Genomic DNA, 72,089 nt, shown 5'->3' with positions numbered 1-72,089 from the left:
TACGAGAACGGTAGAGTACAGTAATATATCCCACTCAGAATGTATGCCCTAATAATTCAGTATGATTCTGGAAATTATTGTTTGCGCAAAAATAGATGTGGTAACAGTTCCCAGTGTCAAACGTGAATGAAACGTTTTGCACGATAAACGTAATTGAGGTCTTGGTGTTAGCAGTAACTAACTTAATCACGTGATTAAATGTAGCCAGATTCTACTTCAAATTAGTTTTTATTGTTAGGGCAAAGTGACCCAAAACAACATAATAATATTTCATAATTTCATTTCTGTTTCACGTTGATTTACGCCAGTCAAAAGTGTGTAAACGTATTTTTACATTAGACTAATGGTTGGATTTTGTATGTTTGTCATCTGTTTTCCGAAGCTCTTTTTCCTTCAGTGGTTGCAGATATGGCGTTCAAGTAAGGTCCCTGTTGCCTTGTCAGCTTAACATCCCTTGATCACTTCTGAACAGAAAGATTTTAGAGAGAATTGTCAAAGTATTCTAGTTGCTTCCATCCGACTGATAACTCGGCACATGAGTTGTGAAACACATTGTAGGGAGGACTTACTACTTTTCTTTTTCTCTGCTGTATTTGCTTTAATCCAGATTACAAATACATCAAAACAATAAACTCAGCTAAGTAGAAGAGAAGTATTGGGAGAATTATTCTTATTCTCCGTTGCAATATGCGGAAGGATTGTCTCTGCACTCTCTCTAGAACGAATGTAGTAATGTGTTCCACAAGCTTCAAGTTCTGGTGGGTAGATTGGTCTGTTATAGGGGGTGGGTGGTGGTCCGCGTAGCACATACTATGCTCTTAGTGTCCATAAAGAACCTTATACGTAAGATAGTCTATACGCGACTCGTCTTACCTGTTCTAACGATACTAAATCACAGATTTCATGTTGCTTTCATTCCACGACAATCTGTTTCAACTCTGTGAGTACTTACCGTTGTCTCAGAAAAATATTCGAGAAAAACATAAACACAAAATATGAAGTTGATAGTTACTGTGTAAATTTGTAAGTAACTATTTGTAAGCTGAAATACTATATTCGGACAGTCTATAGGGGGTGTTATACAAAACAGCAGCAAATAGACCAGCTTCAAACCCTCGGGAAGCCTAACATAAACTTCGTCCTCAAGCTCAAAACCTGATGACCGACTTAAGAAATGTTGATAGTGATAGAAAGACTTACTCTTTGAATTCCAACACCACAACGGTAGATGGACCATAAACTTCATTTGGTATCTCTGTTTACCACAATTAAGACAGAAAATTAAACGAACAGTAAGAAAGACTTATATTTGTAAGACCTCCATCTAACACTGAACGGTACATGAAAATAATTAGCACTGCACAATTTCAAATGCTTCCGAACAGGAATATGAGTTTTGTTTTCTTCGACGAAGCTTTCACGTGTCTTAACTCGACTACCTGTTCCAAGCACTATAAAAGAACCATAATAAGTACGATTTAAAGGCAGGAAGTTCTTTTCTTTATTGTTCTATTTAGGTTTCATGACAAAACAGCCATCTATATTTTATACACATTGAAAAGTGTCGGTTTTGGGTGTTGGTTACGCTCGGTTGTATTTATATACACTAACAACAATGTCATTGGCGTTACAGAAGGAAAATGATTTAAATACGCTTATGAAGTAAGATGTGTAATTTCCATAGATTAGTATCGAAATTCGCTGTATTTATCCACTATAATTTGGTACGACCACATTATCTTAGTTGTGTGGGGTGGCTGAAGCCACTATGTAGCGAAAAAGTTACAACTACAAAATTTTCAGAGTTATTAAGCTTTTCTTGGCAAACCCAACATTTTGATCTCCGTCTGCCAAGCAAATAATCACAGGAGTTGTGTGTGTGTGTGTGTGTGTGTGTGTGTGTGTGTGTGTGTGTGTGTGTGTGTGTGTCTGTGTGTGGTGGGAGGGGGTGGGGAGGCTTTCGAGGGGTAGAAGGGGTACCGGAAGCCAGATACTGCAAAGTTTTGTGCTTTCCTCGTTCCGAATGAAATTATCGTAGTATAAGGATATCTTTGTTGCTTCTCTGGACAGCCTGTCAGTGTACAAGAGCTGTCAGGACTTGGGTTTTCCAAACTGATTTCCTGACTGGAAAAGCATGTTCCGCTGCAGTTTACCTAGTAGTCGCTCCACTTTGACATTTCCATTTAAGCACTTGCATTCGTTTTCCCACCATTCTCTTAGTTGTACTAAGCTACACCTGCTCACAGCTACGCGCTAGTATATCTGTACATGCTTGCTCTTTCCAATGGTATGCGGTGTCGATCAATATGCTCGTGGCAGGCACGAGCTAGCACACTAAGAGACTGTGCAGAGATGCAACTGTGATTGCCAATCACAATTTAGATTGGATTAGATTAGATTAATTATTCATTCCATAGACCCATAAAAGAGGGAATCCTCCTGGGTTGGAACATGTCAGATAAACACATTACGAAAATGTAACTAGAAAAACTTAAATTTCATTGATTTTAATGATTTTCACTCAATAAACAGTAAAATTATGTTCATGAATTAAATGAAGACTTCTAATATTTACAGGTTTAATACTTACATCTGCTTTCATTAAATCCATCATTCAGACATTTGCTAGTTTCTTGGTTATTACAACCAAGTATTGTCAAAAATTAAAGTAAATTATTCATTTCAGTGATCCTCAGTTATGAACAGTCAGATTATGTACAAGATTTAAAATTAAACTTCCACTATTTACAGACTTAAGACTTACATCTGCTTTCCATACATCCATCATTCACACAGTAGGTAGTTACTTGGCTGTTACAACGAAGTATTGTCAAAAATGAAAGTATAATAAATTTTCATTACAATGGTCTACAGCACTTGTTGAGAAACTCATGGATGGAATAGAAGGAGTTGGCCACCAAACATTCTTTTAAATTATGTTTCAATTGTGCCTTGTCTGAAACTAAACTCTTAATGGTTGCTGGTAACTTATTGAAAATATGCGTTGCTGAATACCGGACTCCTTTCCGGGCAAGAGTAAGTAATTTTAAATGTTTATGTATATTGTTCTTATTCCTAGTTCTGATACTGTGTACTAAGCAGTTAGTTGGAAAAAGAGATGTATTATTTACAACAAACTTCATTAAGGAATAAATATACTGAGAAGCTGTGGTTAATATGCCCAATTCAACAGGTTTTGATATGATGTTCTTGGATTTTCACTACTCATTGATCTTATTATACGCTTCTGTACTCTAAAAATGTTCTCTCTGTTTGTGGAGTTACCCCAAAATATGATACCACATGACATAATGGAGTGAAAATAAGCAAAATATGCCAGTTTTTTATATTTATATCTCCTATGTCTGACATCATTCGCATTGCAAATACAGACTTGTTTAGGCGCTTTAGCAGTTCGTTAGTATGTTGCTCTAACTGAATTTATTGTCAAGTTGTAATCCCAAGAATTTTACACTCTCAACTTCTCCTTTTTCCATTTCATCATATTTTATACACACACCAGAAGGAAATGTATTGGAAGTTCTGAATTGCTTGTAGTGGGTTTTTTCAAAGTTTAATGACAGTGAACTGGCTATGAACCACTTATTAATGTCAGTAAAATTTGAGTAACTACCCTTTCTAAATTTCACTCAAAAGGAAGAAGGCATTAAACTCAATAGTACTGAAACATTTAATAAGACTTGGGCCAGTCTGCAACGCTGGGACGGTAGGAGTGGTGTACAACAACCGCCAGTGTCCAGTAGTGTTCAGATGTCAAAAACATGTGGCGTGTATCACAACTACAAAATATTCAGGCTTATTAACCTTTAGATGGCTGGATTTCCATGGCAAACCCAATATTTACTCTCTGTCTACCAGTCATCACAGCACAGGAATAGTGTGGTGTATGTGTTTGTGTGTGTGTGCGTGTGTGTTTGTGTGTGTGTTTGTGTGTGAGGGGGAGGGGGGCGGTGTCGAGGGGCTGGGTAGGGGGCATAACAGGGGGGGGGGGGGGCATACACCAGGGGCCCATTTTAGCGAGACGACACATTGTTACCTCGTTTCTCATTTGATCACAATCGCAGAATTATAAAGAATTGCTATCAATATTTATGCCAGCAAACGCATTTTACACGTTCGCTGGTGTAGCATGAAAGCGGCGAGTTTCCAGAAATAAAATGCTATTCATAGTTACACCCACTCGTTTCCCATTCCTAGCCCTCAAATTGTGTGATAGTAATTAAGAACCATCTTACTACCACCAGTAGTCCCTAGAAAAGTCTGATAATTTCAGATAACATACGTTGGAGGATGGAAAATAATCGGTACATAATATTTTTATCCTTTTTACATAGATATAATGTCAGTAGTTTTACCGTATTTTCTCCATAAATGGTTTTCCAAACATGTTACATATCCACTCGTTCTATGGCACGAAAAGTGCAGTTGTGAAATTATCTTGCGTAGTGCTTTGTTGACTTTTAGATTACGTTAAAAAGTTGAAACAAATAGAAACCTTAGAAAACATGAAGTAACTGCATGATTTACGTTTTACGTTATTTCTCTATATTCTTCAGATGGCTGCCTGGGTAAGCTCTTGGACATGCGCATGTCCGATTCTTCCATTTTGATTGCCACAATAGAGATACTGCCCATCGTCAGTTAAGAAAACAGTTTTCGAAGATAACTTTAGCTCCAGAATGGAAATAAAAAGTAATCTATGTTGATTGTGGATCGCAGGCAGATGAAAATTTACCGAAGTAACCAAGCTTCTCAATTACGAGTACGTATTCTGATTTATTAGGACGGTTCAGGTTAACATGAGGTTCGTTTCGACGAGGCTCTAATTGTATGTCTGAGTAGCAGACTTTGTTTTACTAATAAATAAAAAGCGATAGTTTGCTATTTTTCAACCGTATTAATTTATTGTGTTAACCGGTTTTCCTCTTACACGGCCATCATCAGACATTTACTGACTATTGCCACCAAAGGAATTACATGACTTTGGAAAAGAAGTTACACATCTAGATTGAAACGCAAACGCACAGCAAATGGCATCTTTGACAGTGTGCTGGTAATGCAATGTACAAAGTAAAAAGTTCAACAATAAATAAATATAAAGGGAGTAAGCAGTAAAAAACCTTAACACAAAATTGGAAAAGCATGCCTACATAACAGTATATATTAATAAACAAAACCAATAAAAAATGAAATTGGTACCTGACAAGGCTACGTTCAAGAGGTATAAAACATGGACAGTGATACACAAACCAATTAAGAGAGAGAATTACCAACTGTAACTACAGAATGTATGAAGAACTTAAGCAATATAAATAAGATAAACAGATATGAATAAATGCAATGAAATGGAGGCACGCGAGGGAGCATACAGTGAATGCCATTTTTGAGGGCGTGGTGATACTGCATTTTAAAAAGTAAGAAGGTGAACAACATACAAATAAAAAAGGAACAAACAGGAAAAACATTAACACTAGACTCAAATACTTTCCCGATATAGTAGTTTGCATTAAATAAATGAACCAAGTAAAATAAAAAGAATACTTGAAGAAAAAACTTCAAGAGGAATTAAACATTGAAAGTAACAGAAGTACTAATTAAAAGAAAGATTTGGCGATCGTAACTACAGACTATATAGATTTCACAGGGAGTCCAACAAAATAAAATAACTGAATGAATACAGGAAAATGGGGGAATATGAAGGAACAGACAGTGTGGGGAGCAATGAAAGACAGAGAATTATGTAAAGTTTAGGAGAGGAGAAGCATTAAGACATCTCTGGTCATTTAAGATTAGTTCCAGTCTGTCACCTACATGTCTGTTAATTTCCAGGGCTTCCAGCAGACTGGGTTCTTTACCTATGCTCAGCGAGTCATATTAGTTAAGTTTTGCTTCAGAAGCATAACATTGTACATTTAACACATCAGTGAATAATTTAGTAGGGTCTTACTATTTCCCCATACTTTCTGTGCGTATCATAAATCGAATGGGAGTTTTCAGTACTCATTAAAATATTTACCTTGCCTTACATTTACCAAGACAGTAAACGAATATTTCGGTATGCAGATGAAATATCTGCTCGTTTCAAACCTAGTCTTATTTCAAATGTATTAACCGATGACGTTGGCGTATTAAGCCATTGGGCTCGCGTTCCAGAGGGACGGGGTTCACATCCCAGTCTCGGCGTTCTTGTATAGATTTTACGTAACTGTTCATAACCGCTTCAGAAATTCGCAGAGTAGCGCATCCGAAAATTACACAGCCGATTTCCTTTACCTTGTCGAATGTGGGCTTGTGCTCCTTCTCTAAAGACCTCCCCGTGACTGGACGTTAAACATTAAGTTTATTCTTACAGTCTTTTATTTTTTGATGGAAACTATCACACGCATAGCAGAAGCATAATTTATGGTTTTATGCTTTTGCTGTTATCTCATGTACTCGACCGAGCGTTACTACACGACGGACTCTATTCAAAAATATTCAAATGTGTGTGAAATCTTATGGGACTTAACTGCTAAGGTCATCAGTCCCTAAGCTTACACACTACTTAACCTAAATTATCCTAAGGACAAACACATACACCAATGCCCGAGGGAGGATTCGAACCTACGCCGCGATCAGCTGCACAGGCCAGGACTGCAGCGCCATAGACCGCTTGGCTAATCCCACGCGGCACGGACTCTATTCTCTGCAGAAACATGCTACTTAGAAGTTCGCGTAACCAACAATTTTTTGCTACAACGTACGAGAAATTTTACTGAGAAGAGTCGCCTGAAGACTTTTGAACACTTTCAGTATAATCAATAAAGTGTGGCTCCAGCCTGATGGAAGCCTTTGTTTTTTGTACCCCATCGGATGGTTGCGTTTCAGATCCCGTTTGACCACCATAAATGATTCATGTAAACAACGAAGTGAAGCTATTTTGGAGACCCTCAAACGAAATTAATGTGGGTCAGCCTGCAGGATCTCTTAACTAAGAGTTGCTGTCCACGAGTGCACGTGAAAATCTTCTCAGCATTCTGTTTCGGTTTATGGGTGATGGTATATCTGTTTAGCGTCATGTGTAACATCCTTTCGTTCACGTTTGGAACTACCGTTGTGTAGTGATGATTGCTTGCCTGTACGGAGCACTGTATGACAGTTCGGCAATCCAGCATGAGGTTGCCACCAGTGCTAGCCTCACCATTGGTAACTCGTCCATGTAAGACTTAACATGCTTGTAGCTGCTCAGTCTTGAAACCTACTGAATTTTCCCTCTCAAACATATTTCCTGGCCTCTATCCTAATGTGTATATAATGACACCCCGTCTATATAGTATACTGCTTACGCCAGTAATCGAATATTGAAAAGAAGGATGGTCAGATTTTCATATCCTGTCGTAGACGAAGTTACTAGAGACGTATCACCCTTTCGAATAGGGCAATGATGGGGGAAATGGAATCATCCATCTCTTTATAAAAGGAATCACCCTCGGAATTTGAACGATTGGTGCCCTAATTGGGTATCCTGTTAGTTTTTCTGTGTTTGCCGTAAATAGCTGGAAGTGAATGCTGGGGTGGTTCCCTTGACCTGGTAAAGAACGACAGCATCGTCATCCTTCCATGTTGTACTAGTCCTCCGGGTCATGGAGTATCGCTCTTAACGAGACATTAAATTGTCGGTCCTGCATCCTTCAAGCTTTCACATTTACTCATTGATTCGTCGTTTGATACTGGTATTGTAGATGAGCATAGTTATATCTATGGTTATGTATGAATCTCAGTGATATTCGTACAATCTAAATTAAATGAGTTTACTATGTGTATTTACATGGTTATTGTGCTTTTTCCTTAAGAGAATACCTAAGTAAAGTTCCATGAGTAAACGAGAGTGTATAACTATAATGGAAACCGTTATAGACGTATAGGTAGGACATCAGTTAACTTCTACATGTGAGCCCTGTGCATCACGAGATCCAGGAGGAGGAGGAGGAGGAGGAGATTACTGTTTAACGTCCCGTCGACAACGAGGTCATTAGAGACGGAGCACAAGCTCGGATTAGGGAAGGATGGCGAAGGAAATCGGCCGTGTCCTTTCTAAGGAACCATCCCGGCATTTGCCTGAAGCGATTTAGGGAAATCACGGAAAACCTAAATCAGGATGGCCGGACGCGGGACTGAACCGTCGTCCTCCCGAATGCGAGTCCAGTGTGCTAACCACTACGCCACCTCGCTCGGTCACGAGATCCTGGCATCTATTTATATGTAGAAGTTGTATTCTCCTTATTAACGAGTTACTTGGTTGTACGAATGTGTTGATACATACATCTATGAAATAAATGTAGACGTTCGTGAGCGCCAGTTTCTCCCTGTTCCAAAACAAAGTAGAGTCATACAACCAACACCAGAGCATATACGTTGCACTAATCTGTCATGAGATTGTTTTGTCCAAATCATACAGTATTTCAATGAGGCAGCTTTAAGAATTTTGTGCTTAGCTTTTAGTCAATTTACGATTCAGTTCGAAATGCGAATACATGTTCGAATGCGTGAAAATATGTCGAAAAAGTTAAATGACAGATAATGAAATGCTCTTCGTACTCTCGCTATTTCTACATCAGCAACTGGAAAATCACTTGTTAAATAAGTTCCTACAGGAACAAGGAGCTGTTCTTCGTCGATGTTCAGACTTCGCATGTTATGTGTAATAATAACTTTCTATTGTATGAGTTCATAGAATGTTGGATTAGACATTATACAGGCAGTGACAAAACATCCGTCATATACGTTTTTAAATAAACTTTGGCATGAGTAACATTTAATAAATTCGCTAAACCGGACGATAATGTCTGTTTATTACGTCAGGTTGATGATATCGGTGATGATCTAGCACCAAGTTGAACAATTCTGGAACCCAAATCCTTTAAATCACTCACTTTTAAGGATAAAGCCACGAGAAAGAGATCCGGTGTTATGCATTCCAAACGTTAACTTGGAAACTCAACAGCGCCAAGTGTTTCGTTGCGCAAATATTATAATGTCAGACCGAAATGCGAGGGTGCGCCGTCCTCTTGAAAGCGGATTGGCATTATCTTTCCAAATACTATAAAAAAGAAAAGAAGAAAGCTTCTATAACTTTTATGAAACGTAGTCAGCACAACACATGCATTTTGAGCGTTAGACATCCAGTTTCATCTATTTGGTTAATTATTCTTTAACTTTAATGCAGCAGTTACGGTGATGTACCCATTCGTTAACGCGAAAGGGCTGTCTAGTCCAAGAAAATCACACGGAGTGGTCATCACTCATCTTACCAAACATACCGTTTTTAGTCTCACAACGTTAAGAGCAATCGCCATTCTGGTTTCGAAACTTGGTTGGTTTTTTTATGCACATAATCGTAATATCACTCAGAAACAATGAACACTTCATATCAGAGTACAAAGCAACAAACTAAGGACATTAACATATTTCTTTTTGTTGTAAACCAAACACGGTCGGCTTATTTTGCTGCGTAGTCTCCCCATACGTCTACTCTCTTGAACGTTGCCGATTTCCTGAAATCTAAGAAACACTGCATATGTCGACTTGCGTGTCCGCACCTTCGATCAGATGTATATCGTAATTCATAAACCACGATGATTTCGCAGGAGACAGCTTTCATTCCCAATGCTACATATGCTTATCATCTGAAACGTTATTACTGGGCCAAAGTCCTTCGCTTTTTCGACATATTGCCTTAATTTTTTTCACATTAGCGGATACAAAAACGGAAAATGTCTCGAAGGATGGTGTGTTTTGACTAAATGAATAAAGAAAAGGCGTTTGAACTTACCCTCGTTAACTGAACCGCAGGAACAAAGTCGTATCGTATGTTGACAGTGCAAATGAATCTGCCTCAGACACAAGTTTTGTGGCCTTCAGATTTTTTTCCCATAACGATCGATTTAGAAACTTCTAGCCATGTCTTCAGATGTACCTAATCACATTAAAGAACTAAAATAACCCAGTGTACACACAGTGCAATTGAATTAGTTACCGGTTATGTGTTAACAACTTCTTTGACCTCTTCCACTCGTGATACCCTTACTTATCAAGTGGAAAATGTATGCTAAAATTACGTTTTCATATCCTCATCGACGAGATATGTTTATACTGATATTGTCCAAATTACGAACGTTGAGTGCCACCTGATGGTGGTGGTATCTAGTTTGCATCTTCAATGAACAAACATTTGCTCCAGAAACAAAGTCACAACCTTGTGCTTAAATACACACTCCTGGAAATGGAAAAAAGAACACATTGACACCGGTGTGTCAGACCCACCATACTTGCTCCGGACACTGCGAGAGGGCTGTACAAGCAATGATCACACGCACGGCACAGCGGACACACCAGGAACCGCGGTGTTGGCCGTCGAATGGCGCTAGCTGCGCAGCATTTGTGCACCGCCCCCGTCAGTGTCAGCCAGTTTGCCGTGGCGTGCCGTGGCGTGCCGTGCCGTGCCGTGTCATACGGAGCTCCATCGCAGTCTTTAACACTGGTAGCATGCCGCGACAGCGTGGACGTGAACCGTATGTGCAGTTGACGGACTTTGAGCGAGGGCGTCTAGTGGGCATGCGGGAGGCCGGGTGGACGTACCGCCGAATTGCTCAACACGTGGGGCGTGAGGTCTCCACAGTACATCGATGTTGTCGCCAGTGGTCGGCGGAAGGTGCACGTGCCCGTCGACCTGGGACCGGACCGCAGCGACGCACGGATGCACGCCAAGACCGTAGGATCCTACGCAGTGCCGTAGGGGACCGCACCGCCACTTCCCAGCAAATTAGGGACACTGTTGCTCCTGGGGTATCGGCGAGGACCATTCGCAACCGTTTCCATGAAGCTGGGCTACGGTCCCGCACACCGTTAGGCCGTCTTCCGCTCACGCCCCAACATCGTGCAGCCCGCCTCCAGTGGTGTCGCGACAGGCGTGAATGGAGGGACGAATGGAGACGTGTCGTCTTCAGCGATGAGAGTCGCTTCTGCCTTGGTGCCAATGATGGTCGTATGGATGTTTGGCGCCGTGCAGGTGAGCGCCACAATCAGGACTGCATACGACCGAGGCACACAGGGCCAACACCCGGCATCATGGTGTGGGGAGCGACCTCCTACACTGGCCGTACACCACTAGTGATCGTCGAGGGGACACTGAATAGTGCACGGTACATCCAAACCGTCATCGAACCCATCGTTCTACCATTCCTAGACCGGCAAGGGAACTTGCTGTTCCAACAGGACAATGCACGTCCGCATGTATCCCGTGCCACCCAACGTGCTCTAGAGGGTGTAAGTCAACTACCCTGGCCAGCAAGATCTCCGGATCTGTCCCCCATTGAGCATGTTTGGGACTGGATGACGCGTCGTCTCACGCGGTCTGCACGTCCAGCACGAACGCTGGTCCAACTGAGGCGCCAGGTGGAAATGGCATGGCAAGCCGTTCCACAGGACTACATCCAGCATCTCTACGATCGTCTCCATGGGAGAATAGCAGCCTGCATTGCTGCGAAAGGTGGATATACACTGTACTAGTGCCGACATTGTGCATGCTCTGTTGCCTGTGTCTATGTGCCTGTGGTTCTGTCAGTGTGATCATGTGATGTATCTGACCCCAGAAATGTGTCAATAAAGTTTCCCCTTCCTGGGACAATGAATTCACGGTGTGCTTATTTCAATTTCCAGGAGTGTAGTAACGTCATACTCTGAAAGACACAGAAATGTAAAACTCATACCAGTTCAGTTTCTTGATAATCAATCTCAAATTAGGCTTGTTGTGCATTTGTGGGGACATAACAGGGTGAATAACAATTAAAAATTCAGCCAGCAACGATTATGTTTAATAAAGGCTATATTATCAGCTTTTAACATGTTTTTACACGTAATTCCTTGAGATTATTACTCTGAAATAAGATAAGTGACTGGTAGCAGAAACTCGAAATAAATAATTTTCCCAGACAGCCACGGTTCACAAACATAGCCATTATGGCTGAAAATAAGTCAGAACAGTACTGTCACGTAAAATACTAAAGCACTGTCGAGGAGGTGCTTAAGTTTATTCAAGGGCTATGACACTGGTATCGCACCTACAAAGGAACTACGTTTGGTAAACACTGTGCCCAAGTGTCTGCTACATTTTAAACGTCATGCTCCATCGTAAATCTGTCTGTAAAGACGCCTGTGATAAAACGTACCGAAACATGTGGTTTAAAATACATATATCTCGCGAAGAGACCATGAGGATAAAATCAGCGAGATTAGAGCCCACACAGAGGCATACCGACAATATTTCTTCCACGAACAATACGAGACTGGAACAGAGGGGAGAACCGATAGAGGTACTCAAGGTACCCTCCGCCACACGCCGTCATGTGCCTTGCGGAGTATGGATGTAGATGTAGATGTAAAATAGGGTTACTAGATTTCGTTGCGTGCGTGTGTTAAGAACCGCTCTTCCACCTCATTTAAGCTGTCTAGTGGAGAGGTGTAACACATACATCGCCAAAAGAGGAAGTGTGTAACCTCCCTCTTTACTAAACGGTTTATGTGATATTACGACCATGATAGTATACATAAGGCATTTGATTTTAGGTAACGGTGTTGTCTCCGGTGAAATTTTGATCCGTTAGTGGAGAGACGTGTACAACAAACTCTAAAAACAACGTATCCTGCTCCACCGCTTTCTACTTATACAGATATTGTTCGATACTTAAAACAGTGCTATCACGCACGTAAGACACGAAACGAAAAGGGGCACCACATAACTCAAAGTGTCCACAACAAAACTAAATGGAATGATATAGAAAATAATTAATACGGTCGCCAGCCCAATTGGGCACTGTCTGTCAATAATGCGGACAGCAATAAACATGTAACAGTTGGGCTGTAGGTGTTATAACAGAACGTTCACACACATTTCTGATGACACATTACGTTACGAAATAATAACGAATGAAGAAAGCAATTGTTAATACTCAAATATTTTAACATGGAAAAAAATGTTTAAACTTGTTACCGCAAAGTAAATGATCCTCTGGAGGTAGCTCTTTTGTTACGACAATAATTCGCGTAACCTCAGATTAACGGTTACTTACGTGCATTTGTTTCCTGGATGTGGTACGCTACGTGCTTTGTCTAGAACGTAGTTACTATGAACATTTATTGGATCAAATAAGCGACTGTTGGCTTTCAATAGATAGACAACGCCGAAATACGAACCAAGTCAGCATTAATATAATAGACACACATACCAAATACGTAAACTTCATTTATTTTTTCCTTTTTGAAATTGCGAGAATTAATTTTAGTTACCTTAGTTTACTTTGACTTGAATCAATCTGCATGAATGACTTTGCATCTAAATGTTGTTGAACAACATTAATAACTTATCGAGGCTACATTATTAGTTACTTTTAATTATTCTCTCAGCGAACAATGGCGGGTTAGCCGCGCGGTCTGAGGCGTCTTGTCACAGTCCGGGCGGCTCCCCCCCGTCGGAGGTTCGAGTCCTCCCTCGGGAGCGGTTTTGTGTGTTGTCCTTAGCGTAAGTTAGTTTAGGTTAGATTAAGTAATGCGTGAGCTTAGGGACCGAGGGCCTCAGCAGTTTGATCCCATGAGACCTTACCACGAATTTCCAAATTTTCAGCGACAACGAAAACCGACAATGATTTTTAATACTTTTCCTTTAGCTGTTTAAACGACGACACTCGTGTATTCCATAACTGGAAAGGAATGGGACTCTAAGTGGATGACAATGACAGGGTAATCACCAGTTCAGGTACCTATAGTTTTTATGTACAGCACTTATTATTGCAATAAATTACACTGACGAAGTCACTGGGTAACGCCCCGCAAAGTTTCTAACGGGAATGAAAGTAAAACAATGTTATATTTCTTTGCAGATGTTAATCCACCATCCACGTCGGCGTCTACAATGCTCCCATTGATCCAGACGTTATTGTGGGCACACCTTGATTCGCAAAGACCAATTATGGCGCAAGATCTTGATGTTAATGAAGCCTATTACATATGCCCACACTCGTCATTGCTCATTGTGTCTCTCCTTGCAGACTCTGCTCTGACGTCACAGTCGCGTCCACAGACAGCCTCCAACAGAAGTCTTTTCTGTCTACCAACGATATTGCTTTTCTTAACTTTTACTAACGGCGTCATAACACAAAATAATTTGTACAGGCTACAGCACATCTACATCTACGTGATTACTCTGCTATTCACAATAAAGTGTCTGACTGAGGGTTCAGTGAACCACCTTCAAGCTCTCTCTCTACCGTTCCACTCTCGAACGGCGCGCGGGAAAAACGAGCACTTGAATGTTTCTGTGCGTGCCCTGATTTTTCTTGTTTTGTCGTGATGTTCATTTCTACCTATGTAGGTGGGTGCCAATAGAATGTTTTCGCAATCGGAGGAGAAAACTGATGATTGAAATTTCACGAGAAGATCCCGTCGCAATGAGAAACGCCTTTGTTTTAATGACTGCCGCTCCAATTCACGTATCATGACTGTGGCACTATCTCCCCTACTTCACGATGATACAAAACGAGCTGCCCTTCTTTGTAATTTTTCGATGTCGTCCGTCAGTCCCACCTGATGCGGACCCGACACCGCACACCAATAATCCAGAATAGGGCGGACAAGCGTGGTGTAAGAAGTCTCTTTAATAGACCTGTTGCACCGTCTAAGTGTTCTGCCAATGAATCGCAGTCTTTGGTTGGCTCTACCCACAACATTATCAACGTGCTCTTTCCAATTTAGGATATTTGTAATTGTAACCCCTAAGTATTTAGTTGAATTTACAGCCTTTAGGTTTGTGTGACTCATCGCGTAATCGAAATTTAGCGGATTTTTTTTTAGTATTCATTTGAATAACTTCACACTTTTCTTTATTCAGGGTCAATTGTCACTTTTCGTGCCATGCAGATATCTTATATAAATCATTTCGCAATTCTTTTTGTTCATCTGATGACTTTACAAGGCAGTAAATGACAGCATCATCTGCAGATAATCTAAGGCGGCTACTGAGATTGTCTCCTATGTCGTTAATATATATCAGGAACAATAGAGGGCCTATAACACTTCCTTGGGGAACGCCGAATATTATTTCTGTTTTTGTCGATGACTTTCCGTCTGTTACTGCGAACTGTGACCTTTCCGACACGAATCAAGTCGCACAACTGAGGCGATATTCCATAGGCACTCAGTTTTCTTAGAAGACGCTTGTGAGGAAAGGTGACGAAAGCCTTCTGGAAATCTAAAAATATGGAATCAATTTGACATCCTCTGTCGACAGCACTCATTTCTTCATGAGTATAAAGAGCTAATTGTGTTTCGCAAGAACATTTCAAATTAACCGATAGTATATAAAGATTTGCAGAATAAAGAAGTGCATCATATGCACAATAAATATAATGGGCAAAAAATATTAGGTTCCACATCCGTATTATAGAACATGTAAACTGAAGTTGGAGGGGGCAGAAAGGAGAGGGAAGAGATTACTGATGTCAGTTGCATCGGAACATTACGGGGAGTCAGCGGCGACGAATGAAGATGTATACTGGAGCGGCATTCGAAGCCGGGATCTCCTGCTTACGAGGCAGGTGCGTTAACCACTGCTCCACCCAGGAGGCAGCGGTATCGCAGCTATGCGGACTATCTCGGCACGCCTCACGGCCCACCCACATTCCCACCAAACGCCACCTGTCCACAGTCCCTGTCCATTTCCTTCAAGCTCACTACCTCTGCGATTCCCGCAAGAGTTCGGACGTACTTGTGCAATCGCACTGAAGAACGTGGATCCATTGCCCATTGAGGCGAGTCAGTTATATGAATGTATGGTGTGTGCTCTTTCGGGCATGTCGAGCAGACACCATGCATTCATATAATCTGTATTATAGCGTCGCAAGTCTATATTAGTGTAATTGTGCTATCTGCAGCAGGAATATAACACAATTACCAGTGGTCATAAACTAAACCCAAAATGAATAGCGCTGAATAATTAAGCACTCTTGTTATAAAATATGATAGCCAGTTTAACAGGTCGATGTTTAGCGAACAGAGAGAGTCTTATTTTGAACTGAATGCTGAAATACGATAAGTTGCTTCGATGCACATGAAATAATTATGAGGGTTAATATACTAAGCTCAAATTAACCGCTATTTTACGCATTGTTCCCATACAATAGATGTCAAGTAAAACACTTATGTAGAGGTTTCTAACCTCCCAACAGTTTATTTCCGGAACCTCGGAATAAAAAATGTGTCTAAACTCTCAATAATAATGTGACTCATATGTAACGTTTCAATAGTTAACTGACTGTGAATCTAAACTGGAAAATCTAGACGTCAGCAATGCTGCGTCATGGCCCTGAAAAGTCGTTCTGAATGACTGTCAAAAGTTGTCTTTATAAGAAAGATTATTATTGAAGAATTATTAAAAAGCGATTTGCATGTGACTTTGATATAACAAAAGTGCAAAATGAGTTGTTGCAAATTACATATGCGCGCGGCAATAAATAATAATTTTTGCTTTTACCTAATACTACATCGCTCAGGCACCGCCATCGTTCTCCACGACCGGCCTTGGTAATTCCATACAGGACACAAGTGCTCTCTGTGAGCTATACAACTCGACAATTGCTCTCTACGAGCGACCTGACCCAGCCGCCCGACTACGAGCTCCTACCCCTCTTGCTACCGACACTGCTCTCTGGTCTGCGGTTCTATTGTAGCATACATATGGCAGGCAGCGCGAGAGCAATCCATCGAAACTATATCTGCTCGAGTGCGCTCTCAATAAATTACTTAGTCATGGATCTCTTACAGGTTGCACTTTCATAGAATATTTTCGGCCACATTAATTATACATCCCCGCATAAAGACTTAAAGTGTAATAATCATGAGGGTGTGACAGATACCAAGAGTAATAATTATGGTATTCAATTTTCACGGTCTAGTAGTAGCGTCATGACGAATACGAATTGTAAGCCACATAAAGGCCCGCATCTCGTGGTCGTGCGGTAGCGTTCTCGCTTCCCACGCCCGGGTTCCCGGGTTCGATTCCCGGCGGGGTCGGGGATTTTCTCTGCCTCGTGATGGCTGGGTGTTGTGTGCTGTCCTTAGGTTAGTTAGGTTTAAGTAGTTCTAAGTTCTAGGGGACTGATGACCATAGATGTTAAGTCCCATAGTGCTCAGAGCCATTTGCACCATTTGCACCACATAAAGTACACAGTGTGTTGCTGAATGTAACACTTTCCACAAAAAAAGTCAGCCAAGTGGAATATATACGGTGGATTTCTGAATGAAACATCCTCGCCCACTTCTCTGACCTGAATTAAAGCCCACTTGCCTACCTCTTGTCTCCTAAAGATGATTTATACTCATCGCCCCAATTGGTTTCTCCTCCGACAGCAGCGGAGACTAAAGAGCATGGAGTAAACAGTGCGTAACACAGTGGCAAATGGGAAACTTCCAATGTTAATATAAGTAGAACTGCAAAATTTAAGTTTACGAACAAATTATTATTTAAACAACAGCAAAATTATTAAAATTATTTTTAGACCCAGTCTAACGTTTACTCTGATAGAAAGGTTTGTGGAAACACTCTACAACGTACATTGGTTATATGACATATTGGCATTGACTCTCCTTCTACTTTAACCGTGGGGAACGAAATATAAAATACAGGGAGAATATAGAGACACAGTGTGCAGCGTGATCTGCGACCGAGAGAGCAAACACAGTCGAAAGTTTTCCCATAGCTGTGACTGATCGTCAGCCGTACTGAAAGTAGTAGTCACACGCCGTAATTAAGGCTGCCTCATGATTCTTAAGCGTTCGATGGCAACACATGCTCGTGGGGATTACACTATCCTAACTTTTAGAGCAAAGCGTTTTACGTTACTGCGCCGGCTCCTCTTCCATATTACTTCTCCGAGGGTGTGCAAGATACAGAGAAATAAGACTGCCTTGTGAAAAGGCCCGTACAAAAAATAAAATAAAGTAAAATAAATAAATAAAAAATAAAAATAAATAAATCTAGGTATATGAAGTTGACCATTTGACGCTCAAAGTGTAAGCGTAATGCAGACTACATGTTATCACAAAAATTCAGAACTTGTTAACGTTCTCAAAGTGGACGCTCTAAAGCAATGTACAACGTGTGGTTCAAGGAACCGAATATGGTCCTCTGAATGGTTACTTTATTACCGTTTTTATTGGTAAGATTTCCCATAATTTCGGAATCGACTGACATCTGTGATGATTTCCAGGCCTTCTTAAACGCAATAATTCGTGCTGCCAGTTGTGATCTGTAAGATTTGTCTACATGTTCCTTTCCAACATGTGCTTATCTGGAAATTTATAACTCCAAACTCTGCAGGTATCGAGTACAAGATAACATTGTAAATTTATTCCGGTAGTGCAACACGTGCGAGAAAATGCTCGCATTTGCGCAGAGCATGGTTCATAATAATCGCCTAAGAATATAAATTCACGATTTTATATCGTATTTAGGAAACACTGCAGACAATTGCTGGGATGATTTCTTTGTTAGGACACGGCGGATTTCCTGCAACATCTTGGTCCAATCCTAACTAGTGAACCTATCTAATGACGTCGTCGACGAAAATGCATACAAATATCTTCCTTCCTGATTCCGTTATTCACTATAGATATATTGCCAAAGACCACTGTCGGACTTCGCACACAAGGGACAATCCCTGCTCACCGCTGAATGCTCTCGTTTACCACATCTACAGTAGATATCTATGGACGAAACTGGTGTCAAAGATACACATTCATTATTTCACGAATATTACATTGTTAGCCAATATAATTGCAACACTAGGAAGGATAGCAAACACTGGAATATACAACAGAGAATGAGGAATACATGATTAAATTAACAGGTGATTTAACAGCATTTTGTACGCCGAGCTGCCACTTCAGGCATCAACAACGGCTATTGCTCCACTGGGCATCAAATAGAACTGGTTCACAGATGAGCGTACGTTATGCTGCTTCAGCTGTATGACACGGTTAGTTGTTCGTAGTGACTGGCGACATTTGGCGCGCAAGAGTATCGGCAACCTTGGCAGTGGGTGATGTATCTGGAGAGCTTTGCCGTCCACGGCAACTGTCGAACACTCTCTGTATTTAGATAGTTTGGGGCAGCTCGGGTCTTTTGTGGACTTCCGTAACCTTAATGAAAGATAACATGACGGAAACTTTAAGATATGGCACGGCAACTAGCGTTAATAAGATGGGTATGTACCCACTGTTGTCCATTTTAGCGGTCGTGCGAATCGGAGGACTCATGTTTACCTAACGCCACCCGAACCATCATAACAGATGCTATAACCCGTATGTCGTCGACGAATGCAATCTGGTAACATTTATTAAACTCACAGCCCCTAAAATCAGATACGTCCATGGTTTAAACTATAGGCAGAAAAGGCAACGTAGCTGGCTCTGAGCACCATGGGACTTAACAGCTGAGGTCATCAGTCCCCTAGAACTAAGAACTAGTTAAACCTAACTAACCTAAGGTCATCACACACATCCACGTCCGAGGCAGGATTCGAACCTGCGACGGTTGCGGTCGCCCGGTTCCAGGCTGAAGGGCCTAGAACCGCTCGGCCGCAACGATGGGCGACAACGTAGTGCCTTTCCTTGTTTCCATTTGTCGTCGGGCCCACAACTGTCAACGCACCTCTCTCTGCTGTCAAGTCAAAGGAATCAGAAACAATAGTCGCCGTGCTGTCAGCCTGTGGCTCTACTGACGCCATTGCACTGTCGGTGCCGATATTTGTCTTGCTGCAAACGAGGGAATTTCCTGACCTAGATACACGATGTTGCTGTGAGATCCTGTACAGCCTCGGGCGCTATGCACGTGGGGCCATTGAGATGTAAAATGCCGTTGAGAGTGGTTCAAATGATTCTGAAGACTATGGGACTTAACATATATGGTCATCAGTCCCCTAGAACTTAGAACTACCTAAACCTAACTAACTTAAGGACATCACACAACACCCAGTCATCACGAGGCAGAGAAAATCCCTGACCCCGCCGGGAATCAAGCCCGGGAACCCGGGCGCGGGAAGCGAGAACGCTACCGCACGACCACGAGCTGCGGACGTTGAGAGTGGCCCTCCTGAAATTTTTCGGTGGGATCAGAGAGCTCTTGTGATATGTCGCTTGCAACCCGCCAAGGATTCCTCTCCTATGCCAACATGTTAATCTCAGAGTAGCACTCGCATCCAACGTACTCAATAATTTGCTGGATATATCGAAACCTCTGTCTTCGCCAACAAGTCTTACCCCGCACCCCCTCCTCAAGTAGAATGAAAGTCATTGGTTGATGCCTAAACACATGTCCCATCACTTTGTCGCTTCCTCTTGTCAATGCTTTCCATGCATTATATTCCACGCCGAGTCTGCGGATAACTACCTCATTTCTTGACGGCACACCTAATTGTCAACGACCTTGTCTAGCACCACATCTCAAACGCTTCGATACTCTTCTTCCCGATCTTCTCACAGTTTATGATTCACTTCCATACAATGCTGTGCTCCCAGTGGACATTCGCGGTAATTACCTCCACAAGTTAATGCTGATATTTCACAGTTGTAGACTACTCCTGGCCAGAATGTTTTCTTTCCTTGTGACAGTCTAATTTTAATGGCCTCCTTGATTAGTCTGTCATGTGTTATTTTCCTACCGAGATAGCAGGACTCCTTTCTTTTGTCTACTCCTTTATCCCTAGTTTCGATGTTAAATTTATAGCTAATCTTATTTCAGGTGCTTCATATTACTAGGATTTTTCTTCGGATTACTCTCGACCCGTCTTGCGTGTTCATTAGACTGTTCATTACATCCTGGAGCTTTTTCTCACTGAGGATAGTAATCTTGTCAGTGAATCATATTAGCGATTCTTGTCACACTGGATTTTAATCCCACTGCTGTATTTTCATTTTATTTTCGTCATTGCTTCTTCGGCGTACGGATATATTGAACGTTAGGGATGAAAGACTGCATTCACGCCTTACTCCCTTTGTAATCCGAGCACTTCGTACTTGGTCTTCCAGTCTTATTTCTCCTCCTTTGCTTATTAAGCATACTGCACATTATTCATCTTTCCCTATAACTCACTGCTATTATCCTGAAATTTTCAACCATCTTGCGCCACTTTTTATATTGTGGAATGCTCCCCCCCCCCCCCCCCACACCGATAAATCCCGATACACCTGTCAAAATTTGTATGTCTTTCTGTCACCGTCAAGCACAATAATAGCACTGTCTCTCTGATGCCTTACATTTCCTAACGCCATACTGACCGTCATTTCATAGATCCTCAGCTTTTATGGCTCCGTACCTCTCTTATAGGAACACTTCCTTGTCTCTCTATCTGTCCGTGTGTTAAGACCCCTTTCTCTCAGGAACCGGTAGAAGTATCAAGCTAAAATTCATGTGAAATAGTAACGTTTTCCTACGTAAAAGATTTAAAGTTCGAAGTCAATGTAATCAAATCATACGGCCATTTATGTACATATACTTGCAAACTCACTCATCAAAACCTATAGATGAATATCTATATAGGTAACTCGCTCAGTACCCGGTATTACCGTTTCCCTCTTTCCGTCCCCCCCTTCTCCTGTCCCTAATCTCCCCTCCCTCCTTACTCTCTGTCCATTGTCTCCACCCCCTCTTTTTCCATATTCTCTTCTCCCTCTATCTGTCTCTCTCCTCCTCCCCCTCTCGCTGTCCAGTTCTTCATCCACCCCCTTGGTGCCCATCGCCTCCACCGTCCCCTCTCTTCACGCTGTCACCCCAACTCCATTAGTAGGTAGTTGGTTGTTAGCCTCACAGTATTTCTGACCAGGTGGTAATTTGGTTGAAATCGATCCAAGGGTCTAGGCAGAGCATTTTACCCGCGGCCTTGCCTGCGTACGCACATGTCACATACATTCCATATACAGTTAACATATTTCACACATTCTTCACCTATCCCTCTAACGAATTTAGTTTTGACGTGGCTCAATATATCTACTTTTGTGTGCTTCGTACAACGATTTAATATTGGAGGTACGTCCAGTGGTGTATGTGGATACTGACAGCAAAAGGGTGCTGTGAATAGAATTAGAAATAAAAAATTAATAAGTTAAAACGTCATGCATGCTGCGGCTGTTTTGCACTCATCTCAGTGTTTATGACCTCATATCTCATGAAGCTCATGCGCGTAGTACAATGATATATTTTTTCAAGTATAATCGTTGATGTATGTTGATATTGTCTGCAAAATGTGTTGTACATAGAATTAATAGTAAAGAAGTAATAAATTAAAAGATCATACCTGATGCGGCAGTTTTACTGCATGAAGAGTGAAAATGTAGTAAGCGATGAAGCATTTATGCTTTCATCATATTTTGGGGAATGTGAGCCAGAAAACGTCTCTTACAGATTTAAAATCATGGGTGAAATTGGTTGCAAGTCACTATGTGCTGTAATCCTCAAATATTGGAAGAACATAGTTCGGCTATTTGCGGGTCATGAGCTACGCATCTTTTCCAACCACATCCAGTTGGGTGGTAGGTGGTACGTACACACACAGTTGTTCCTTCCAAATAGTAAGTGATACGTTTACCAACTTTGGTTGATATTGATCGACTGGTTTAATAAGACATGTGTAACATACATACATAAGTAAGACCAAACAATTTTGTAACATGTATGGATCCACAGGAAATTCTCAGAGGGCAAGCCCCACTTGGAGTTATCCGTTTTTTCCCATTCTCCTGTATATCATCGTTGACGGCAACTAGGGGTTCATGATCTATTAAGCTGACCATGCGAGAGTTCACGAATTTACCTGTACTTACTACCTTCTTAGTTGTATGAATAACATGTTTTCGAAAGACTGATGATATGTCTCCTGACACATTGATTTTAAAAACTGACTAACTGTTTTTAATTCTCTCCCATTCCAATGGAATGTTATCTATGCCTTCCGACTTACTTGTTCCCAAGCCTTCCTAAGCTCTGACAGCCTGACACCAATAGAGGATCCCTTGAGACTTAAATGTCGACGCCGATTCCTTTTTCTATCATATCATCAAACATTTCATTCCCCTCATAGAGCCCTTTGAGACGAAGCTAGTAGAGTATCCAATCTCATCTGCTATGTTTTCCGGCCTCCCAAGGTTTTCCAAATTCTTTCCTAAACCATGATAAAGACAGTATGACAGTGTTCCTAGTATCTAGTCAGCGCATAGTAATTTCAGGTTCATAAACAAGCTTAGTCCCATCGAATTTCATTGCTCATTACATACTACATGCTAATATAGTTGCAGTGATCTAATCAGTTAACTTAGAAACTTTGTTAGTTGTGAAACATTATTAGCAGTAAAGGTTAATACAATGCGACCATATACATTTACTGAGCGTAGGAAACATATTTCGGTATTTCAACGCCTATCATTTTAAATTTTTTTTTTTTTTTTGTCATCAGTTTACTGACTGGTTTGATGCGGCCCGCCACGAATTCCTTTCCTGTGCTAACCTCTTCATCTCAGAGTAGCACTTGCAACCTACGTCCTCAATTATTTGTTTGACGTATTCCAATCTCTGTCTTCCTCTACAGTTTTTTCCCTCTACACCTCCCTCTTGTACCATGGAAGTCATTCCCTCATGTCTTAGCAGATGTCGTATCATCCTGTCCCTTCTCCTTATCAGTGTTTTCCACATATTCCTTTCCTCTCCGATTCTGCGTAGAACCTCCTCATTCCTTACCTTATCAGTCCACCTAATTTTCAACATTCGTCTATAGCACCACATCTCAAATGCTTCGATTCTCTTCTGTTCAGGTTTTCCCACAGTCCATGTTTCACTACCATACAATGCTGTACTCCAGACGTACATCCTCAGAAATTTCTTCCTCAAATTAAGGCCGGTATTTGATATTAGTAGACTTCTCTTGGCCAGAAATGCCTTTTTTGCCATAGCGAGTCTGCTTTTGATATCCTCCTTGCTCCGTCCGTCATTGGTTATTTTACTGCCGAGGTAGCAGAATTCCTTAACTTCATTGACGTCGTGACCTTCAATCCTGATGTTAAGTTTCTCGCTGCTCTCATTTCTACTACTTCTCATTACCTTCGTCTTTCTCCGATTCACTCTCAAACCATACTGTGTACTCATTAGACTGTTCATTCCGTTCAGCAGATCACTTAATTCTTCTTCACTTTCAATCAGGATAGCAATGTCATCAGCGAATCCTATCATTGATATCATTTCACCTTGTATTTTAATTCCACTCCTGAACCTTTCTTTTATTTCCATCATTGCTTCCTCGATGTACAGATTGAAGAGTAGGGGCGAAAGGCTACAGCCTTGTCTTACACCCTTCTTAATACGAGCACTTCGTTCTTGATCGTCCACTCTTATTATTCCCTCTTGGTTGTTGTACATATTGTATATGACCCGTCTCTCCCTATAGCTTACCCCCAACTTTTTTCAGAATCTCCAACAGCTTGCACCATTTTATATTGTCGAACGCCTTTTCCAGGTCGAAAAATCCTATGAAAGTGTCTTGATTTGTCTTTAGCCTTGCTTCCATTATTAGCCGTAACGTCAGAATTGCCTCTCTCGTCCCTTTACTTTTCCTAAAGCCAAACTGATCGTCACCTAGCGCATTCTCAATTTTCTTTTCCATTCTTCTGTATATTATTCTTGGAAGCAGCTTCGATGCATGAGCTGTTAAGCTGATTGTGCGATAATTCTCGCTCTTGTCAGCTCTTGCCGTCTTCGAAATTGTGTGGATGATGCTTTTCCGAAAGTCAGATGGTATATCGCCAGACTCATATATTCTACACACCAACGTGAATAGTCGTTTTGTTGCCACTTCCCCCAATGATTTTAGAAATTTTGATGGAATGTTACCTATCCCTTCTGCCTTATTTGACCGTAAGTCCTCCAAAGCTCTTTTAAATTCCGATTCTAATACTGGATCCCCTATGTCTTCTAAATCGGCTCCTGTTTCATCTTCTATCACATCAGACAAATCTTCACCCTCATAGAGGCTTTCAACGTATTCTTTCCACCTATCTGCTGTCTCCTCTGCATTTAACAGTGGAATTCCCGTTGCACTCTTAATGTTACCACCGTTGCATTTAATGTCACCAAAGGTTGTTTTGGCTTTCCTGTATGCTGAGTCTGTCCTTCCGACAATCATATCTTTTTCGATGTCTTCACATTTTTCCTGCAGCCATTTCGTCTTAGCTTCCCTGCACTTCCTATTTATCTCATTCCTCAGCGACTTGTATTTCTGTATTCCTGATTTTCCCGAAACATGTTTGTACTTCCTCCTTCCATCAATCAACTGAAGTATTTCTTCTGTTACCCACGGTTTCTTCGCAGCTACCTTTTTTGTGCCTATGTTTCCCTTCCCAACTTCTGTGATGGACCTTTATAGAGATGTCCATTCCTCTTCAACTGTACTGCCTACTGCGCTATTCCTTATTGCTGTATCTATAGCGTTAGAGAACTTCAAACGTATCTCGTCATTCCTTAGTACTTCCGTATCCCACTTCTTTGCGTATTGATTCTTCCTGACAAATGTCTTGAACTTCAGCCTACTCTTCATCACTACTGTATTGTGAACTGAGTATATATCTGCTCCTGGGTACGCCTTACAATAGAGGATCTGATTTCGAATCTCTGTCTGACTATGATGTAATCTAATTGAAATCTTCCCGTATCTCCCGGCCTTTTCCAGGTATACCTCCTCCTCTTGTGATTCTTGAAGAGGGTATTCGCAATTACTAGCTGAAACTTGTTACAGAACTCAATTAGTCTTTCTCCTCTTTCATTCCTTGTCCCAAGCCCATATTCTCCTGTAATCTTTTCTTCTACTCATTCCCCGACAACTGCATTCCAGTCGCCCATGACTATTAGATTTTCGTCCCCCTTAACATACTGCATTACCCTTTCAATATCCTCATACACTTTCTCTAACTGTTCATCTTCAGCTTGCGACGTCGGCATGTATACCTGAACTATCGTTGTCGGTGTTGGTCTGCTGTCGATTTTGATAAGAACAATCCGGTCACTGAACTGTTCACAGTAACACACCCTCTGTCCTACCTTCCTATTCATAACGAATCCTACACCTGTTATACCATTTTCTGCTGCTGTTGATATTACCCGATACTCATATGACAAGAAATCCTTGTCTTTCTTCCACTTCACTTCACTGACCCCTACTATATCTAGATTGAGCCTTTGCATTTCCCTTATCAGATTTTCTAGTTTCCCTACCACGTTCAAGCTTCTGTCATTCCACGCCCCGACTCGTAGAACGTTATCCTTTCGTTGATTATTCAATCTTTTTCTCATGGTAACCTCCCCCTTGGCAGTCCCCTCCCAGAGATCCGAATGGGGGACTATTCCGGAATCTTTTGCCAATGGAGAGATCATCATGACACTTCTTCAAATACAGGCCACATGTCCTGTGGATACACGTTACGTGCCTTTAATGCAGTGGTTTACATTGCCTTCTGCATCTTCATGTCGTTGATCATTGCTGATTCTTCCGCCTTTAGGGGCAATTTCCCACTCCTGCGCCCTCTTTGACAAGGCCGTTGGCAGAATGAGGCTGACTTCTTATGCCGGAAGTCTTCGGCCGCCAATGCTGATTATTTATGAAAATTTAGAGAGTGGCGGGGATCGAACCCGGGATCGAAGACGTTTTGATTATGAATCAAAGACGCTACCCCTAGACCACGGGTGTGACCCCCATTTCAAAATACACATCACCAACTGTTCCTTAAGGTGTTTAAAATTGTCTGAAACGAACACTTTTCTGTATTGATTAACATTAAAGTCTTAGACCAATGCTGATTTCAGTTGCAAATTATGTCGAAATTGCTGTTATATGTTCCATTTGACGTGAGACATTTGTAATTAATTTACTAATTAGAATATTAAATATTTTGAAGATCATAAAATATTTTATTTAGATGGTTACTGTCAATAATGAGTTCTGTAAAAAGAAACATTGTTCATAGGTGAAACTATATATAGACCTAGAAGATCCGTGGTCAGGGGTCTGCGTCTGAGTGTGAAGTGATCAACACCTACCTCCCTTGTCGTAGTCTTATGTTTCTCACTGTTTTTGGGAAATCGTTAACATATGAGATTTTGAACTATCATTGGCAAAGAGCATCGTGGATGCTCAGTTTTATACCTACATTTTACGAATATCACTTATTAATTACGAAAAAGAGACTCCTTTTTCACATTATCTTATTACAAATACCGCAGTCAGATAGATAACTATTCGCATATATTGTGTGCAGTTCGGATTCTTCACTGGTGTGTTTCATTCATGACTTTTGTGACAGTAAGTACTAATTAATTCCGAGTGAGAATTTCCTAGAGGAACACAGTGATAATTGACTCCTATGAACAATGACTGGTTAACAGGGCAGTGTTGAATGACTTACTGATTATTTTTGGTGCTATCTTAAATGTTTTGAGCCCCTTAAACGTGTATATGGACAGAGGTATGGTGAACTACTATGTTAAATTGTTTCCACATGTGAATCGTTTTGGACCACTGGACTGCGCAGTGTGATTACTGCACTAGGAAAATTTAACAGTTTATGAACTAATGTAGTGGGTAACAATCTATTTTCCTTTAATTCGAACATGTGTGAGATCTGAAACTGGTCATATCAGTGAATACTTTAAACCAAGAGTATAATTAAAGTGTTTTAAACCTACCCCTGGCGTCGACGGCAGTATTGTTATAGACTATTAGTACATTTAATATCATTCAGCTAGTTCTGGAGCCAGAGCAGCAACCGAGAACAGAAGAGGCTCACGCAGAAGGAAACAGGTTTGTTCCACCTTCAGTGCACTATCCTCACTCCACTCCCCACCCTGCACTGCCTGTAACACTGGAATTCCTATTCCATTTGCTTTTTAATTTCAGCCGAGGTTGTTTTGGTCTTTCTATAAGCTGAATCTATTCTTTTGTTTTTCGATGTATTTGCAATTTTGTTACTTCTATTTCTCCTTGTCTGACTTCAACCCATCAATTCCAGATAAGGGTGACAGTCGTGGTATCCCGATCTGTGCTAACAGCAATATCTCGAAAGGGGCAAACATCGGTCCCGGTAGGTCACTATCGACTGTCTCTGTCGAATTCTGACACGCTGGGAGACTTTTCTCCTTCTTACACGAGGAATAACGTGATATTCGCACCTACGTACAATCAAAGTGCAGTTTACGAGTGAGAAACACGCTATTCAGCCCTTCCTCATACAAAATGTAGATGGCGTTACTCCTAACTACTCTTCATTCATTTTATTGCTTTCTTTAGACCTAATCTCTTTATCATATGTATCAGTTTTGAATTCAACATTTCTTTTTCTCAACACATACTACTCGTTCAGGGATGCTAGAGGTACCGTTAGAAATGTTTTCTAACCGCCTTCTGATACTGCATACCGACTTTGCACTAAGACTTACTGTTTGCGGAAAATGTTGAAATAAAGAGATTTTTCACTACCACAAGCAAAAGGGCATCGTGGATGCCTAGCTCCATACCTATATTTTAGGAAGGTAACTTACTAATCACAAAAAAGAGACTCAGTTTTCATATTATCGTATTATAAATACCGTTTCATTTTTAAGGTACTTATTAATCGCATAGTTTGTATACAGTATTGTCATAGATAATAACAGTGACCATCGCGGTGCTCCATTATCTCTGCCCGTCGTGTAAGTTGACTTTTCTGGACAAATATACTTTCCGAAACGACAAACGTGATTTTCATTGTCGCCGTGAATTGTCATTTGTTTATCGCTCGTCCTAACGTTCTTAGTGTAATTGAAAATGTTTGTCGAGCTTGATGTATAGGTTATGTTCCTTAGTGACTATCCCTGATCCCTGTCCGTCGTACAAGCCGGGACAAATATTCCGACTGGAAATGTGTATACCAGAGTGTAAGAGTTATGTGGGAAAAGTAATGAGACTGACAACACTGCGATCAACTTGGAAAGACTGTGTTATTCTACTAGTGTAGATAGGAGTGTCCATCCCTTCCAAATTTTTGAAAATGCCGCCAGGGAAGGTAAGTTTTTGTTGTGTGTTACGAAAATTGAACAGCGGAATTTAGAGCAACCTTATGCCATCAAGTTTTTTGTCAAACTAGCGTAGTTCGGGAGTGTAACCTTTGAAAAGTTGAAACAGGCCTAGAGACGAACATTCCTCCTCAGGAGCACAAGTTTTTCGCTGGCACGTATCATTTCTGGAAGGTCCAGAACACGCCGAAGGAGAACCTCGCTCATGGAGACTTTCAGCTTCAAAACCAACGAAAATATCTAACGTGTGCGTGCTGTTGTAGATCAGTCCGGCGTTTAATAATAAGGGTCATGGATGACCTGTTAAACACCATCACCGTACATCAAATTTTTACTTAACTTTTGAACATGCGAAAGGTTAGTGTCAAAATAGAGCCAAAAAATCTCATAACTGACCATAAGGACAATCGAAGAACCGGTTGCGTTGATATACTTCAGAGGATTGCTAATGACCAGCAGTGTGATCACAGGTGATGAATCATGGATCTTTTAGCGCTGTCTTGAGACAAAGCGGCAAATCTCCTCGACGGCAAAATGACAAAATTTTAGAATGAGCAAATGGAAAATGGTTCAAATGGCTCTGAGCACTATGGGACTTGTGGTGTCACCGCCAGACACCACACTTGCTAGGTGGTTGCCTTTAAATCGGCCGCGGTCCGTTAGTATACGTCGGACCCGCGTGTCGCCACTATCAGTGATTGCAGACCGAGCGCTGCCACACGGCAGGTCTAGAGAGACTTCCTAGCACTCGCCCCAGTTGTACAGCCGACTTTGCTAGCGATGGTTCACTGACAAATTACGCTCTCATTTGCCGAGACGATAGTTAGCATAGCCTTCAGCTACGTCATTTGCTACGACCTAGCAAGGCGCCATTATCATTTGCTGTTTATCTTGTGATGCATGTACCGTCAGACAGATGTTCACCAATTATGGATTAAAGTTAAGTATTCCAGAAGCTACGTACTTTATTTGCTAGTCTCCATTACTTGTCCTGTTCCAGACCTCACGCCATCCTGCGTGAGCTTAAACGCGTGCCTTTCGGCTACCTCGTAGTGGCTTGGCTGTCTCGCCAAGTCACAACAAGACTTAACAACGGAGGTCATCAGTCCTCTAGACATAGAACTACTTAAACCTAACTAACCTAAGCACATCACACACATCCATGCCCGAGGCAGGATTCGAACCCGCGTCCGTAGCAGTGGCGCGGTTCCGGACTGAAGCTGAGCAAATGAGAGATCAAAACAATGCTCATTTGCATTTCGACAGTAGGGGTATCGTGCATAAGGAATTTGTTCCTCCAGGACAAACTGTCAAGTATTACCAGGGAAAGGATGAATCGAGTGAGACCAGATGTTGCAGCCTAGTGAATGATGCAGCATGACAACGCCCCACGTCACACGGCCGTTTCCAACACGGGATATCTGACCTCAAAAGGCACTCTTGTTGTTCCACAGCCATCCCCAAACCCTCCCCCCCTCCCAACCGTTCACCTCATCAGAACATTCTGATCTTTTTCTTTTCCCGAAATTGAGTAATGTCCTAAAAGAACGTTACTTTGGGACTCTGGAGAACATTCAAAAGAATGTGGCCGTAATGTTAAAGGCCCTACCAGTTGAAGCCTTTCAACGTTGCTACCATGATTGGGCATAACAATGTATGTCCACCAATGTGAACTTCTTTGAATGTGACAATATTTGTTGTTTGCAATAAATAAAAAGTTCTGCAGGTAAAATATCAGTATCATGACTTTCCTCACGCTCCTTGCATAATAAATTCATGATTACGCCAACGACTACATTTATTCCAGATGCTGTCATTATTTAAAACTCTAAAAGTGCGAACGTTCCGCACCGGTCCTCTGGTTTATAAAATAGGTCGTGTTTTTAACATTTTTTTAAGTTGTTACGAGTTTTTATTGATCATAAATTGTGTCTCAGCATAACAACACAAATAATAACACTAGTAATAATAATATCAATAAGTACGTAATAGTAATTAAAGAAATAAATATATAGTAGCACATGTTTATGTATTGGCTAAAACATGGGAAAACGAAACTTTAAATGGAAGCATAAACACTAGGCAGAAGATATTTAATACTAAAAGCAATTTAACACTAGGTTTTGAGTAAGAGAGCTACGGACAAAGAGAAACAGCATGAATATTATCCTGTCACAAAAATATGAGTGCATTTATGTATAAATCAGTATGTGCTCTGGAACAGTACCTGAGCACATTATCGTTCTGTCTGCCCTGTAACCATCACCTTTTTGTTTTTTGTTTTTCGTGTTTCAAAACAGTCTCTAAAAATCGTGTGAACTGTTTACGGCACCTGTATTACGTTTCATGTTTTATGCACCTCGCTCCTACGCGCGTCTGCTCGTCTCTGTCACCGAAGTGGACTGATTTGTTACTGCGGGTTTTGCCCCATGGGGCGCGGTAATCTTGGTTTTACACGCATATTCTGTAACGCAACAATAACATTCATGTCCTTTACAACGTCAGATGTACTTCCTAACACTCCATTATTCACATTTCTGCATCTATGTTGATGCTGTACGGGATGGGAGGGATTTTGTATTTGCTGTACGCAGACAATTTGTCATATTCATGCCGGGAAATGGAATTAGAAGCATTGGATGTTACTATTCTCCATTCTTACTTCCTTAAAAGTTCAGAAAGTGTTTGGGTACTCTCTGTTCGTTCTCTAATTCTATTATAAGATAATGTGGTAAGGTGTTCCCGTATGACCACACTGAAAGACGTCACTGTCTTTCCTGCTGAGCTGAACAGGTAAACTAGATATGGGCCATGTCCCTTCGTGTAAAGTACCTTGTGGTGACAGCGTTTACATGGCCAAAGGGTAGGCGGTTTCGAATGCACGGGAAAAGTTGGTCGACTTGGCGGCCGGTTTTACTGTCGGCCCAGACTTTTTCCATGTACAAATTTTCAATTAAGTAGATGGGCCTTAGTTGGTACCCCTTAGTCTAAGACTTGTGCTCAAGTCAAATCCGCCTTATGTGACCATTAGTAGGCTCCATGACATTTCAGTCGGTCAAATGGGTAAATTCCGTGGATTACCAGAAAAGCTTCAGTTGGCGTAGTGCCAAAGGCCCTTGTGAGTCTCAGGAGCAAATCCCTCGATGCGCTTTACAGGCAGTGTCTGTTCCACACGTACTGAAGTCTGTGCGCCCGGACATCTACTACGTATTCTCTGACGGACGTGAAAATGGAATCTTGATAGAGCCCCACCGCACGCGGCGGTTGCTCGTAGTTCGCCGTCGTGGCGAGGGCAGTTTTATGCATGATTTTGCTTGATTTGTTTACCATTGTCTGACTGTGCTGTGCTTTTCGTCTAGTTAGTCTCCAAGGTATTGCATGACTGTCTGCCTGGTGATCGAGATGCTTTCTAAATAACTGTAGGGCGTCTACTTAGTGAAAGTTGGCCGTTAACAATTTAAAATGTGGTTTCCTATGAGCCTATAGTTAATTAGTCGTCTACGCATCATCGCTGTATCCGTGGGAGAATGCTATTCGCGATTTCCTCTGACTCAGTTCTGGTGTACATTGACAAGACAGCTACGACACCACAATTCCATTGACTAGATCATCTTCTCTTAAATTATACAAGAGAAGTTCAGTTGCTAAATCCTAAAATACTGGCCCGCAAATTAACTCCTGTGGGTATGCTTTGGTAGTTCTTCACTCCAGAACTTTGGCTCCACAGTAATCGAAGGAGCTGTTGTATGCGTAAGCACTACGGAACCTGTAGTTAGCGCATCTGGGCAAATGACGCAGGCCACTACAAATGACCATGTGCTCCAGCGATGTCAAATAATATTGTAATTGCATATTTTTTGTTTATGTTTTCATACACCTTGTTAAATGCTACTTCAATATATTTTCCTTTTCTAAAACTGAAATGAAATTAAGTCCGTGAAGCTCCATGTGTGTTTGTGTTTGTGTGTGTGTGTGTGTGTGTGTGTGTGTGTGTGTGTGTGACCAATCGCAGAGGAGTCTCTACTGAACCTTTGTAAGCTAGTTAATCAAACAGGTTGGTCTATAGCTTTTAGAACTATCCGTAGCTTTCAGCTCGGACTTTTTAATATTAAACCGTTTACTAATTTCCAGCTGGAAAGCCCTGATCCAGTGTTAAGGAATCGTTCAGTAATCTCATTAGGTTGGAACAATTTGTACTTTTATTTGTTGGAGGACTTCAACATGAATATTGTTTTATCCTGGAACATTCCCATTTGGCAATTTCGCTAACGGCGACTCAATCAAAGTATTGGGTGTTTATTGTGTAGCGTGTATCTAAGTTGTCTGTGGAGTTGGTTATCAACTTGATTGTTGTTCGGAAGAAGTTTGCAAGCAGGTATTCTGCTGATTGTCTCCTGCACTAGGTCACCGACGCATCTACAGTTTTCATTATAAGTAAAACGACTGAAATTTTTATTTTCTTCATCAGTATTTTTTAAGGCTTGCCCAACACATCTGTATTTAGCTAAATTCTGAGGTAGTCGTTTGAGCAATCCTAAGTATTGGGACTCAAAGTTTCTGTATTGTGCCAGTCGGACTAGTTCGGTGGCTGCAGTGGGTAACCTCTGCAAGCTCGCCTTACACGCCGTCTGTTGTCCGATAGCTCCGGTGACCACGGCATCTTCTACAATGGCATGATAGGAATTTTAGGGATACATTCGAGTTGCAGTTTTTCTTATTATTTGTTGTAATGTTTGCCGTTAGATCTACATTGTCTGATATTATGTTGACACTGGAAACTGTTTCGCGTAGCTTGTTCCAGTTTGATTTTGTAAAGTTAAATCTTCCAAGAGTTAATAAAATGGCCAACTGAAATAAAACATCGGTTTTTCTTAACGGTAACTACAGATGAACAAAAATAAAAATATACCAAATGGGCTACATACACTTCTACATCTACACCTATATCATTATTCTGCAATTCACATTAAACAGCCGGCAGATAGGGCACAGAATTACTATCAAACTACTTCCGAACCGTTCAACTCTCGCCATAACATGTGGGAAAACGAACACTTAAATCTTTGCGTGAGATCTCGTTTTTCTCATATTTTATTTCGACGGTCACTTCTCCCAACTTAGAGGGGACTCAATAAAATGTTTTGGCTTTGGGAAGAGAAATATGGTTATTGAAGTTTCATAAAAAGATCGCGCAGCAACAAAAAACACCTTCGTTATAATAATTTCCAGATCAACTCGCATAGCATATCCGCGACTCTCTCTCCCCTCATTCGTGATAGTACGAAGCGAGCTGCCATATTTGAACTTTTTCGATGTCCTCCGTTATTATTTTTTGATAATGATTTCTTACAGCAAAGTAAGGATAAGCGGACGGATCAGCGTAGTGTAGGAAGTCTCATTAGTAGATTCATTGCATTAAGTGTACTGCCAATAAAATGCAGTCTTTGTTTCACCTTCCCACAACATTTCACAACATTTTATGTTTGATGGTTCCAATGTAAGTTGCTCGTAATTGTAACTCCTAGTTGTGTTCAAATTTGTGTGAAATCTTATGCGACTTAACTGCTAAGGTCATCAGTCCCTAAGCTTACACACTACTTAACCTAAATTATGCTAAGGACAAACACACACACCCATGCCCGAGGGAGAACTCGAACCTCCGCCGGGACCGTAACCCCTAGGTATTTAGTTGCATTGACAAATGTTAAATTTATGTGATTCATAGTGTAAACGAAATTTAACGCTTTCTTTTTTAGTGCACTTGTGTATGACTTCACGCTTTCTATTGTTCAGAGTCAATTCTTAACTTCCACACCATGGCGTTATCACCCCTGAAACATTTTGTAAATCGTTTTTATATTGTGACGACTTCACTAAATCGTAATCATCGTCGTCATCTGCAAAAGATTTAAGAGAGCTAATGCATTTTATTGGGGACGTACTTTGATTGGAAGCCGCTTGTGAGGAACAGTGTCAAAAACTTTCTGAAAATTCTTAGATGTGGAGTCAACTTGAGACCACTTAACGATAGTACTCATCCTTTCATGTGAATAAACAAACAGTTACGCTTAAGAATTTTTTTTTTAATTGGTGGTGGTTATGCGCTAAGAGATCATCACCAGAAGCCTTTCTTTATTGAATGAGTTAAGTTTCTTCACTATATCATGGTTATCTACTTCGAAATTACTCATACTGGAGCTGTTGTGCGAATTCTGGAATATTTAATGGACCTTCTTTCGTGAAACAATTTCGGAAAATCGTGTTTAGTAATTCCACTCCAGTGGCGCTATTGTCGGTAAGATTACCATTGGTATCACGAAATGAAGGTATTGTTTGTGTCTTATCACTGGCGTACTTACCGTAATGTTGTATCAACACATCGCGCGCGAGGGGGTATGGCAATAACAAACACTGTCATGACGCTGATGTCTGTGTTAAGTTGGGGCGCTACATCCAACCAAACATCAAGCTCGCATACCTGTTAGAAAAGCTACTGAAATGACTACATTTTAAAAGACACATGTATACAATGACACACAAATAAATACTCAACTGTAAAAGTTCGTCTTAAGATTTTACTTACCCGTGAATGTCCTGCTCTGAGGTCAAGTCTAACTGATGAACACTACAGTCTTCTATCTGACATCCACACTGTCGTGGCAGGGTCTTGCGGTATCGGAGAGTGGTGGAGTCCTCTTCGGTCACGTGACCTAAGATGACGTGCAACTGCAGCGGTGACTGTGAAGCCGGCCTCTGTGACCGAGTGGTTCTAGGCGCTTCAGTCCGGAACTGCGCTGTTGCTACGGTCGCAGGTTCGAACCCTGCCTCGGGCATGGATGTGTGTGATGTCCTTAGGTTAGTCAGGTTTAAGTAGTACTAAGTCTAGGGGACTAATGGCCTCAGATGTTAAGTCCCATAGTGCTCAGAGCCATTTGAACCATTTGGTGACTGCGACTGGAACGGTAACTCCGACGGCTCTCTCTGCAACTCTCGCAGGGACACTCCATCACACTCTCGAACACTGTCTGGCGGTTAAGCCACGGAGGGCTGCTTATATTCTAATGCGCAGTGATACTAAACTCCGCACTATTTGTTCCACGTAATGCGTGACGTGAAACATGTGTAGGCTCAGCCTGCGACCTCTGCAGCAGGCAGCTAGACTTTGCTGGTGGACTTGCTTCACCTGACATGTGACTCGTGCTGTATAGCTTACGTTGTTTGCGGGAAGTCTAGCTTGCACGAGTTGCCACTCACGGTCACCACACACACAATCAGAACCTCTATGGCTTATGTGCCAGATTTCGAGACAGAGTTTCGTTGTGGCATTCTTCAAAGGCTTCTCGCATTTCAGTCGTAACAACGTTTCTATCATGTGTGAACTGGCACCATTCTTGGAGAATTCGCGTCCTTTTTAATCAGGCGTGATTTTTCACTGCTTCTGCAACTGTGTTCCGGCCAGTATTGTGTATCATGGAAAACCCGATCCGCCTCTTATTAACGTGTTTCGGATAAACTCTAAACCGTCAGTTCTCTGAGTTTTAGCAAAATTGACCGACGCTTACGTAGTTAATATGAGAGAGATGGAGACTATCCCTTAGGGAGCTGTCAAGCGAACATTTACCTGCTTTTTAAAGTAGATACTTTTCGCATTTAATTTTGCTGGATTCTGAAGTGACGGTATTACGGCTGACTGCAACGATTTTGTGTCCAATAATTCCTGTTTTCGTCATGACGCTCTCTATTTACTAATGATGGTCACTGAGAGGTCTGGTACACCATTGCGACGATTTACTCTTCGTGTCGAGTCGTGGATTAATTGCTCAAAATAATTTTCAAGCAACTATTTAGCACGAATTCACACGATTTTTTATGCTACCACCAACTTTAAAAAATATGTATTTTCCCCAACATATTGAAGATAGGTTGAAGTCTCTACAAACTTTAATTTTATGAGTCATGAATCAGTTCGAAACTGAGACGACAGTTTCGCTTCAACCTTCCAGCAACTATAGTATCTGTTCTGTGGGGGAGTTGGGGGTGGAGGGTTGGTTAAAGGAACCAGTTATTAATTTATTTTGGTTGTCAGGTATAATTTCTACCCAAAATAATTCACTGCAACTGTATACGTAAGTTTCGCAACAAGTCAAACTAGTTCGAACAGCCATAAAGACGCCAACAACCAACCGAATGTAACGTATCTTGAACAATTATAGGTCCTTTGTAAAACCTTCAGCTTAAGTTATATCCAGCTTTAACCAGCTTTCATGACTACAAACGATTTCTGCGTTAATGTTTCCAGTACGCTTTCGGGCTATGTGGGACTAAAGTTGTACGAAGTACGTGGCAACAGGGGCACTGAAAGCAACAGAGTCGCATATTTCACAAAAGAAAGACAATGGTTCATTTTACACGGCAGATTAGCTAAGAGAGGTTCATCCAAAACGTTTGTTGCCTTTGCTAATACTGACCAATAGCAAAGACTTCCTGTTTGTTATTTTGGAGCACTTAGGACAAAATCCAACTGATTTGGAGCTCCGATTTGTTCAGACACTTCATGTCAGAAACGAACTGTGCCTCAGAAGAGTGTGGCCTTGCGTCAAAAATATGTTTTCGACTTCAGCTGCCAGGTGGTTTATGAACAGTGTTCTCTATAATGCAAATAATAATGAATGAGATTGCAGTCTCTCTCGGCGTATTCCACTGATGAATTCTTCTCGGGTTATCAGCCACCACTCCGCTGATAACTCGAGAAGAAGTCATCAATAATAATAAATATCCATATTTCAGATTACATTGCAAAGCGTAAATGATAAGTGCCCATTTCCATGCAACACTTTTCCTGCAACTACATAAAATTCACAGTGAAACAGGCCTAGTTTGCACAAATAAAAAAATAAAAAATTAATTGGGTCAGTGCATTTGCCCACAATCACAGGACAGCAAAAATAGGGATTTTAAGAACAAATTGTTACTATCCTATGCGCCAATGTTGGCACTTTCTTACTTCTATCTCGTCCAACACCAAAAGAAATTTATGGCTGAATAAAAATAAATGTCGAGATTATGTCAGCAATTTATATCTCTTAATTGTTCTAAAATTGAGGGGTGGAATAAATGCTCTGGAAATAAACAACTGGAAAAAAGGCATCGACCTAAAAGCATATTAAGTAAAAAAAGACTACGTTTTTATGCAAAAATACACTTTAAAGGCAAAGCCGAAAAATTTTATGCTTGACCTAGAAGATGTTTCAAAGGAGTTCGCAGATGATACCACCAAGGTACATTCCAGTCTAGCCTGGCTCATAAGGAGGTCCTGGAGTAACTGGCCAGCCGAGTTTGTAAAATATGGAGAGAGGCGCCTGACTGAGGGTGCTCGCGCCGGCGCCTGGCGCTAGTTAGCGAACAAACAGCCGTAATGAGCGCGGCGCGTCCGGGGCTCCAGCCTGGAGAAGCGCGGGCTACACCGACGCTGCGAGCCCTGCTAAAGCATCCTGCTGCCGCACGTGACACCACCTCTGCATCTGGTTGTCGTCTTGTAACGTTTAAATCAGAAACACAGATCACTTAAGAGGAAGTCAAATTCACCAATAACACCTTGAATAGACTTCATACGCCTGGCATTTAACTAGGTACTAAGATTGTTAGTTCTATGTCCTGCAGATAACAATAAACGTTCATATGAGGCTATATGTACAAGTTTGTAATTGATCACTTATTTATATTAAAGTAATAGTACACAAACTGTTTCCAAGGAGAAAAATCTTGAATATACCGGTTGTATCAAAAAGATAACTGGATTTTTTTATAAAAAATCATAACTATTATGTTACTTGAGATTCGTGCGTGAGCAAGGAACTGTTGGAAAGAGCAAACTATCGAGTTTTACACGGCTCCCTCTAGGTAGCAGCAGTGTGCCCCCTCTTCAGTTCTAGTAAAAATGGTGTCAGGGTAACAGAAAGGGTTTTATTTTCTACGTTGTGCACCGTGCCGGTCAGTAATAGCTGTTCAGTGTGATTTTCGTACTAGGCATGCTGTGGATGATCCTAGAGCTCAGAGCATTCGACGTTGGAATGAACAATTATGAGGAACAGGTTGTTTGTGTAAAGGCAAATCGCCGCTCCGTCCTCGAGCGTCTGACACAGACGACGTCTACCATAGTTTCACAAGGAGTCGGCAGAAATCCGTTCGCCGTGCAGCTCGACAGCTCAACATGGCCCCGATGTCCGTCTGCTGTAAGCTCTTCCTGAAGGTGAAAAACAACAACGTGTGGAGTTCTGTTCCAAAATGGTTCAAATAGCTCTGAGCACTATGGGACTTAACTGCTGAGGTCATCAGTCCCCTAGAACTTAGAACTACTTAAACCTAACTAACCTAAGGAAATCACACACTTCCATGCCCGAGGCAGGATTCGAACCTGCGACCCTAGCGGTCGCGCGGTTTCAGACTGAAGCGCCTAGAACCTCTCGGCTACAACGGCCGACTGGAATTCTGTAATTGCGTTCTTGGCGAGGTGGAGGATAACCGTTTCCTTCCACACTTACTGTTTAGTGACGAGGCAACATTCCATTTAAACGAAAAGTTTAATCTTTATAATGTGAGCATTTGGGGTACGGAATAACCACACGAGGTTGCACAACATGAGAGGGACTTTTCAAAAATTAATGTGTTTTGTGCAACTTCACAAGAAAAGGTGTATGTTCAAATGTGTGTGAAATCTTATGGGACTTAACTGCTAAGGTCATCGGTCCCTAAGCTTACACACTACTTAACCTAAATTAGCCTAAGGACAAACACACACACCCATGCCCGAGGGAGGACTCGAACCTCCGCCGGGATCAGCCGCACAGTCCATGACTGCAGTGCCCTAGACCGCTCGGCTATCCGAAAAGGTGTATAGTCCATTTTTCTTTGTCAAGTACACTATTACAAGAAGTACATATCTCGATACGCTTGACGACTTTCTTTTCCTACAGTTGGAGACTGATTCGAACGATTTTATTTACCAACAGGAGGGGGCACCGCCACACTGGCATTTGAAAATGTGGGAATTTTTAAATCAATGGAATACCGAGCGATGGATCGGTCACACTGGACCAAGTGATTCAGCCTTACATTACTGGCCTCCAAGGTCACCGGGCATGACTATATGTGATTATTTATTGTGGGGGTATGTAAAAGACTGTTTATGTTCCTCTTGAATACCGCACTGACACATGCTGCGCGTCTTAAGGGGGGCATACTGAGCACCTATGAAAAAGTATGAAAAAAACTTTTTGACTCTCCTGTTCATCAGAAAACAAAATTCATTGTATATATTTACTGGTTTCAGAAGGATAGACGTGTCACATTGTATGATTCTTATTGTACAGGCTGTACTTTAGAAAAAGCCTTTATTTCCTGTCGAAAGTTTTATATCCACGGGAGGCCATTGAAGAATATTATAGCTACATTATTCATTTCTTTCCGTGATAAAATTCCATCCACTAGTGGAATTTGTGCATCATTTCGTCTTCTGTTGTATTTATGACTCTGTCCATTTCTCTCAAACTACAATTTATTGTTAACAACCAATTTCATCAGTGATTAAACGTACTGTGAAGTTTCAGTTTATATTCCCAGTTTCGTTAAGAGATGTCTCCAAAATGCACGTGTGACAACTCTTCACAGAGCAATAATTACTTTATTTTCTACTACAAGCACCTAAGTGACAGGTTGCTGATTTATATATCCCCAAGGTTGGCATCTATTCTTACGTTAAAAGTAGCTTATCCTACTTGTTTTAGTACGTGTACTATACTGTTTTTTCCTGTTGACTGTAATCAGATGCATAAGTAAGAACTTTATGATTTTTTGCTTGTACAGTACAGTAACAGAACGCGAAGCATCTTTTCCAGTAAAAATCCCTGTGAGCCGTGTTTGTTTAAAGTTTAAAGCTAGTACATTTGTTGAAAATCAGTTAATAGCTTAACAAAAAAACGTAATTTACAATTTTCTCTTTCAATAGTTCTTTGCTCGGCTTGGCAGTAACTAAAGCGTTAGTGGTTTATATACATGACTTGCTACAGTTCCTAAACATTCAGTGGTACAGCTGATTGCTATGAATATGCTTTTCTTCAAATCTGAAAGAAGCATTGGATCCGTCTCTTGATCAAGTGAGAAAGTTGACCAGTGTAGAAGACCAAAGAATAGTACCAGACGCAAAATCGAACCCTGCCGAACACCCAGTTTTCTTTATGCAGATGATGTAGCGTCTTTATTGGCGTTATTGGAACATCCTAGAGTAACGATCTGCATTCTGTTTCTTGAATAATAACTGCATCAGATATGCTTGAGCCATTTATTCCATTAAAATTTAAATTCACAAAGAAAATCTTATCATTGACAGAATATCGCAGAAGATGCCAACATGTTATATTTAATCATTTAAAAATTCTGTTGTTTACTCAGCGGAAGTATGAGTAGTTGCCTCATTGTAGCTGCTCCAATGATATCCAACAGCGATTTTTTAAGTTTGTGAATATACTGTTATTACACAGCTACGCTACAACATTTGCGGCTAAAGAAATGGTCGTCAAATTATGTGTAAGATTTCAGGATCGAGGAAAGACACAACAGACTCTTCCCTCCAGAAATTTCCTTTATGTATCGGGAGATCCGCACTGCAGAAACCTATCCCAGAAATAAAAACGTCGATGCTACGTAGCACCTACAGCTACTCAAGAACATAATAGAAAATGAAACCCTATTGAAATCTTTTTAAGAAAACTAGGAGAATTGTAGAAATGACTAGGCGGTTTGTTCTCTATTATAGCTTCCTGTACCCAGATTAACTAGTCTTCGGCACTTTAGCCAATACCTTCGAACTATCTCATTAGTCTGTTATAACTACTGTGCAATGTCTCCTTATTTCCAGTTTCATCCAAACGATTACATGTTTGTTTACACGTACTTTTAAAATGCTGGTAGGTTCCTGTCTTCTGGTTTTTCCACCATCCCCGTTTCTCTACTCAATGCTGTGCTGAAATTGTACACTTACCTTTATTTATGTAGCCACAATCTTCTAATCACTAAGTAGTGCCTGTCGGAGAATAAATTTTATTGTACCATATATGAAAGTTTCCGCTCATTCCATTCACAGGTGGAACATGGAAAGAATGACTGACTGAAGGCTGCTTTGCTAGCTATTATACTTACATTTCCATCTGCACAGTCTTTACAAGGTATGTACGCTAGAGTCTTCCGAATATTTGAACTTGCTACCATGAAAGACATTTACTGAAGCTATGTAAGCACATTCTCACAAGATATAGATGTCTTTCTTTCAGTGTCAAAAGTTAAAATTGTTCAACATTTCTGATACACTCTCCCGTCAGTCAAACAGTTCTGCAACCATTCACTCGACCCGTCTTTGTAAAGGATGGTCAAAATTAAAGTGGCCCGGCTTATACATTCTAAGACAAAGAAAGACTCACCACGAAGTAATTATCCGAATGGCACAGAAATCGGTAGATGTGACGTACATGTATAGCCAAGCAAATAACTATAACTTCAAAAAAATGGACGAGTTATTCGGGAGAAAGAACTTGACAAATTGAGCAAGTCAGTAACACGTTGCTCCACCTTTCGTCTTTATACAAGCAGTTACTCGGCTTGACATTGACTGATAGTTGTTGGATGTTGTCCTGAGATACATCATGCCGAATTCTGTCCAACTGGAGCGTCAGATTGTCAAAAATCCCGAGAAGGCTGTAGAGCCCAGCCCATAGTGCTCCAAATGTTCTCAGTTGAGGAGAGATGCGGCGACCTTGCTGGCCAATGTAGGACTTGGCAGGCAGGGTGACAAACTGTATAAATTCTCGTCGTGTGCAGGCGGTCATTATCTTTCTGAAATTTAAGGTCAGGAAGGCTTCTCACGAAGAGCAACAAAACGGGACGTAGAATATCATCGACATACTGCTGTGATATCAAAGTGACGCAAATCACCACCAAAGAGGTTCTACTGTAAAATGAAATGGCAATCCATGTCATCACTCGTGGCTGCCCACCCGTATGGCGAACAACAGGCAGAAGTGATCCACAGATTTGCTGTCCAATACCCTTGGTATTTATTTGTTGTGCAATCTAAGAACATAGTATGGGTTCAAATATAACGATGTATCTGGAATAGAAAGATCTCTTCAGTGTCAACTAGTATGGATTTAGAAAACATCGGTCATGTGAAACTCAACTCGCACAAGATGTACTGAAAGCAATGGGTCAAGGCAGCCATGTAGGTAGGTGCAGTATTTCTCGATTTCCGTAAAGGCTTTGACTGAGTACACATTTACACGATTTCTGAAAAGTCACCTTTGACTGAGTACCACATTTGCACTTATTATAAAAAGTACGACAGTGTGGGGAATCAAGATGAATTTATGACTGTATCAAGAATTTTTCGGTTCGGCGGACGCAGCTTGTAATGGATGGAGTGTAATCGAAAGACGTAGAAGTAACTTCGGGTTTTCCCCATGGAAGTGTATTGGAACCCTTGCTATTCATGGAGTATGTTAATAAAATGGTTCAAATGGCTCTGAGCACTATGGTACTTAACTTCTGAGGTCATCAGCCCCTAAAACTTAGAACTACTTAAAACTAACTAACCTAAGGACATCACACACATCCATGCCCGAGCCGGCCCGTGTGGCCGTGCGGTTCTAGGCGCTTCAGTCTGGAACCGCGTGACCGCTACGGTCGCAGGTTCGAATCCTGCCTCGGGCATTGATGTGTGTGATGTCCTTAGGTTAGTTAGGTTTAAGTAGTTCTAAGTTCTAGGGGACTGATGACCACATATGTAAAGTCCTATAGTGCTCAGAGCCATTTGAACCATCCATGCCGGAGGCAGGATTCGAACCTGCGACCGTAGCGGTGGCGCGGTTCCGGACTGAAGCGCCTAGAACCGCTCAGCCACACCGGCCGGCGGAGTATGTAATAACCTTGCATACAACGTTAATAGAAACCTCGGACATTTAGATGATAATGCAGTTATTTATAACGAAATTTATTTATAACGAAATACTATCTGAAAAAGGCTGTGGAAATAATCAGTCAATTCTTAACACCATTTGAAAGTGGTGCAAAGTTTGGCTAAACTAGCTTTAAATGTTTAAAAATGGAAAGCGGTGCACTTCAGGAAACCAAAAAAACCCTTGTTTTCTATGAATACAGGATCAAAGAGTCACAGTTGCAGTTGGGCAACTCATACAAATACTTGCATACAACACATGGCGGGTATCTGAAGTAGAGTCTCTAGGCTCACTCCCAAAGCACATGCCAGACTTCGGCTTATTGGCAGAATACTTGAGAAATGCATTCAGTACATAAAGGACACTGCTTACAAATCATCTTACGACGCATCCTAGACTGGCTCATGTGTATGGAATCCGAGGGAATATTGAACGTGCAGAGAAAAGGACAACGTGAATGATCACAGGTTTGTTTGATTCGTGGTAAGCTTCACAGATGCTGAAGAACATGAATTAGCAGACAAAAGTTCCAATAGCTCTGTGCACTATGGGACTTAACATCTGAGGTCCTCAGGCCCCTAGACTTAGAACTACTTAAACCTCACCAACCTAAGGACCTCACACACATCCACGCCCGAGACAGGATTGGAACCTGCGACCGTAGCAGCAGCGCGGTTCGGGACTGAAGCTCCTGGAACCGTTCGGCCGCAGCGGCCGGCAATTAGCAGACACCTGAAGTCTTAATTACAATCTTTCAAGAACAGGCTTTAATTTATGACTATCGGAATGTACTACAATTCTCCACGCATCGCTCCCGAAGGGGATGTGAGAACTATTTCAGATTAATTGCAGAAAGTACAGAGGCAATTAGTCATTCTTGCCGCGTTCCATACGTGACTGGAACGGAAAGCAGGCATAATAACTGGTACATTGCGATATACCTTCTATCGTGCACTTCACTATGGTTTGCAGAATATTGATGAAGACGTAACCCAAATGTGCCCGTGAGTATGTGTGCTCCAGTAGCTACTGCCAGGGAGACTTCAGAATTCATATAAGAATTTCGCTAATTTGCGCGCTAGCCACAATTTAGTATGGATCTAACAGTCCTCATTCTACTAAATTTCATACTTATTTACGTCAATACTTGTTTCTGTTATCAGTCCAAACAATAACTTTGATGTATTCACATAAATTTTTTTCTAATCACGCAACTGTTCATTTGATATCCGCCGCACTCTCGGTGTCCGTTACAATCATTATTTGCTTTCGGAATATTGCTTCCCGTACCGAACTAAAACATGTTTAGACCTGAGGAAACATTTCTTTAATTTATTTCAGTTCGTCTATATTCTTCTGTTTTCTATTCTGACATCATTACATTTCGCTGTGAGCATGTAGACTTTTACATGAGGGTCAGTATATAAATCCGTTCTATTATGTAGCCGGCCGTAGTGGCCGTGCGGTTCTAGGCGCTGCAGTCTGGAACCGAGCGACCGCTACGGTCGCAGGTTTGAATCCTGCCTCGGGCATGGATGTGTGTGATTTCCTTAGGTTAGTTAGGTTTAAGTAGTTCTAAGTTCTAGGGGACTGATGACCTTAGAAGTTAAGTCCCATAGTGCTCAGAGCCATTTGAACCACTTAACATATCTGTGCGTACAGGTGGGAAAAATCAACTGATAAGTAGCATTTGAAATTCATGGCGAAAACCTGCAGCTATCTTTTATTTTTCACAGTGCTTCTAGTAACGGTCATAAACGGTTTTCAAACTGGCTGCTAATCTTGAAAATGGTCTATGACCAAAACTAGTAGCACTGTGAAAATTAAGTGGCATTTGAAAGTTTTCGCAATGAATTTCAACGAAATTTTACATATCGCTTCATTGTTCTCTCAGTCTTATCTTCACCGTCCTCCGGTCTTACTACCTCATTTAAACTCCGAACGTGTCTGGATTTCAGTCACTTAATGTTAACTATGTTAACTTACTGTACTACCTTTCGTGTAGGCTCTTCAAGCAACATCATTCAAAGAAATTGAATTCAGCGATGATTTCTGTTAATTTTCACTCAACATAATAAGGCTGGGGAAAAGCAATTCCTCGAAGTTCAATCGATGATCAAGCACATGTAACAAACTGTTCCAAATAAAGAAACAGTAGTCGACAATTGTTCGGTTTTATTTCGTCTCTTTTGATCTGTCTGTCACTATGGTAGAAGAAAGCGGAATAGTAAACTTTGTCGATACGTTCTCGGTACTTTTTATTACTGTCTCTACAGTGTTGACTACACGAAGTGTGAAAATTACATACTTATCAACAACATGCATGTAAATGTACCCATCTCTAAAAAGTTACGTGCTCTCAGGAACTACTTTTCCGGAAAGAAAAGTTAGTGCACCCATTTAGGGGTTTCCAATTCACTCAACATTTATTGTTGCAATAGTGCATATGAAATGATAAAATTTACCACCAAAGCGGAGGCAGTTCTGAGGTACCAGGTACCGACCCATGCTGAAACTTCCATATTAGTAACCTACGTGTTGTAGCCTCCACTGGCGGCAATGTAGGTGCTGACTTTAGCACCCAGTCGATCGTAAAGAAGGTGAATACTGTCCTGAGATACGTTCTGCCATGACTGTTCAATCTGTTCACGTAGTTCTATATGAGTTCTTGACTGACGATTCGCACGAGACACTTCTCGTTCCAGCACGTCCCACACATTCTCGGTTGGAGACCGAGATCGTGCTCGCCAGAGATGTTGATGCACGTCTTGCAAAGCACGTTGAGTTTCGTGGGCAGTGTGTGGGCGAACATTACACTGTTAGGACAACACATCACATTCCTGTTGCATGAAAGGCAAATGAAAGGGTCTAACAACATTCTGCACTTACCGAGCGCTGGTTAGCTAGCATGAAGAAACGTCAAAGGTGAACGCGAGTTGTAGCTTATCGCACCCCACACCACATGGCCGGTTCTGAGTCCACTGTACATTGCAAGAATGCACTCTTCAAGACAGCACTCACCACATCTATGTCGTACGCTCAAAACACCACTTCCGTGCAAAAAGAAACTGCTGTCATCGCTGAATACCACGGTGGACCATCCCATGTTCCATCCCATGTTACGCCACTAGTCGAGCCGTGCAGGTCGATGTTGTGACGTGAGTACAAGACCAGCTAAACATGTGCGTGCCGACAGCCCCACTGCTAATAACAAGTTCACAACAGTTCGCACTAATACGACTGGTCTCACAAGCCCCCTTATCTGTACTGTGGTAACTGTACGTTCTGCCATTGCTGCCTTTACAAAACCACGATCCTGACTGGAGTCTGTGCTGCGTGGACGTCCAGAACCTCGTCTACAGGTGTTGGAATGTTCACGTGACCACTGGTTCCAGCATCGTTGCACAACTGAAGCAGCTCGTCCGACTTGTGAGGCAGTTCTCTGAAAGGACCATCCAGCCACTCGGAGTGCCAAAATATGACCTCTTTCACACTAGCTCAGTTGGCTGTAGGAAGCACAAGCGCATCTCTCTGGCACGGCTGCTGGCTAGCTTCATACGTTTGCCGAACACTGAGCCTTTTAGATGTGAGTATCTCTATTAAAGTGTAGACACATATGGCGCTCTGGTAGCTACGCCACTGCTCTATCAGCACATCTACTATCCACCAGGTGGCATATGGCGTCATCGGATCAAAATCGATGTCGTCTTTCCAGGCGTGGTAATAGTGTATTTTCGTAAAGAAGTTACTAAGCGACACCGATACACAATTTAGTATCTGAAGTAAATTTAATTTTTGTGTTCTGCGTCATTTATGGAAGTTTGTAAATGTAGTTAGCCACATTAGGTTCTCATATGAACTCGGAAGTGGTAGTATTTCTTGGTCGTTTAAAAGTAAGATTAAGATGAAATTTATGCTGTGCGAGAGCGAAATGATATACATGTGACTCAGAAGTGCACCAGTGGTGGCCCTATTTAGCTGTGATACTCTGAAGACTGTCACTATGACCACATGGTTAGCTGGCTTTTTAGTACCAAAGTAAACAACACTCAACTGTAGAATAAAATGAAGATATCCTAATGAGTATTACCTTTAAAATGACATATATAAGGAAATACTGAGTCCTAACATCTTAAGCAGATTGTCCTGTTGTGAATTTTCTTCAATGTTGCAAAAGTATCCATACTTGTCTCCTTCATTATACTCTTGTAAGCTTATTATTGTCACTTTTGTGTTTACTAGTGTATCAGTTCAGTAATTACGAACTCCCTTTGTCCGTCTGCTCTTTATAAGATTGTATCGGTTTCAATTTCAATGACATTCACGAAAAACCATGACACGGACACTATAGAGGGAAAACTACTTGTAAAGTAACTTGTTATGAATTTTCGCTTCTCCTCTTCTTCCTAGCATATAATTGTTGTAGGAATTCTTTCCACAGGCTATAATTCTGAGGTCACCGCACTAGTATGCCCTAGGGAACTCGGCAACAGAGGTTCTAAGTTCTAGGGGACTGACGACCTCAGAAGTTAAGTCCCATAGTGCTCAGAGCCATTTGAACAATTTTGAACTGAAGAAATGTAAATTCGACTTTTTCGTTTTTACTTACAATTGTGTAACATTAAATTATTTTTATTGCTTATTTGGTAATCATTTATACTTCCTACAATGAGTCGTTTGGAAATATCTCTGCTCATTTCTATATGGAAACTCTTAAACAACAAATTAAGTCAAAGCATCACTGAAACTTTGGAACTGTATTGCTGAGAACATGTTTGTTAAATACATTAACTACTTAGTATTTTATCCATCCTCAGCATCTGTAGTCGTATATAACAAAATAATAAGTGACCAGTTGTATAAAAGGGATTTAATTTCTTTATCGGTTTCGGGCACTTACCGAACTTCTTTAGAAGGCTTCTTGGTCTTCAGAGTTGTATTCGAGTGTATTTTCGTCTTCAGTCTTGTGCTGCAGTCTTCTACTGAGGCACATGAGGTCGTCACGTGTGCGAATTACACGTCACAAGTGTTCAAAGGTTTATCAGCATCACATACACAAACAACAGCACCATTTAAAATCTGAATTTTCTCAGTCTTCATTCAGTGCGGTAAGTATAGATCTCCGCCATTGGCGGACAGGAAGACCGTTGCACTCCATCAAAAATTTCGACGGAAGATACTTGAGCATCCTCCTTACAACGCACAAGTGACCCGTTCGGTCCCTGAAAACAATCTGTAAGGTCAGAGATTCGGTGGAGAAATGGATCCGTCAGCAATCACGGAGTTTCTACACTGAAGCCATCCACTTCCTTCCAACGCGCTGGGATCCGTGTATCAATATTAATAGCAAGTATATATAGTTGTTCTGTTCCATATCAACTGTAATTCTTTTCTGTGGCGGCGTGCTGATAAGTAATATCTCTGAATTTCTTACGTGAAACCTCTTAAAACTTTTCAAATAAATCGAACTTTATAAACATTCTACATTTTTGTTCTTCATTTCTACATATTTATTTCTCTTCCTAGTCACCCTGGCGATGAACATATTTCTTTCAACAAGAGACCAGTTTGTTGATAACACCTGTGGAGAATGTTTGACTTATTTCACAGAGTCACGTCCGCATCTACATCTATATGATTGCTCTGAAATTCACAGTTTAATGTCTGATAGAGAGTTCATCGAACCAGTGTAAGCTACTTCTCACTCATTCCACCTCGAATAACGCGCGGGAAAAACGAACACCTATGCCTTTCCGTGTGGGCTTTCATTTACCTTATTTTGATGATCATTTATCCCTACGTAGGAAGATTGCAACAATTCATTTTCACACTCTAAGAAGAAAGTTGGTGATTTAAATTTCATGAGAAGGTCCTGCCGCAGCGAAAACGCCTCTGTTTTAATGACTACTACCCCTATTCGTGTATCATATCCGTGGCACGCTCTCTGATATTACGTGATAGTGCAGAACGAACTTTTTCGATGACCTCCGTGTGATCTTTATCCCACACCGCACAGCAATACTCTAGAAGAGGGCGGAAAAGGATAGTGTAAGCAGCCTCTTTAGTAGACCTGTTAAATTGTCTAAATATTCTGCCAATAAATCGCAATCTTTCATTTACTTTGCCTACAACATTGCATATGTGATCGTTCCCACTTAAGTTATTCGTCATTGTAATCCCTAAGTATTTAGTTGAGTTTACAGCTTTGTGATTTATCGTGTAACTGAAACTCAGCGAATTCCTTTTGGTACTAATGTGGATTACTTAACGCTTTTTATGATTTAGAGTTAATTACCACTTTTTTTACCAGTCAGATATCTTGTTCTAATTATTTTCCAATTTTTTTGATCGTATAATGACTTTACAAGACGGTAAATGACAGCAACGTCTGCAACAATCTAAGAAGGCTGCTCAGATTGTCTCCTAGATCGGTTAAGCAGATCAGGCATAACAGAGGGCTTCCTTGTGGAACGCCAGATATTACTTCTGTTTTACTGTATGATTTTCAGTCAGTTATTACGAACTGTTGCCTTTCAGGCAGGAAATCAGGAAAGCAGTTACAGAACTGAGACGATACTCCACACGCACGCAGTTTAATTAGAAGTCGCGTGTGAGGAACAGTGTGACGACACACCTCTATTTGCACCGCTGCATCACTATCAAACTGAAGGCCTCGTAGATGTTTCTTAAGTTTGGGGACACGGACGAAATTCGCATGGGGCCAAATTGGGACTCTATGGAGAATGGTTGATGACGGTGAACACAAGGCGTCGGAATGCTATAGATGTCGCAGCGCTAGGGTATGGTCAGGCATTGCCATGCCTATGGAGAGCATGCGCTATGTGTGGACGAAATATTTCTGCTGTTAGAAATTCTTTTACAGCACGCTGTTTCTCACGCACCGACATCGTACATTACACACCGCCAGGTTACATGGTAGAATTCAGAACCTTCTAGCACTAGAGGATTGGAACTTGTGTCAGAGAAGCGGAAAAGTATACAGGGTAATGGTAATATGCATGACATGTAATATCTCACCGTATATGGGGAACAGAATAAAAAGTTCGGAGGCATTACTTTTGACTGTATACTCCCTTTCATGAACATCAAGAGCTCAGATGGAAAATCAGTTCTAAGCAAAGAAGGGAAAGCAGAAAGGTGGAAGGAGTATATAGAGGGTCTATACAAGGGCGATGCACTTGAGGACAATATTATGGAAATGGAAGAGGATGTAGATGAAGAGTTTGACAGAGCACTGAAAGACCTGAGTCGAAACAAGGCCCCTGGAGTAGACAACATTACATTGGAACTACTGACGGCCTTGGGAGAGCCAGTCCTGACAAAACTCTACCATCTGGTGAGCAAGACGTATGAAACAGGCGAAATACCCTCAGACTTCTAGAAGAATATAATAATTCCAATCCCAAAGAAAGTAGGTGTTGACAGATGTGAAAATTACCGAAGTATCAGTTTAATAAGTCACGGCTGCAAAATACTAACGCGGATTCTTTAGAGACGAATGGAAAAACTAGTAGAACCCGACCTCGGGGAAGATCAGTTTGGATTCCGAAGAAACACTGGAACACGTGAGGCAATACTGACCTTACGACGTATCTTAGAAGAAAGATTAAGCAAAGGCAAACCTACGTTTCTAGCATTTGTAGACTTAGAGAATACTTTTGACAATGTTGACTGGAATACTCTCTTTCAAATTCTAAAGGTGGCAGGGGTAAAATACAGGGAGCGAAAGGCTATTTACAATTTGTACAGAAACCAGATGGCAGTTATAAGAGTCGAGGGACAAGAAAGGGAAGCAGTGGTTGGGAAGGGAGTAAGACAGGGTTGCGGCCTCTCCCCGATGTTATTCAATCTGTATATTGAGCAAGCAGTAAAGGAAACAAAAGAAAAATTCGGAGTAGGTATTAAAATCCATGGAGAAGAAATAAAAATTTTGAGGTTCGCCGATGACATTGTAATTCTGTCAGAGACAGCAAAGGACTTGGAAGAGCAGTTGAACGGAATGGATGGTGTCTTGAAGGGAGGATATAAGATGAACATCAACAAAAGCAAAACGAGGATAATGGAATGTAGTCGAATTAAGTCGGGTGATGCTGAGGGTATTAGATTAGGAAATGATACACTTAAAGTAGTAAAGGAGTTTTGCTATTTGGGGAGCAAAATAACTGATGATGGTCGAAGTAGAGAGGATATCAAATGTAGACTGGCAATGGCAAGGAAAGCGTTTCTGAAGAAGAGAAATTTGTTAACATCGAGAATAGATTTAAGTGTCAGGAAGTCATTTCTGAAAGTATTTGTATGGAGTGTAGCCATGTATGGAAGTGAAACATGGACGGTAAATAGTTTGGACAAGAAGAGAATAGAAGCTTTCGAAATGTGGTGCTACAGAAGAATGCTGAAGATTAGATGGGTAGATCACGTAACTAATGAGGAAGTATTGAATAGGACTGGGGAGAAGAGAAGTTTGTGGCACAACTTGACCAGAAGAAGGGATCGGTTGGTAGGACATGTTCTGAGACATCAAGGGATCACCAATTTAGTATTGGAGGGCAGCGTGGAGGGTAAAAGTCGTAGGGGGAGACCAAGACATGAATACATTGAGCAGATTCAGAAGGATGTAGGTTGCAGTAGGTACTGGGAGATGAAGAAGCTTGCACAGGATAGAGTAGCATGGAGAGCTGCATCAAACCAGTCTCAGTACTGAAGACCACAACAACAACAACTCCCTTTCACTTCGGTACATGTTATACAGAGTCCGGCAGAATGAACAGCAGGATTTGAGTCATTTCTTACGACGTCGCTGTTGCACCTATACAAAATAAGTAAGCGCTCGCTGCGTGGAGAAAAGACTGATGTTTGTTATTATGGCCTCGTGGAATTCAGAGCTTCGAGAATTCGCGAACGAGGGGTTTTTAAACAATAACGTGTTTCCTACCACAGTTCTGTGACTCTCGTCTCAGTTTCAAGTTGGAACGACGTTATAAAATCTGGGATCATTGCGCGATTCTACAGTGGTTGCAACAACTCAGGCCTGCTGCAAGTGGTGCAAAGAAGAAAACCACCGGCGAGGAAGGAAACAGCGGACAGTGCAGTGAATGGAGGACGCGCGTCAATCATTCATCCGAAGTCCTCACCGTTCTGCTGCCTGATAAGTCTTGGCGCTAACAATGTGGCGCATAATCCATAATCACCTGCACTCCAACCCATACAAATTGCAGGTTGTACAGCAACTAAACGAACAAGATAAAGATGCCCCACTAACGTTCGTCTTGCGCCCCCTGGAACTTTTAGCAGCCCACCAACAGATGCGAAACAACACACTTCGTGGTGATGTATTGAAAACCAAGTACAGAGTGTAGCGGCGGAAAAAACAGGGGGCTATGTTCCGACTTATTTAAAAGATTGACTGCAAAGTGAGTTAACAGCTGCTTCATTCTACCTTACTTGGTGCCTTTAAAAAGTTTCCCAAGAAATTTGGCGTTCGATTATACTCGCACTTTTTTTTTTTAACTTGTAGCTCTCCTCAGACTCCCAGAAGCTCCCCTAACGGTAACTCAGTCAGTACCATCGCTGTAAGCCGCTCATACCGATCCACTCTCAGCTGCTCGTACTCACTCACTCATTCAGTCCAATTCCTTCTGATAATTTCTTTGTGTCTCTCTGCCATTGTCTCCTGTGCCACAACCACAGATCTCTTTCTTCTGTCCTACTACTGTGGTCTCCTCTCGCTGCCACTATCTCCCTCCTGCTCTTTCTTACTGCTAATACCTCATTCCTTCCTTCCTTCCTGCTGCTGCTGTCTCTTCTCAATTTCAGTGTTTCTCCCTTCCCCCTGTCAGTGTCATATACTCTTGTTTCTCACTATCCCGGGCTTTCGCCCACTTCTGTTTTCTCTTTCTCTTTATTCCTCTCCCTCTCGCAATGTCTCCCTCATTCTTTTCCCAGCTCTTTTCTGACACTTTCAACAATTTCATGTACAAAATAAGTTTGCACGTGCTTCAGTACTTCATTATGGCGTTCCCAGATAACGGAGACACTGCATAGCATATTGTTCCGAGATATGTCACTTTGTGAACTACGTTTTCGCCTTGCATGGGATTTTACGTCAACGAGTAGTGCAACGCGGAACCTCTGTGTCTCGGAAACGGATAAAGAGATAAAGGTAATTTTCAAGCTGTTCGAGATCAGGAACATACGAATAGGGGAACATAGGAATACATTGTAAATATTTCAGCCATCGTCTGTGCATAGCCGTCTCGGAACCCGGCTGTGAAGTGTTTCTTGATAACGAATAAAGATTTTTGGAAAAAGGTGAAATGGTGGTTGTAGATAAAATGGTATAGAATATATCGTTAAAATTTGAGCAATATTCTGTGGGTACTTATTATTTAGATTCTGCTTCATGCCGGATTTTACCTGTAGAAATAGGATAATGTTTGAACTTTTCAAGTTTGGAAAAAGATAAAGACATCAATAAAATCTTCAAGACTGTTCGAGATCTGGGTCTTAGGAATACATCGCAAAAGTTTCATCTAGTTCCTGTGCATAGTCATTTTCGATTTCTCGGCTGGGTATTGGCCCATCGGTGCCAGCGAAAATATATTTAAAAAAGCCTTTTGTTGGGTTTTTCCGAGGAACCAGCCATGAATTAATGGTGCCTCCATAAGTCCCATTAAGTCCATCGTAGAACACATCAATTTCAAAAACAATCATCTGATTCGCTCCATTTGCCTAAGCAGGAGGAAGTGCGCAATCTTAACACTTTGATCCTAAACTACAGTATAATGAAACTAAGACGATCCTTTTGTCGTGTGCACAAATGACCCCTAGCCCAACGGGCATCCAAAACACTTTATCTTTCCATCACCAATAGAACCCGAGGTATGATCACCAGAAAATGCGTTTTTATGCGTAGCAGTTTGAAACATATTAGGTACACATGCTATAGCATGTATACCGATATATCACGTAATGTAGCGTATTTTTATTTGTTTTAAACGTGTGTATCAAATAATTTGCCAGTTTGTTTCGTAGTTCTGTCCTCTTTATAACAGACTATTTGTTCTTCCAGACCCTATTAACCGTCGCAGGAGAACACTACCGAAATCTTCTGGCGAAGTTAGGCGAAGCTGTCTAGACGAAGTGTCACAGGAAACTGCTTAAGGAGGGGTTTGGTCCAAGACAACGCCCTGTCTCATTCTGCAGAGAACAAATTCACACACGCTACTTCTTTCGGATATCAAATTTTGCCTGCCCGCCACGCATCCTCCTTCCCCCGCCTTCCCTCTCGCTGTATTCTCCTGACATGGCACGTAGTTAAATCTTCGTCCTTCCTGGAATGAAGAAATCACATCCAGAACGACAAGTAACTTTCTACGTGGAATGTTTCCTAACCAGCCGAAATACACAGCATGGTCTCCGCGTTCATCTATTACTGGGAAAGATGTGTCGCACTCAAGATGTAAATACATTGACGGAAAAAAATCAGAACACCAAAGAAAAAGTTGTATAAAGTAACGAAATTTAGGGAATCATTTTTCTACATAATATATTTAAGTGATTAACACTGCAGCATCACAAATTAATGTCATCATGAGATAAGCATTTACAAATGTGAAATGTTGGTACATTAATAACCGATGTAACCGCTTGAAAGCTGAATGCAAGAATGCAACTATGCACGCATTGTGTTGTACAGGTGCCGGATGTCAGTTTGAGGGATGGAGTTCCATGCGTGCTGCACTTGCTCAATCAGTATAGGGACGGTTAACGCCGTACGTGGACAACGCTGGAGTCGTCCCATGATTTTCCATTTGTGCTAGACTGGAGACAGATCTAGTGATAGAACAAGCCAAGGTGAGATATCTAGACACTGTACAGTATGCTGGGTTACAACAACGGTATGTGGGCGAGCGTTATCCTGTTGGAAAAAAAACCATATTGTGTGCTGTTCATGAATGGTACCACAACAGGTGCGTAGGATCATCAGAATAACGTATAGTTTAGGAGCCAGCTTGGTTGGGAAAACCACGAGGGCGCTCCTGCTGTCATACGAAATCGCACCTCAGACGATAACTACAGATGTAGGTGCAGTGTGTCTAGCACGCAGACAGATTGTTTACAGGCCGTAAACCGGTCTCTGTCCAAGCAAAACACGACCATCACTTGCACCGAGGCATAACCAGCTTTCATCAGAAAACACAACAGACGTCAGCCATGATCACTTGCTTGACATCGCTGAAGTCTCAAATGGCAGTGGTTCTGGATCAGTGGAGTATACACTAGAGTGCATCTGGTTTGGAGATATCCTGGAAGCAACAGACAGTCTGCGAAAATCAGTTCATAGATGTTCGCCACTGATGAATCGTATATACGATTGCAGTTAATCCCTCGGAGTCAATTAAGGCCTGAAGATTTTGTGCTGAAGCACCGAAACTGGTGGCCAGATATTAAGTAATATCTTAAGGACGGCTGTAGGGGTTCCATTTTGCTACGTAAGTGAACGGCCGAAGTATTTTAAACCCCCGGTAAGAAGGATGAACATGCAAAAAGTTTTATAGCAGTTCGTAGAGTCACTGCGGTGCCTTCTGCTACTAAGATTGCTGTTGCAGATGAGTACGATGCACCAGAGACATACCACGGAAACGATGGTCTTCCCTCTTGGTAGTGCCACGTCTAAGGACCGGTCTTCCAGCGACCATACATTCTCTTGACTACCGCTGTCTTACAATCATGTACAGTGGCTACATTCCAGCCACATTTGTATTTCTGCAGTGTCGAAGGAGGAACACCCAGCTTCTCTTAGCCCAATAACACGACCTTTTCCAAACGGCAGCTTTGTCTCGTTAAAGGCATTCTTGACTAATATCGAATCACCACGTCCAGTGTCAAAGGTAACTAACGCTCACTACCTTTACAATGTGTGTTTAAGGCAAACGTGATTTACAACCTCATATTGGCGCTGCTTGCACCACTCTTATGCGACTGGTGCGAAGTGTGAATGGACATAATCTTTCAGATGTAAAAACACACCTACAAGTCCTCCTTGGTTTTGTGACTTTTTCCATCGGTGTATGTAGGAAAGGACGAACACCCTCACCACAATTCATGGTTGCAATTCGATATTTTCGAGGTGATAACTGAAATTTTGTGACTATTCCTCGTACACCGACTGCAGGTAAAGGATCTGGTTCAGAGATCGGTGCACTAGGAGATGTATAGATGCTAACAGAAGACAGGTGCATGTAGAGGCGGCGTTGCGGAGGGCCGCCGCTATTTAACGAGGCCGTAATGGCCCCATATTGATCGGCGGCGGCGGCGGCGGCGGCGGCGGGCGTCGGCCGTGGCCCGCGGGGCAGTCGCTGCGGCGCGCCGGCCGCCGGAGGCGTGGCCGGCGGCCGGCTGTCCCAGCCGCTCTCTCTGTCACACAACCACCCCTGTTTGTACGGTGTCCCGTCTGCCTCTAGAAGGTGCCACTTGATGATATGGTCTGCACTGTGAGACACGACGTTGACGGTCAACAGCCGTATTCAACTAAGAATGAACTCGCGAAGTGCTATTATGGTTCCGCATCAGCTGTAGAATATTTCAGAATAGATGAAAATTTGTATGGGACCGGGACTCGAACCCAGATTTCCCGCTAGTCGGAAGCGGTCGCCATAACCACTTCAGCTCACTCTATTCACAAACCACGGTAAAAGAGTGTCAGCACTTGGGAGTGACGACACCAGAACAAATGGGGATTTGGTCCACTCGTGGAGGCGTTCTCGGGTAGGCAAAGCGATTAAGGCGACAGCTCCTGACAAGCAGGAAATCCGGATTCGAGTCGTGGTCCGACATAAAATTTCATTTGTGCTGAAATATTACACAGCTAATGCAGAACCATAATCGCAGTTTGCAAGTTCATTCTTATGGTCTTGAGTGCGAAGGCTCATCTGATGCAGCTATCCCCACTAATACGCCCTCTGTAAGTCTCTTCATCTCTGCTGTAACTCACCAACAATATTTTCTTGTAAATGCGTGACATTCGAAGGAGGATTGCAGCATACCACCGAAGCGAGCTCAGTTTTTGTTTTTTGCCGAATGTAACATACTTGTCGCGTTGTTATGAGACAGGCCAGCCTGGTACTGTGTGGTAATATCACAGTAGTTCTGAAGCAGCAACGTGTCACGAGTATTTCGACACCGGTAGCCACTGAAATGAGTAATATACTCGTACATGCCAAAAAGCATAGTACAGGCCTAAGGTACGCAGCTCAGAGAGAGCCATTTGTACTTACATCACTTCTGTCAGCATCACAATTTTATCACCACTGGGGCTGTGTCGTCTGGCCACCATGTGGGATGCTCATCGAGGACCGCAGTTTGCATCTATGCAACAGCAGCCCGCACTGAAGCTGATGGGTCCTGGAGCTGCAACTAAAGTGGGCCAACGCGGCCCCAGGATAGCGGCAGACCAAACTCCAGCATCGGGCCAGTGGGTCATTGTCCACTATGTCACTGGTCTAACGCGTTCCCACAAAGGGGGGAGATGGGGCATGGACCGCACTGCCGCAGCGCAAGGGCCCTGCAGGGGCGGCTGAACGTGATGAAACGCTGCTGACGCAAGAGGCTGCATTATTAAAGCCACGGCTGTCGTATGTTGCTCTACGTCAGCAATCCCGGGCGTCAACAACACCTGTGGCAGAGGAGTCCCTCGGCCTAGTCACAGACATCCTGTACTGGGCTACAGAGATGCAATAATAAAGAGCACTGAGTATTTCCATACTACGAAGTTGTTCAGTTCACCACCGGCAATGGAGGGTGAAGTTTTGACAATGCCAGCCACTCGTGCTGGCGAAACTTCAGTAAAATCATTAGATGAACGTCTGCCGAAGAACCCGATACAGAAGCTGATAGGCTGTTTCCATACTGCTGTCCTCTCTGTGCCAGGCGTCCGTCCAACCAACCCCACCGGCGCGCAGTGGCCGCGCGGTTTGAGACGCCAAGTTACGGATTGCATGGACCCTCCCGCCGAAGGATTGAATCCTCCATCTGGCATTGGTGTGTGTGTTGTTCTTAGTTCAGTTAGTTTAAGTAGTGTGTAAGTCTAGGGACCGATGACCAGAGCAGTTTGGCCCCTTAGGGATTCACATATTTTTGAATATTTTTCCAACCACCCCCAGCTACCGACACACATAAGTGGTGACGAAACTGCATAACTACTGCAACCCACATAGCCGGCCGAAGTGGCCGTGCGGTTAAAGGCGCTGCAGTCTGGAACCGCAAGACCGCTACGGTCGCAGGTTCGAATCCTGCCTCGGGCATGGATGTTTGTCATGTCCTTAGGTTAGTTAGGTTTAAGTAGTTCTAACAAGGGAACCTCCCCATCGCACCCCCCTCAGATTTAGTTATAAGTTGGCACAGTGGATAGGCCTTGAAAAACTGAACACAGATCAATTGCGAAAACAGGAAGAAGTTGTGTGGAACTGTGAAAAAATAAGCAAAATATACAAACTGAGTAGTTCAAGGGAAGATTGGCAACATTAAGGACGAAGGGAACGCACTAGCGCCGTGGTCTCGTGGTAACGTGAGCAGCTGCGGAACGGAAGGTCCTTGGTTCAAATCTTCCATGCAGTGAGAAGTTCAATTTTTTTATTTCCAGTTTATGTGACAAACTCGTATGTTTTCATCACTTTTTTGGGAGTGATTATAACATCCACAAGAAAACCTAAATCGGGCAAGGTAGAAGAATCTTTTTACCCATTCGCCAAGTGTACAAGTTAGGTCGGTCGACAACATATTCCTGTCATGTGACGCACATGCCGTCACCAGTGTCGTGTAGAATATATCAGATGTGTTTTCCTGTGGAGGAATCGGTTGACCTATGACCTTGCGATCAAATGTTTTCTGTTCCCATTGGAGAGGCACGTCCTTTCGTCTACTAATCGCACGGTTTTGCGATGCGGTCGCAATACACAGACACTAAACTTATTACAGTGAACAGAGATGTCAATGAACGAACGGACAGATAATAACTACGCAAAAATAAAGAAAGTAAAATTGTCAGTCGAGGGAAGACTTGAACCAAGGACTTCTCGTACTGCAGCTGCTCACGCTACCACGAGACCACGGCGCCCCTAAGCTCAGATGCTCCATTATGTTGCTTATGTGGCCCATGGACTACTCAGTTTGTATATTTTGCTTATTTTTTCACAGTTCCACACAACTTCTTCCTGTTTTCTCAATTGATCTGTGTTCAGTTTTTCAAGGCCTATCCACTGTGCCAGCTTATAACTAAATCTGAGGGGGGTGCGATGGGGAGGTTCCCTTGTAAGTTCTAGGGGACTAATGACCTCAGCAGTTGAGTCCCATAGTGCTCAGAGCCATTTGAACCATTTTTGCAACCTACATACCTTTGAACCTTCTTGCCGTACTCAAGCCTTTGCTCCCTTCTACAACTTTTATAAGCCCTCCCCCCCTTTCACACACACACACACACACACACACACACACACACACTTCACTGAATTACCAAACTGACTGTTCCCTGATGCTTCATGAAGTGTCTTAACTACCGACATCCTTGTTCTAGTCAAGATGAACCATAAATTGGTCTTTTCCCCAATTCGATTTATTATCTCTTCATTACATACTCAATCCACACACCTAGTCGTCAACATTCATCTGTAGCACTGCTCTAAAAAGCTTCTATTCTCATCTTGTCTGATCTACTGGTCGTCTAGGCTTAACTTCCCTGTAATATTACATACCTCACAGATAGCCTCAGAGAAAGGCTCCCTAAAACGTCAATTTATAATCGAGCTAATAAATTTCGTTATTTCAGAAATGCTTTTCTTACTATTGTTAGACATTTTATGTCCTCTCTACTTCGGGCATTATCAGTTACTCTGCCCAAACAGTAAATCTCGTTTATTGATTTCAGTAATTTTGTCTGCACATCGTTCTCGATATACTTCATTACACATACGTTGTTTGAGAATGACTACAAAAAAGAAAAAAAGAAAAAGAAATTGGAAACCGTACCCACCAAAATGGTTAATGATTTCTATTGAAAAAAAATGCTTTTTGTCTCCTTTTTCCTGTTCTAATTCCCTCAGGAAAGTTGACTGAATTGTGCTACATTCCATTACCCTTATTTTATTGATATACATCTCATGACCTACTTTCAAGGCTTGATCCTGTTCAGCTGCTTCACCTTTTAATTTACCATCTCTGATAGAATTACAGAGTCATCGACAAACCTTAAAGTTTTTATCTTCTCCCTGAATTTCGTTCTCCTTCCTAAATTATTCTTAGAGTCCTTTACTGCCTGCTCTATGCATAGATCAAATGACATCAAAGATAACCCACGACCCTGTCTCACTCCCATCGAGATTAATATCTCCCTTTCATGCCCTCTGATTCTTGTAAGTGCACTCTGGTTTCCGTACAAGTTGCAGGTAATCTTTCCCTCGTGATGCCTTATCCTTGGTAACTGTGAATCCGCTGGAGGTATTTTAGTTTTAATATGATAAGAATATGGTTCCGATTCAAGCTGTATGGGTCCTAAATCCCTTTCTGTTTGTGTTGCCTAAAAACAATTGAAATGGAATGAAAATGGGGGCGTAGCACCTCTTGCAAGTTTATACTGCTCTCCACGGCAACTGTCGATAATGAAGGAAGCGATAGATGATGTTTATGTAACTCTTAATAGGCGCTGGAGTAAACATTCGTCAGTGCGCTATTCCAACGACTGTAGAGACACCACAAATTTCTCTATATGTGACGTATTTTTACTACGTAATCTCTCGTCGAATTTACAGAAAAGTTATCTGCCTCGTAAAGTTCAATTCAAATGGCTCTGAGCACTATTGGACTTAAATTCTGAGGTCATCAGTCTCCTAGAACTTAGAACTACTTAAACCTAACTAACCTAAGGACATCACACACGTCCACGCCCGAGGCAGGATTCGAACCTGCGGCCGCAATAGTCGCGCGTTTCCGGACTGAGCGCCTGAACCGCTAGACCACCGCGGCCGGCCCTTGAATTAATATTTTATATTCCATGATGTACGTTCCTTGGAGAGAAAGAAATTAATGTTGTATTGGAATCACGGTGTTGTGTGTCCGTAATATTTTGGTGCCGAAACCCGGGAAGAAATTGCGATTTCCTGAGTGATTTAAATAATTAATGGCTTACTTCACGCTGTAGGAAACAAGAGACTACGTCGGACCGCATCACAAGCTAATCCCATTCCAATATAGTATGATCGCATGAACTGGTTGCTTCAAAACAATTTTTGCGGCTTTGTATTGCAAACCTGAAATTTGCACTCAGAGTAGCTAGTTTTGTTAAAAGGTTTTCGTGCACTTACGTTTGCGCATACGCTGCTTGTTAATCGTTTAAGCTATTCACAAGCGCAGTCGTAAACAATCTTATAACAGCCGTCTTTAGCAAGACATAATGCAGGACGAATCAGAGATACAGTTAGCAAACTTCAAAAGAAAGCGAACTAGGGAGAGGACTAACGCTACGCGGTTTTGTGCGGCTGTTGATGCTCTTATCACAGAAAGCCCGTTTGATGATTTTGAACATTACAGGGAACATCTTCAAGAAACTCTAGAGAAGCTCGTTTCATTAGATGACGCTATTCATAATTTTCTCTCTGACGATGAATACAATGCAGACGTGCTGAGCTGTGAGGAATATATAGACAAAGTCAAACGCGCTATACAGAAGGCTACAAAAGCAATTGATTACAAGCTTTCAGGCACGACGTCGCAGATGAATACCACGTCACCACCAGTGCTCACACAACCAATTGTATTCCACTCTGTCAAGCTACCAGCAATTAAGCTTGAGTAATTTTCTAGAGATGTAGAATGTGGTCCCGCTTCTGGGAACAATTTGAATCGACCGTGATAAAGACTCATCCCTTTCAACAGTAAACAACCATGTTTTCCTACAAGGGTAGGAAAACATGTTTGTTGCTAGTAGATGGAATACCTAGAACGGCTAACACGTATGAAGAAACAAAGAAAATTTTATTGAATAGATACGGAGATAGCAATCGCATTATACAGGCGCACCTCGATTATTTGGATGCGCTAAAGCCTGTACAGTCAGCGGCACCTGAAACGCTGAACAGTACATTCCTGGAATGTAACCGTCGTATTGAAGCACTGCGTGCCGTAGGAGAAGACGTCGTGGCATACGGTAAAATTCTCACTGCGAAAATTTTGAATGCATTTCACGCTGAAATGTGCCAGAAATGGTTCATTCATGCTAGAAGAACCGAAGTAGCGGAAGGAGATGTACTGAAACTACTTAACTTATTGGAAGAAGAAGTTCGTGGTGCTCTCACTGCACAAAAGGTTCGTACAGAATATCAGTTATCTACTAGCTTCACGCCCACTGCAGCAGCGCTTCACATAAGCCGGCCGGAGTGGCCGAGCGGTTCTAGGCGCTACAGTCTGGAACCTCGCGACCGCTATGGTCGCAGGTTCGAATCCTGCCTCGGGCATGGATGTATGTGATGTCCTTAGGTTAGTTAGGTTTAAGTAGCTCTAAGTTTTAGGGGACTGATGACCTCAGAAGTTAAGTCCCATAGTGTTCAGAGCCATTTGAACCATTTGAGCTTCACACGAATCAAAGCAAGCGAAAAATCCGCGTAAGCGTAAACGAGAAGTACCGGTACAACCATATTGCGTATTTTGCGAAGCTCGCTCTCATTGGACCCTAGACTGCAACATAGTAACTGATAGCCAACAACGTATTGATAAAGCAAGATAATCGCTGTTTTATATGTCTAAACCGAGGTCATAATGCTAGAAGCTGCAGTAAGAAGAGCAAGGCCTCCAGTTCTAAGTGCAAGAAAATTCATCACAAAGCTATCTGTACTGACGTTGCTGCCTCTTCTTCATCTTCTCAGCAAATTACATCTACATCTGTAGGGAGAATCGACGTAAGTTCAGCAGGTTTTACTTATCTTCAGACAGCTCGAGCTTGGGTCAGTGGACCCGCAGGATTAAGCAAACTTACTCGCTGCGTTCTGGATAGCGATAGTCAGTCAAGCTTCATTTCCAAGTTCCTGATTGATGAGCTAGGTTACGAAGTATAGAACATCGTGATCTATCTGTCAACGTCTTTGAAATGCCATCCGCAACTTCAATGCATCGTAGAGTCGTAGAATTCACACTACAGGGTACATGGACTAATTCCAAGACGTCTACGACAGCGTTTGATAGCACATACTCATTTTCCGCGCACCCAACTGTGCCTTCCGATTTAAGAAAACTTGTACGCACACGGGGACTTCAGTTTGCGGACCTAAGGGATGGTACAGAACATCTTCCCATCGAGATTCTTATCGGAGCAGATTACTATTGGAACATCGTTAAAGATTCCCCTCCGATTCGACTAACGTCATCAGTTGTTCTAGTACCTTCCATTCTAGGTTGGATTCTTAGTGGAACCAAATCAAGCACCACGGCTAACCCCGTGACGGCAAACTACATCAGTTTAGAGAAAGCGACAACAACAGACGACATTTTACGACGTTTCTGGAATTTAGAAACAATGGGAATCACAGAAGATGAAACAACTCTGAATCAGAAGGAATTGGCGTTATTGTAAGATTTCTCAAAATCCTACTGCATCGAAGACAAAAGAGTGGTGTCTTTCCCCAGAAAACCCAACGTTATGTTATCTAATAATCTTCAGCAAGCAGAGAAGAGATTTGCTTCACTGGAGAAAAATTTTACGAAGGACAAGAAACTGAAACAAATTTACGAGGCGCAAATGATAGAACACATCAAGAAGAAACATGTGGAAGTCACCCTTCTCGACAGAAACTGCGTGACACATTTTATCTGCCACATCATGCAGTAAAGAAAGAAAAGTTAGGTGTCATCAAATGGAGGATTGTGTTTGATGGTTCGTCGCACGACCAGAATGCACGTTCATTGAATGACTCTTTAGAAATAGGTCCTAATTTACTTCCTGACATTCTTTCAATATTACTGAGATATCGTCTACATCAAGTAGCCTTAATTGCTGATATCAAACAAGCATTTCTACAGTTAGTTCTTCACAGGAAAGATAGAGATATCACGAGGTTTTTCTGGTACAGAGTAATCGTAGATCAGCAAGGAAACTATATTCCATTGACGAAAGGATTACATACCGCTTCACCCGGCTACTTTCCGGACTTACCTGCAGTCCGTTTCTTCTTGCCGCCACGCTGAAAGAACTTACTGTAATGCACAAAACGAATTTTCCGCAAGCTGCTTTACTTGTTGAAGATAATATGTACATGGATGATTTTGTATCAGGTGCTAAAGATGACAATGCCGTAATTAACTTATATTATGAGCTTACATCACTCATGGGACAGATCAGTCTACCAATGGCAAAGTGGGCCACAAATTCAAGCTAACTGATTGGAACATGGCAATCAGAAGGTGTCATAAGCATTACAGATACGGAGGTACTGGGAGTACACTGGAACACACAAACTGATACGCTCAGTGTTGTTCACAACAATGTTACCGACAATGTTATAAATCGTCCTGCCACTAAGCGAGAAGTACTACGAAACACTGCTAGATTCTATGACCAACTGAGTTTGTTGTCACCTGTGTCCCTCACTGCAAAAATAATTTTTCAAGAAATTTGGTCAAGAGGAATTGAATGGGATGAGCTTTTACCCCTTGATCTCAGCAAACGCTGGCGAATGTGGGTATCAGCACTGCCATCATGTTCACACATAAAAAGGCCCCGATGGGTTGGTGTATCTAAAAACACAGAGCCAGAAATCCAAGTCTTTTGCGACGCATCATAAAAGGCCTATGGAGCAGTCCTTAATGTACGGTGCACCACAACAAGTACGGTATCAGTCCATTTAGTTTGCAGTAAAAACTGACTAGCTCCCATCAAAAATATAACTCTTCCACGGCTGGAGCTTCTAGCGACGCTTCTTGGATCAGGACTACTTCATTATTTCTGTAAGGCCACGAGCTATAATGCAAGTCGTGCGACATCGTGGACTGACTCAACTGTAGCCTTAGGATGGATACAACATGACCCTAATCGATGGAAAACATGTGTCAAACCGTGTTACAGAAATACGACTAACGAATCCGTCGCAGTGGAGGCACTGCCCCGGTGACGAAAATCCAGCTGATCTAACCTCCAGAGGTACCACAGCAGATAAACTTCACCATGCTTCTGTATGGTTCCATGGACCTGTTTGGTTAACAACGAACAGAACACAGTGGCCTCGAATTTTAGAGACGGAAGAGCACTCCTTGCCAGAAAAGAAGAAAGTAGCAGACCAAGTCTTCATGGTACAAACAACGATTCCTATTTTAACAGCTACACGGTACAGTAGCTCCTTCAAGCTGTTAAGAGTTACAAGATGGGTACTTCGCTTTAAACGGCACTTACTGAAAGAAAACAGAGCATCTGGAGAACTAACAGCATCAGATTTGGGCAAAGCACACACTTACTGGATTCAAGTTGTTCAACAACAACATTTTGCCCTGGAACTGCATGCACCATACAACAACATGACTCTACCACGTAATTCTCATACAGCTCGCTACAACCCATTCTCGGCTAATGGTCTTATTCGTCTCGATGGACGGCTACAGTTTGCAGAATTACCCAGAGATCAACGCCACCCGATTCTTCTTAAAGGACATCATCATTTCACACGTTTACTGATCCAGCAGGCTCACATTCGTTTCCATCACCTTGGAGTAAAAATAGTGTTATCTGAACTGATAGAAATAAATTAATGTTGTATTGGAATCACGGTGTTGTGTGTCCGTAATAGTGGTTAATGTTATTGGATGTATCTTAAAATCCCCATCCATTACACCACTTTGTAAATGATGACCAACCGTATAAAAATTTATCTTCGATAACAAATGGGAAACAACATCAATATTCTTAAGTAAGCATCAGTGGACTAAGGACGCTCGTATACAATTAAACTTACCCGAATCGAGAACCTCGGAGACATTATCTTACGAATCAAATATCACCGGCTGCAGTAAAAACTATAAAGAAAAACAGAGAGAGAAGATCAGGAATGGGTAACTTAAATCGATAGACTTGGGAATTAATCATTCAATTACTGTTCCACCTCCCACATGATCAACATGGTTATTCATCACCAGAGTTTGGGATGCTTTAATAGGAATGTGAAGAAGCAAATGCATATTTTGCTGAAACATTTATGTGCAATAAATCTGTTACCTATCTCTCTCTCTCATATATATATAGGGTAGTCCAGCAGAAGTTTCGGATGAGGCTATCTGGAAAACTATACATCGGGTAAAAATAGTAGGTAAGACAAGTTCGTAAGTTCAAAGGGGAACATCAAATGATACTACACGTGACCCCCATCCCCTGCCCCCTTGGGTAGGTTGGGGGGCAACTTTTAAATCTTAAATGGAAACCCCCATTTTTTATTGCAGATTCGGACTCTCCATAAAAAAAAGTAATCAAGTTTTCTCCTAAACATTTTTTTAAACCATTGACAGATGGCGCTGAAATCGAGAAAAACGTAAAATTGGGGAAGAACGATTTATTTCGAATGATCCGAAAAGGACGCATCAAATCGATACAAAATGTGCACCAATTCCTTCATCACGCCAAAGTAAGCTTTTTGTATAAAGGTCGGTGCAATGTGATCAGACGTAACTTCACTTTCAGATTGCGAACTGTAAACATCAACTGACAAAAGTAAATTATTCTTTAGCGAAACATGGCTCACTATCTTCCTACGGAGAGTGTTGATATGATGTTAATTTTAGGTGAATGCCATAACAATTACGCTGCAGCTGCGCAGTTGTATGCGGATCGTTTCCCAAACAGACGACATCCAAGCGAAAACATTATTCGAAATTGCATCAATGAGCTCGAAATGGATTCATGCACTGACCACCTCGGCATCTCGAGTGCAATGAAACTTTCGCTCGTACCCTTATCGTTCTCGCCTGTGTTCAACTGGATCCCGAAATTAGTAGTTGTGCAATTCAAAGACAAACTGGAACACCGAAATCAACTGTTTTGAGGATTTTGAAGGCCCATGAATATCATGCGTATCATATCACACTGACACAGGCATTAACGCAGAAAGATATGCAAATATAAGTGCATTTCTGCAAGTGGACCTCGGAAATGATAAGAGGTGTCAATGATTTTTTTTAGATACGTCATGTTCACCGATGAAGCCACATTCAAAAACATGATTGTCACTATTGGTCCCCAGTCAAGCCAAGCTGGCACAGACCCGTTGAGAATCAACACACAGTCATTAATGGTCTGGTGTGGAATTTTGAACGGTTACTTGATAGGCCCATATTTTTTTGACCAGAATGTTACTGGGGAATCTTATGTACAACTTCTCCGCGATGATTTGTTGGAGCTAATGAAAGATGTGGATTTAGAAACTAGGCAACGAATGTGGTTCCAACAGGATGGAGCAGCTCCCCATTATGCTAATAATGTGCGGAACGTTTTAAATTTACGGTACCCTGGTCGGTGGATAGGACGCGGCGGACCTTTCCAGTGGCCTCCATGTTCACCAGACCTTACATCTTCTGATTTTTTTCTGGTGGGGTTATTTAAAAATATTGTTTATGAAAGACAGCCCACAATCAGAAAAGATTTGGAGCAATGCATTCGAAGAGTGTGTGCATTCATAGCACGGGATGTGCTGTTCAAAACTGTGGACAACTTTCGCAGACGATTGACTTAATGCATTGAAACAAATGAGGATAATTTTTAGCAATTTCTTCGAGGCTAATTTCATTAATTAAGCACCCCAAATTGTAAGAGGCATGGAGACTCACACTAATGAAGCAGCCAATATATGAGAGGCAAGGGGACTCTCGCTAATGAAGCACATCATGAGAACATCATTCTACTACGTCAATGTCGTTGTTCCTGCGTAACGTTAAAGGTAGGATACATACATTTTGAACAAGAATAGCTTAATCTGGCATAAAGAAAGAATTGGTGCACGTTTTTTTAACGATTTGATGCGTCTTTCTCGGATAATTCTAAGTAAATAAGAGTTCTTCCCCAATTTTACGTATTTCTCGATTTCAGCGCCGTCTGTCAATGGTTTAAAAAATGTTTCAGCGAAAACTTGATTACTTGTTTATGGAGAATCCGAATCTGCAATAAAAATGGTGATTTCAATTTGAGATGTAAAAGTTGCCCCCCACACAAGAGGTGGGAGCTGGAGGTCACGTGTAGTATCATTTGATGTCCCTCTTTGGGCTTACAAACTTGTCTTACCCGCTATTTTTACCCGATGTATAGTTTTCGAGTTTCGAGATAATCTCATCCAGAAACTTCAGATATATATATATATATATATATATATATATTTCTAACTTCGTTGTAATTTGGAAATCACAACTGCATAATAATTAGCCTTTTTCCCACGGTTTTACCTGCATGCAGATCCCGGAGGAGATCTCGGACACACACACACACACACTTTATATATATATATATATATATATATATATATATATATATATATATATATATATATATAATGTGTGTGTGTGTGTGTGTGTCCGAGATCTCCTCCGGGATCTGCATGCAGGTAAAACCGTGGGAAAAAGGCTAATTATTATGCAGTCGTGATTTCCAAATTACAACGAAGTTAGAAAGATAAATGTTGGTACAAATAGAATCTTGAGTATTGAGGAAGCGTAACACAACATTTTAGATGACTGGAGTAACGAAAAAAAAGTTGGTGGAACAAGTAAATTAAAAATTACCCGTAACTGAGTAGGTGGACAACAGGATAAATTACGTTTGTGGTCCATGTCTCAAGCTACGCCCGTTTCTTAGAATGAAACAGAGAGAGGTAAAGAGAAGAGCATGGAGGAGGAAAGAAAATCCGAGCTAAGGGTTTTCAGAAAACATCAAAACCTGTTTCGATTTCCAAAACACGTATATCTTAAACGAAGTCACGAGAAGGTGTTGTCTCTAGAAGAAGGTGTATAGGAAGAAAATTGTATAGAATTGAACTAAAGAAAATAATAAAAATTAAATCATTAACTCTTGACTATACGTCAAACATGTTTCATATTTTTTATGGTCACGGGTTTTGAACCTATTTTATAATTACCTCAGAGGCATTCAATAGTCTTTAGAACTGCAGTCGTATTAAATGCTTTCACTATACGTAAGCAGTTTTATAATATTTTATATGTTTTAACAGAATGGAATTTTTCTTTAACGAAGAACCCAAGAGCCAGATGTTGTTCTCTAGGAATAAATAGTTTAGAACAGCTTTTCGGTGAGAGTACGAGTACAAAACCATAACTAAATTTACACATGTTTCAGAATGTGAACTAGATAAGAGCAGAGTGGGTATTGGTAAATGGTATTAAAAATACTTTTCGTGGGCATCCAATGACAAGGGGAACTTATGAAAGTCCTTGTCATCCAAAAAACGATTTATTAACACCCATCCCTTTATCATTTCCAAACCGTTGTACGTGATGATATTTCCTACGCTATGTAAGACCAACATTCTCTGTTTATTCAGGAAGAAACCTGTTTAAAAATAATAAATAAGAGAAACATTTGCTAACTTTGTACAGACTTCATTCACAAAAGATAATTTCACGTGAACTGCAGGCGCAAATAGATATCACGTTTCTTTGAGGAAATGAATGAAAATAAATAAAAAAGAGTAGTACACCATACGATAAGACTTTTGTCAATAAATCTAACACATGGACGCTTGCAAGACGTCTCCTTTATTTGCTGTATTTAAGATGTATATTTAGCGGTCACAAATTTAATCAAGGCCATTGGAATTTGTTTATTTGGTTACATTTAGGAACACAAGGGAAGGTCAAGAGTGGTGACTGTGTGCCTAATGGCAATCCCATGCCCTGTTTTAATTTTGATTGTAGCTTACAGCTCTTTTTCTATTGTAATTTAATATACAATATAATGTCATTGATTACAGTTAATTTTTAGAAAAATTAATTAAGTAATTCAGCAGAGTATAACTTTAACCATAAATAGTTCAGCTCATACGCGCACTCATATTTTGGTGTCATTTGGGTTATCATTAGTCTGGAATACTTTCCATGAATTTTACTAAATTTTAAATATCGTTTCTTGCAATTACCACTTCTTATAAGGTGCTTGCGAATGTTACGCTTCCTGTTTCAGGTAATGAATTCATAAATAAATCGACAATGTCTGGTGAACAGCAGATGTTTCACCAATGTTTTTCTCTCTTTTCGTCTCTCCTAAACACACTAGTCTTCCAAATACTTTTACTTTGTACACAACTTCTGTTGACTCATACCTGTCTAATATTTTGTGACCACAGTTGCTCTGTGAAGTCGCCCGTATTTCGCATTCTCTATGTCTACATTGCCTGACACATGTGCCAGGTATCAAACATATTTTTCTGGTCTCGGCTTGGAGAAATGCTCATTCTTCACATGTTTCGCAGAAAAACGTAATTTTCTCATTCCATTATCTTTTAAAATTCTTCTACAATGCTGCATTTCAGAATCAAACACCTTATTACTGCACTGTTTACCAACTACAAGCAAGGCTCATTACATCACGAACTGAAACACATTCTGTGCTGCGAAAGTGAGGCTTTATTAGCTGTCATGAAAAGGAAGTCTTTGGTTCAAGACCAATGAAAGGTATTCTCCAGTTGAACGCACGTTCACCTGCCCTCCCTTCCGTATCGTCACATAAGTTACGTTGCTTTGGAGCAGCAGACTTTTGATTTTATTTGTGTATCTTATTTACTTATTTATATTTTTCAGGAAGATTGTAGCTATATGAAACTGACTTACGGAGAGTGGTGGTGGTGGGAATAATA

This window comes from Schistocerca piceifrons, chromosome 4 (genome assembly GCF_021461385.2).
Source record: "Schistocerca piceifrons isolate TAMUIC-IGC-003096 chromosome 4, iqSchPice1.1, whole genome shotgun sequence".
Taxonomy (NCBI): domain Eukaryota; kingdom Metazoa; phylum Arthropoda; class Insecta; order Orthoptera; family Acrididae; genus Schistocerca; species Schistocerca piceifrons.
This window is presented reverse-complemented; position numbering follows the sequence as displayed.